This window comes from Aotus nancymaae, unplaced genomic scaffold (assembly GCF_030222135.1).
Source record: "Aotus nancymaae isolate 86718 unplaced genomic scaffold, 86718_ANA_hifiasm-v0.15.2.pri h1tg000040l, whole genome shotgun sequence".
NCBI lineage: Eukaryota > Metazoa > Chordata > Mammalia > Primates > Aotidae > Aotus > Aotus nancymaae.
Window position 1 is genome coordinate 87,590,366 of NW_026988454.1, and position 72,089 is coordinate 87,662,454.

The 72,089-nt window shown below is 36.9% G+C and overlaps 1 protein-coding gene and 1 long non-coding RNA gene across 2 annotated transcripts; one reads left to right on the forward strand and one right to left on the reverse strand.

Moving 5' to 3' along the window:
* The first annotated feature begins 2,717 nt into the window (after positions 1–2,717).
* Positions 2,718–16,835, forward strand: LOC105730533 (uncharacterized). Its single transcript, XR_001110500.3, has 4 exons — positions 2,718–2,810; positions 7,715–7,838; positions 11,227–11,340; positions 16,071–16,835. It is a non-coding gene; the product is annotated as an uncharacterized LOC105730533 (long non-coding RNA).
* Positions 5,529–40,082, reverse strand: IRAK1BP1 (interleukin 1 receptor associated kinase 1 binding protein 1). The gene is made up of 4 exons (XM_012471802.2): positions 39,746–40,082; positions 27,407–27,472; positions 15,348–15,478; positions 5,529–15,240 (listed from the first exon to the last, which is right to left on the reverse strand). The coding sequence occupies exons 1-4, from the start codon at positions 40,058–40,060 to the stop codon at positions 14,970–14,972; spliced, it is 783 nt and encodes a 260-aa protein (XP_012327225.1). The 5' UTR covers positions 40,061–40,082; the 3' UTR covers positions 5,529–14,969.
* Between the last annotated feature and the right edge of the window lie 32,007 nt (positions 40,083–72,089).

Sequence of the window (72,089 nt, forward strand, 5' to 3'; positions counted from 1 at the left end):
ATGATTTGATTTTTTTGAATTTATTGATACTTGCTTGCCAAGCATGTGGTTAATCTTGGAGTATGTTCCCTTTGCAGATGAGAAAAACTATATTCTGTGGTTGGTGACTGGAATATTCTCTAGTGCCTATTACTTCCAATTGTCAAGTATCTAATTTAAGTCTATAATTTCTTTGTTAGGTTTTTGCCTTGATCTGTTAAGTGCTGTCTGCAGGGTGTTGAAGTCCCTCACTATTATTGTGTGACTCTCTACGTCTTTTTGTAGGTCTAGAAGTATTTATTTTATGAATCTGGGTTCTCCAATGTTGGGTGCATACTTTAGGATAGCTGTCTTCTTGTTGAATTGATCCCCCTATCATTTTGTAATGCCCTTCTTTGTCTCTTTTTTACTGTTTTTGGTTTAAAGTCTGTTTTATCTGATACAACAGTCATGACCTCTGCTTTTTTTTGTTTTCTGTTTGAGTAATAAATCTTTCTCCAGCCCTTTACTTTGAGCCTATTAGTGTCATTACATATAAGAAGGGTCTCTTGAAGACAGCAGACAGATAGTTCTTGTTTTTTCCTTCAACTTTTCTTTGCCTTTTAAGTGGGGCATTTAGATCATTTGCATTTAGGGTTAAAATTGATCTGTGTATACTGGGTTAATACTGATATTTAAATTTTTTTTTTTTTTTGAGAGAGAAGGTCTTACTCTGTCCCTCAGGTTGGAGTGCAGTGGCATGATCATGGTTCGCTGCAGCCTGAAACTTCTAGGCTCCTGCGATCCTTCCACCTCAGCCTCCCAAGTGGCTAGGACCAGTGGCATGTCCACCATACCCAGCCAATTTTGTATTTTTTATAGAGATAGGGTTCCTCTGTTACCACAGTTGCCTCAGCTGGTAGCAAATACCTACACTCAAGTGAGATATGTGAGGTTTTGATCCTATCATGAAGTTGGTAGCTAGCTGCTTTGTAGTTTCTAGTGTGACCAATGTACTTAGGTGTGGTCTGTGGGTTATGTACTTAAGTGTCGTTTGTGGTAGCAGTTTTCATTCTTTCATTTCCATGTTTAGAACTCCTGTGAGGATCTCTTGTAAGGCTGACCCATTGATAACAAATTCCCCTAGCACCTGATTGTCTGGAAAATATTTTATTTCTCCTTCACTTGTGAAGCTTAGTTTGGCAGGATATGAAATACTTGGTTAGAATTTCTTTTCTTTAAGAATGCTGAAAATAGGCACCCAATATCTCCTGGTTTGTTAGCTTTCTGCTGAGAAGTCTACTGTTAACCTGATGGAATTCTCTTTGTATGTATCTGAACTTTTCTCTAGCTGCCTTTAAGTGTGTGTGTGTGTGTGTGTGTGTGTGTGTATTTTGACTTTGACAGTCCGGTGACTGACTATATGTCTTCTATATGTCTTGGTGATGTTCATTTTGTATAGTATCTCATAGGTTTTCTCTAAATTTCTTATATCTGGATGTCTACCTCTCTATCAAGATTAGAAAAATTTTCTTGAATTATTCCTTGAAATATGTTTCCACATTGTTTACATTGTCTCTTTCTCTCTCAGGAATCCCAACAGTTTGTAGGTTTGGTAGCTTTACCTTATTCTATACTTCTCAAAGACTTTGTTCATTGAAAAAAAAAAGCTTTTTCTTTACTTTTCTCTGACTAGTTTGAAGGAAGGACCTGTCTTCAAACTCTGAATTTTTTTATTCTGCTTGGTCTAGTCTATTGATAAAGCTTTCCATTGTATTTTGAAATTTCTTAAGTGAGTTTTTCAATTCCAGAAGCTCTGGTTGTCTTCTTTTTAAAATGTTTATTTCTTCCTTCATTTCCTGAATTGCTTTAGAAGATTCTTTGTGTTTATTTTCAGCCTTGTCTTGGATCTCATTGAGCTTCCTTTCAATTCCACGCTATGAATTCTTGCTCTGTTATTTCTGAGTTTCCATTTTATTAGGAACCATTGCTGGAGAGCTGATGTGATCCTTTGGTGGTATCACTACATTCAGATTTGTCATGGTGCCAGAATTCTTGCACTGGTTTCTTCTCATTTGAAGACACTGGAACTTCTAATTTTTGTTTTTTTAATTTTCATGTGGGTGGGGATTTTTTTTCTTTTTCTTTCTTTCTTCTTTTTTTCTTTTTTTTTGAGCTGGAGTCTCACTCTTTTGCCCAGGCTGGAGTGCAGATGCACATTCCTGGCTCACTGCAACCTCCGCCACCTGGGTTCAAGCAATTCTCCTGCCTCAGCCTCCCAAGCAACTGGGACTACAGGTGTGCACCTGGCTAATTACCACACCAGACTAAATTTTTCTTTTCTTTTCTTTTCTTTTTTTTATATTTTTGTATTATGTTCTGATGCCTGAAGATCTGCTTGGGCTTTTCTCTAACCACTGTGTTTCTTTTCTAGCTCTTTGTTCATCCAGATGTAGGTTTTTCTATACTAGCTGTCTTGGCAAACTACATTTTGTTCAACTCCAAACTTATTGATAGTAACAATAATGACTAACAAAACTAATTAAACACTAGGTGTTAGGCACTGTTCTGCATACTTTACATGGAGTAGCTCATTTAGTCTTCACAAATTTATGAGTCAGATACTAATAGTTCCCTGCAGCAGCGTCTCGGGTGCTAACGCCCTCTGCTGGACGGGCGCGGCGGCCCCAGTGCGGAGCGCGCACCCAGCGACCAGGACCGCGCAGAGCGCCCGGAAACTGAGACGGGGCAGATGTCGGGCGGGTGTGCGTGTCCCGGCCTGTCCCCGCCGGCGAGGAGCGCGATTCAAGCAACTGCGGTCCTTGCGGCTACGGCCTGCACTCCACCCCGAGGTGAGGAGCGGGAGCTCGGGTCACCCGCCGCCACCCCAGGAAAGGCTCCGCCCTCCGAGCCGAGAATGCTCCCTTCTCCCGGGGCTATTTACGACCTAGGTATTTTGTAGCTATCGCACCTCCTAGGTCTACATTGTATATTCGTCAAACAGTAACTGTCGATTCTACGGGAAATCAGTTTTTCAAATGTTATCAGTCTACTGCTTTCTATGAATAGTTTACTCTTGGGGGATTCTGTTCTGTCCCATGCTGATTCCTGAGCTAAATTCTGGGATTTGTATTTCCCTTGAATATTCCACAATACCCTGGACTGTGGTGGACACATAGTAGACTTTCTGATAATCCACTGCGTTTTTTATGCAGACAGAAACCAGTATCCTTTCTCTTTCCTCTTGTAACTAATAGGCCCCCCAGCCACCCGCTCCGCACCCCGTCCAGTGCCCGGGGGCAGGCATTCATTCCCTCATCGGCCTCTCAGGGACTTTGCACCGTCATCCTAACTAGCAACTAAGTCCAGTTTCTCTCCATTACTGTTTAGTAACCCTCCTCCCCTGTGAAACTCTGAAGAGTCATGGTTAGTATTACTCAGACAAATGTCAAGGCCTGCCTTTTAGACTCCTTGGGTCCATCTTTTGTGACCCACCTGAACTGTTTCATTGTTTCCCTTCCACTGTTTTCCTGTATTCTTGTGGGAAACAGAATACTGTGATTAAAAATGCCATTAAAAAATTAATGAAAAATATCAAACATAGAAATAACATTACTGATTCTGCTGAGTGAGCAACAAAAGAAATAACATCAAACATCTAGTCAGTATTCAAATTTCCAAAGGTCTCCTATAAATATTTGTTGATTTAGTGTGTTTGAATCAAGATTCAAATAAGCTGCATATATTGTAACTGGTTCCCATGTGTCTTAAAGTATTCCATAGGAACTGCATCTGGACTTCATTTCAGCCAACAATAAAAACAACAACACCACTTTCTATTGTTGCTGGAGCAAATTACGATTTTTTAAAGGCCCTTCTCCTAGTGAAATGTGGGGACCCAGCAGTGCTGTTCTGATTTAGAGTTGTGAAATTCTGCATTTGTCATGCCCTTAAATAGCCCAGATTTTCAGCTTGGAATCAGGAAGTGAAAAGAGCATACAAATAGATGCCTCTTTAATTATGCTTTCACTCAGAGGATGTTGAAGTACTTTATGAAAGTTGCTGAGAGAAGCTAGGTTAAAATCTTTACATTTCAGGGAAAGAGAAGGAGGTTGTGCTAAGCTTCAGGCCAATCTGTTCCAAATGCTCCTTGTTTTACCATGAGATTATGTCTGGATAAACCCAACGTAAATTGAAAACATTGCTAAGTCAGAAATGTGTTTTCAACTTAGGATACTTTCAACTTAAAATGGGCTTCTCTGGACATATTCGTGTCATAAGTGGAGGTGTATACTGAATGCGTATGCCTTTTGTACCACCATAAAGTTGAAACATCATAAATTGAACTATCCTAAGTCAGGGATCATCTGTATTTGCTTGCTTTGCCATCTTAAATCAGTAGTTTTCCTTCTCCTCAATATAAACTTTCCCCTTTTATCACTTCATATTTTCTCTGTGGTCCCAAGACTGGCCTTTCATACTATTAATCCTCACAGTTTTTGATCAACATTCTAATGCCAAAGGCTGACTGACAGATCATCAAGGATGCTGTAGAAGAGGTTTGGTTTTAGACAGAAGATGGATCCAGAGCTGATCCCATCTATCTCCTTCAGCTCTAGGAGGCACATAAATCAAGAAATAAACCTGCTGTTGGGAAAGTTGAAAGGCAGATGATGACTCACCAACTTCTACCAATTAGACTACTGTTGGTGAAGAGTCAGCTGAGAGTGGCTGAAAAAAAATATTGCACATTGATTTTCCATCCCATTATGTGTCTAGACCCAGAAATTATTCTGGCAGATGTGCACACGGTAGCAATATGTAGGCACCTATTGAACACTGACCAGTAAGTGCCATCTTGGCTTCATCTGGTGGCTTACACCTGTAATCCTAGCACTTTGAGGGGCCACAGCGAGAGGATCAGCTGAGGCCAGGAGTTTGAGACCAGCCAGGCCAACATAGTGAGACCTCATCGCTACTAAAAATAGGAAAATTAGCCAGGTGTGTTGGTGCACACCTGTAGTCTTAGCTACTCAGGAGACTGAGATAGGAAGATCACTTGAGTCAGGTGTTCAAGATTACAGTGAGCTATGATCGCATCACTGCATTCCAGCCTGGGCAACAGAGTGCGACCCTGCTCTAAAAAAATTAAAAGTAAAAGGCTGGCCATGGTGGCTCCTGCCTATAATCCCAGCACTTTAGGAGGCTGAGGTGGGCGAATCGTGAAGTCAGGAGTTCCAGACAAGCCTGGCCAATATGGTGAAACCCTGTCTCTACTAAAAACACAAAAATTAGCCAGGCATGGTGGCACATGCCTGTAGTCCCAGCTACTCAGGAGGCTGAGGCAGAAGAATCGCTTGAACCTGGGAGGGGGAGGTTGCAATGAGCCGAGATTGCGCCACTGCACTCCAGCCTGGGTGACAGAGCAAGACATCGTCTCAAAAAACAAAACAAAACAAAACAAAAGCAACAAGTGTTATCTCAGTTACTAACAAAGCAAAACATCCAATAAAATTAGGCTACCTCAATTTTTTGTTCCGCGTGTATATTCAACACACAAACCTCAGTAACAGCTTCTAAAGTTTTATTGTTTTAACACAGAAACTATGGATTAAATGGGTCTCTGGAATTTCACTTCCCCCTCAGGAAAGGATCTTCTATTCCTAGTGAAGAAAGCTTTCCTTGCAGTCGAAGCTTCCTCTTTATTTTCATTACAAATATCAAGTGAGCTTTTATCTGGACACACAAATGTAAGACACTTGTTACATAACTCCAAGTTTTGTGGAAAATATAGTGCTTGAATCAGGGGATATACATTTACATTATGCTGTTTATCATTTATTTTAATAAATAGTTGTAACTGGGAAGAAAGCTAATGATATGGTAATGTTTGTAATTGGTTTTCAATCCAATACCAAAAAATAAAAATTAGTGACAGACTTAAGCAGTAATTAGAAAAACACCTAGTGTTTTAAGTGTAAATATTTCTAAAATAATTTGCACAACAAAGTTAGTAAACTTGTTTTCATCTTTTTTCCTCATATACTGCTTAGAGATGCATCTTGGAAGACATTACTGTGGAGTTGTGTGCAAACAGTGTAGTGTCAGTTCGCAACTCTGTGTTCTCTTAGCAGCTGTATCAACATAGCGTTTCATGTTTCAGGGGTATGACGATTCTGCTCAGAGTCTTCAAAGAATAAAAAGGTTGCACTATACTGTAATTGTCTTACTTTATTTCTTTCATCCTTGAAAAACTACCTACCATTTTTCAGAGGAGATTTTTACCCATTATTTAAGATTGTATTTTGGGATTTCAGTGCAGAAAATAATGTGATTAATTAATATAGTGTTTTTGGGGGGCAAATAAAATGTATCAAATGACATGTACACATTTTAACATTTATCTTGAAAGGTGAAGTCCTGGAATAAAAATCCCCTAAAATAGTGGTATAATCATCTTTTTGTAAGTATCTGGAGGAAAAAAAAAACTAATCCAAGATCAGTGTGCATATTAATTTTGCAGTGGAAGTTAGTAATGGAATCATCCTACCTATCATTTTCTTGGAGTGGGGAGTAGAGGAATCTGAGTCAATAAATTGTAACACTTATCTACTGATTGAGATTATTAGTACAGTACTTAAAAAAATATTTTGGTGATTTGAATACTTACATATTATACTTAGCTTTAAGACAAACACAAACTCTTATTAAAATCTTTTTAAAAATTAGCTCTGAGCACTGATAGGCAAGTGGGGCCAAAAAATTTTGGAGAAAAATAAGGTCACTTAGTAACCTTAGGTGACAATGTGTAATTTCTGAAAATATATATACTTTTAAACTTTATCTCATGAAAAGCGAAGCAAAAAGATGAGGACAATGAAAAAGTGATCTCAGTCTGTTCTTTGTCCACTTTGTTTCACCTGCCATTTCCCAATAAATCTGCAAAATAAATTAGGTTACTCAGAAGAAAAAGAGTATTTAATCTCCTATATACTTGAGGATAATTTATTCCAGCATATATAAAATCTTGCTTCTAGCTAGACTTACTTCTAGATGACTTAACTAATTTCTCATGTATTTTATTAATTTCTATCATTTTAGTCAATTTTAAATTTCATCCCTTCTTCATAAGTGATGTTTCTTGCAAGTGTAGCATTACAACTATACTATATCCCATACTGCTGGTCATTTTAAAACATTATTTAGATTTTTACTTTTCTTTCTAGTCTTGACATTCACTTAGGTGTAGATGCACTGCATTTATCAGTGGGTGTACAAAAAGTATGGATAACATTTGTAGGCCTGGCACCGTGGCTCATGCCTGTAATCCCAGCACTTTGGGATGCCGAGGTGGGCGGATCACAAGGTCAGGAGATCACCTGGCTAACACAGTGAAACCCTGTCTCCACTAAAAATACAAAAAATTATCTGGGTGTGGTAGCATACACCTGTAGTCCCAACTACTTGAGAGGCTGAGGCAGAAGAATTGCTTGAACCTGGGAGGTGGAGGTTGCAGTGAGCTGAGATTGCACCACTGCACTCCAGCCTGGGTGAGAGTGAGACTCCATCTTAAAAATATATATATATATATATATATATATATATATTTCTAACAAGTAGCAGACTGAAAACTTAGCATTCAAAGTATTACCTCCATATACTCTGGAAGTAATATTACAGAATCAGGCCGCGCTATTTTTCAAGAAATTTATTATTTCCTCAACTGCATGTATCTGTTTCTTTCTGAATATTCTAGTTCACACATAGAGAAGCAGTAGTTGGATGGCTCTCTGGACATTGCTGATGTTTCAACTTTTCCTGTCATCAAGGCTGCTATGATGGATTGAGGGCTGAAATCTGCCCAAATCTCAGAGCTTCAGGTATTCTCCTAGTTATTTAGTTGTGTGGCTGTTGCAGTGTTATGTTTAGAGAGTTATTACTAAACAATATGAAGTATCATTAAATAATATTGGTCAATGAAGTGTCTAATCTTTTAGGAGAAAACATTTCTAAAGCACTGGATTTAATATTATGGAGAACAATTCTCTATTTCTACTTTTTAAAGTATTTAATAATTGAATATTTTAAAAATGAATGCAATGCTTCAGAGGAGTAATATTTTGGGATACTGTAAATTCTCAACATTTCTACAGAATGAAAGCAATATAGCCATTCTTCAAATATATGGTGACTTTTGTGGTTCGCAAGTAAATTTTCTTTAAAAGTTTTAGCTGCATATTCCCATTGATTTCTATGAGGACCACATGAATCTGTATCACTAAATCTTTATATTTTAAGAAATAGATACAGTGAAAATAAAGACGAAACCTATGCTTACTTTGCAGGTATTGAGCTAGTGAGATATTTCATATATTAAAAATAATTCTGTATTTTATTTGGTTGACATTAAACTTTGAATTAATTATTCATCACCGCCTATTCCCTATAAAATGTAATACCCTGAACTTTTCATGATTAATTTAGCACAAACTAAAAACAATTTCTTTTGATGCTATTTAGTTACTTGGTGGTGGGGGGAGTTGATTAATTTGAATTGTTATACTAATTCTTTTTAAATAAAATTATAATATATATAACTGATTCAATGGAAGAACAAAGCATAAGTGTTTTGTATGAGCTACACATTTATTGTTGCTATCAAGTACAAATATGATTTTCTAAAATATCCTTTGGAAGTAAAATTAATGCCTGTGGGAACAAATTCAATATAAGCATTTGCTTATTAAAAGTTATAAGTTAACTGAATTTATTAGATGTAATTTTATAGTGGTTGCTGTCAGAATTTCAAAAGCAACTTTCTCTGGACAGCAAGTTATGGCCTGCTGGTGAGGAATGTGTGGCTTAGTGGTAATTACCCTCAGTGGCAACAGGCAGTAAAGGGCAAAGATACACACTTACACCTGATCCAGTAAGTTTGAAATAAACATAGGTTCTGAAATAACTTTAGAGGCTTGCTTACACAACAGAATGTATGTTGTTGCATAGCCACAAACTCCTTTTTGAGAAAGCTAAGCTCTGGAGAAATAAAAGCATGCTATTAAACTACAAAATGTGCAGACACAGTTTGAATATATGTCCTGCATTTCCCATCCCTGCTTCCATGTGTACCAATGTTCAGGTACTTTGCTATAAACAGTATCTGTCTTATTGGAGAATAAAGCAGGAATCCTCACAGCCAGCTTTTTTCCTCCTTAGCTTTTTATTACTCAAACACTGGGAAAATAACTGTTTCAGGCATAGCCCTACTCTTGAGGAGTTTATAATCTTCTGAAGGGGCAGATAAAAAATAATTAGGGCATAATTAATGTGATCAGTGTAAAACTGATGTCTGTATGAAGCACTGAAACTATGTGTCTGTTTTTCACTCTTTGCCCAAAACTGTTCCTTGAAAAAAAGGAGCAGGAAAAGTGACAGAATCTTTATTTTTGAAAGACATTGAAAAAGCGTCTTATTCTGAAAAATGGACATATATTCCCACACATACTCTCACTGCCTGATCCCTACCCATCAGATGGTAAGCAACATGGCATTTGGGAGTTTTTTTTTTTTTTTTTTAAATTCAGGGATCAGTAACTTATTTAAGGATCATTTTAGATTAGAACTTTCACCTGCCACCTGGGCTTTTCATCTGTTACTGTATATAAATTATTTTTGGTTCTTATTTCACTAATATTGTCTTATTAACTATACTGAGCATATGAAATCCTAATACATCTCTTTTTTTTTTTTTTTGAGACAGTCTCGCACTGTCACCCAAGCTGGAGTGCAGTGGTACGATCACAGCTCATTGTAACCTCTGCCTCCTGGGTTCAAGTGATTCTCATGCCCCAGCCTTGTGAGTAGCTGGGATTACAGGCGTGCACCACCATGCCCAGCTTTTTTTTTTTTTTCGTATTTTTGGTAGAGATGGGGTTTTGCCATGTTGGCCAGGCTGGTTGGTTTCAAACTCTTGGCCTCAAGTGATCCTCCCGCCTCGGCCTCCCAAAGTGTTGGGATTATACATGTGAGCCACCATGCCTGGCCTCCTAATAAAGCTTAAACCCTATGCAGCAAATAATATAGTATGTTTTTTCTTAGTTTTTTTTTTTTCACTCTTATAATGAACCAACTTACATTCAGAGTCTAAAGCCAGCATTTGTTCATTTGATGTGGGATTTATGATAATTCACAGGTGATATGGCTATCTGGGAGAAATTGCTGGTTGGAATGTTGAGGAAGGGTTCCAGAAGTTGCTGAAACAGAAATATCCTCCTGATAAACAGGTTTATAAGAGTTTTATTCTTCTAGTAAAATAGTACAAGCAATCCTTCTTGAAATATTTCTATTAATATTACCCGTCTTGAACAGCAGTTTCTGATTTGAATTACCCATTGTGAACTACAGTCTTGTAAGATACCCAGACATTTTATGTATGTATGTATGTATGTATGTATGTATTTATGTATTTAGATAGAGTCTTGCTCTGTCATCCAGGCTGAAGTGCAGTGGCATGATCTTGGCTCACTGCAAGCTCCACCTCCCAGGTTCAAGTGTTTCTGCTGCCTGAGCCTCCAAGGTAGTGGAGATAACAGGTACACACCATCATGCCTGACTAATTTTTGTATTTTTAGTTGAGACTGAGTTTCACCGTGTTGGCCAGGCTGGTCTGGAACTCCTGACCTCAAGTGATCTGCCTACCTCGGCCTCCCACAGGGTTGGGATTACAGGCATGAGCCAACGTGCCTGGCCTACCTGGGCATTTTAAATAAATTTAGGCCATACTAGGTTATGAGTTGAAGCTATTTGGGGCTGGGTTCAGTGGCTCATGCCTGTAATCCAGCACTTTGGGAAGGTGAGGCAGGATTGCTTGAAGTCAGGAGTTTGAGACCAGCCTGGGGTACACAGCAAGAACTTCTCTCTAATAGAAAATTAGCTAGGTCTGGTGGCATGCACCTGACGTTTCAGCTGCTTAAAAGGCTGAGGTGAGAGGATTTCTTTAGCCCAGGAGTTTTGAGGCTGCAGTGAGCTGATTGAGCCACTGACTCCATCCTGGGTGACAGAGCAACATTGTCTCAAACAACAACAAACTCAGTGATTTGGTTGCTAATACCATATACGTAATAGTAAATGTCTAAATGTTAGCTTAATTAAACTAATTTATATAGGCCTTTTTTGTTGGAATAAAGCATTTGCTTCCATTTTATAATATGGATAATCACATATTAACTCCCACATTTGATCTCATAATTCATGCTTTTATTTTTGTAGGCTATAAGAACTCCTCACTATTAAATTCTTATCAACAAGTCTGGCAGAATTGGGATATCCTTAGCCCACGTTTCTGAGAAGGAATATTACAAAACAATAATTACAGGATATGAGGTATGGCATCCTGAGTTACAAATACTTTTCCAAGTCCTACTTGTTTACATTGAATTCAAATTGACTGTCAAATAAGAATACTGATAAAAGTAAATTGCTACTATAAAAATTAATTTTTAGTATGTAACTGAATGGAATCCTAAAATTCATTATGAATTATCAGTAATATATGAAATCTTATTTTAATAGCATTTCCTTTTAAAAAGGAGCTTACAATATAGTTGGTCTTTTTCAAATATCCTATTTAGAATTTTTTTTTTTTTTTGGTCTTTCAGAACATAGAAATTATAACTTCCTACTTTCCGGAAAGGTTTTTATGTTTTTTGTTTTTTTTTTGGGGGGTGGGGCGGGAATTTCAAAAGAAGGAAATTCTAACAGGATTAAGTTCAAGATAGGTTTATTCTAGCAGGCTTTGTGGCACAGGTCCCCTAAATAATTCATCTTAAGACTCCAGTGTATGCCATATATCAAGAAATTAAATTACCATCAACTGACAATTAAAATTGATACCCTTAAGTATACAGAATGCTACACATAAGTCTTTCCAATCTTTGAAGGATTTATTTTGTAATCTCTTCTATAAAAAAGTATAGGATTGCATATTTTACAGGATTTTTTTTTGTTTGAAAGCAATATCTTTAAAATTTCCTGGAAACTCTAAAAAGTGCTTGCTAACTTAAAAAAAAATTGTCTTTAGGTATTTCATGCTAAGTTGGAAGCCTTTTTTATCAAACATGATGAAACCAAATATAGCACGAACCCATAGCTTAAAAAACATTGCCCATGTGATTTTTTGTTGAGAATGAACAATTTTTTCTTGATGCACAGCCTCATTCTACTTTTCTGTACAACTGGATAGTAACTTTTTTGGGGGAAATAAAAATTCAACATGTTACATTGGTTTGTTGATAACTTTATTTTCAACATGACTATTTAAAAATTCTTCTTAATGGAGGATTTGGAAAAGCCAACTTTTAATTGAGTTGACAATAATCAAACAATGCAGTTGAGATCATGGTTCCCACTTCCAGAGTGATGGCTATGTGTTAGGCATTGTTCTCATGATCATGTATTTATCAACTTTAATCCTTATAATAACACTGCAAGGTAAGTACTATTAGTCTCTTTCATTTGTAAGGAAAAAGGAAGATTAAAGAGATTTAAGTACCTTGCCTTTTGTCCAGCTAGTAAATTTTCTCAGCAAATATTTGAGAGCATACTTGGTATTGGCCTTGACATTACCTCTGGGGCTGGGAACACAACTGTGAACAAGACAGACAAGATCCCCATTCTCAAGAAGCTTACATTCCAGTAGTAAAGTCAGGATTTTAATATAATGGGATTAGACTCGAACTCTTCTTAGCTGCTACTTTTCCCCCATAGCAACACTCCAATAAGATGAATGAAATTGTTTCAGGTCCACTTTAAAAAGTGGGTGAAGATGGACACTATATACTGGAATATATTGTAAGAAAGTAATGTTGGTATATAAACACCCAGGTTTATCAATGGAAAAACCCTATGACCTAGATGTATAGAGAATGGAAAGCCTATGCTGCATAACAGACATGGCTTATGATTGCCTGATAACATGCAATTCAATAGCAGTAAGACATACTTGCTGTTAACTTTCAAATGGCCTTAACGATCATTATCTCAGTGCATGCATGACCTTACTTTGTCCAGCAAGGTAGCCACAAGCCATTTGTAGCTTTCAAGTACTTGAAATATGGCTAGTGTGACTGAGAAACTACATTTTAAATTTCATTTAATTTTAATTAATTTAAAAAGTGATACCTGATCCAGTTACAAGATTTTTTAAGCATGCTAAAACAACTTGGGTATGTGAATCTCTTTTTTAACTGTACATTTTAGGATATTTAAATAGAGATCAAATATTTCTGATAAAAATTTAGCATCTAAATTGAGATGTGCTGTAATGTAAAAATATACACTGGCTTTTGAAGACAATATAAAACATAAATATCTCATTAATATTTTAAAAAATACTGATTACATGCTGAAATAATATTTTTGATATATTTGGTTAAATAAAATGTTATTAAAATTAGTTTCAACTGTTTCTTTTTTACAGTTTTATTTTTAAAAATATGTGTACAGAGCCAGGCACGGTGGCTCACGCCTGTAATCCCAGCACTTTGGGAGGCCAAGGTGGGTGGATCATGAGGTTAATAGTTTGAGACCAGCCTGGCCAACGTGGTGAAACCTCGTCTCTACTAAGAACACAAAAATTAGCCAGGCATGGTGGCATGTGCCTGTAATTCCAGCTACTTGGGAGGGTGAGGCAGAAGAATCGCTTGAACCTGGGAGGCGGAGGTTGCAATGAGCCAAGATCCTGCCACTGCACTCCAGCCTGGGCAACAGAGGAAAAAAAAAAATGTGTGTACTAGGAAATTTTAAATTACACATTTTGTTTGCTTTGTATTTGTATCACTCTAAGAAGCCCTGTTGGAGTGTGATCCAAATAATAAATCTTTTATTTTTGGCATCAAAACATTTTCGTATTACACTTCACTGCTCTTTCATAAAAAGCTATTAATTATCACCATTTCTATTCATGTTGTGAAGTTGTTAAGGTCAGGGTTGTTGGTCTGCATCTTACAAAAATGGTCTCCAGTCCAAGTAAAGAAACCGTTAGATGTGAGATAGCCCTCAAAAGACTTCACCCTCCTACACATAGTGCTGGGTGTGGCAAGCGTGCAAGACCTTGAGTGTTCCTTACTTGGGGCATTTCTCTGTATTGAGTTTGGAGTGAGCATCTGTAAGGGATGAGGCAAAGGGCAAGTTTAAATATTCATGATAAAAAGCAATGAACCCTCCAAGCTCAGTATTTTTTACCTACAACAAAAGCCCACTGTATATGTAGCTATATTGTATATGGCCACATCATGTTGCCCCCATATGGGACGTGAGACAAGGGGAAGCAATGAGAATGTGCTCATGCTCATGCTCCTTGTTGTGCCATGAGTAATAGTCCTTTGTTTCTGTCCCAGGAATCTCATGTCTTCTGTTAGCATCCATGAAAAAATAACAGGGTAACTACTTAGCTTCTAAATAAAGTAAAATCAATTATCAGACCTGACAGGATGCACTTAAAATTATATATTTATACTCATCTTTAGTTGTGGAAAATTAATAGGTTTGATGGAATGTAAGAATTCTTTTCCATACATAAAACTTTTATCTTACAATTTAAAAAATTTAACTAACTTATGGAAACCTAGTTTTGATATAAAATTTGGTTTTACATAAAAATGTGGCTGAGCAAATGTTAGCTTAAATATCTTTAAGAATTATGAAATTCAAGGGTCAATATTTGTCCTTATAATAAAAATATTACATATGCACTTGTGTGAACTGTCAGTATATAAGTATGTACATAATACATTTATTTCCCAAGAGTGTTTTTCAGAGTAGTCTTTTAAAAATAGAAAGTGAACATAAGAATTCTGTGGGACTATATTCAAAGACTTATAGATTTTGGAAAGAAATAGCTTATCTAATATACTATATATATATATATATATATATTCAGGACAAAAGCAAACATTATAAAAAGTATAAAAATAGGTAAAAAGATACAAGTACAATATAATTTGGTTGGAATTTCAAAGGTGCTTTTTTTTCTTCTCCTTCCCCTTTACCTCAAAAGTTAAAAATACTTTTGAAGCAGCATGTATTGTTGCACTTTTGATTTTTTGTTGTACAGTTAATGAACTTGAGAGTCTGGATGACTGGTGATCATCTATTTGGCCTTCCCATTCTTTTGTTTCTTCTTCTTTGATTAGTAAAGGTTTTCCTAAGGTTTGGCCAACAAGGTTACAGACTTCTTGAGCTTTGCGCCACGCATTCTCAACAGCAACAAGACAGGCTTGCCGTCTTAGGAATTAAATGGAGAGATTATTAATATGACACTCAATGAAATGTAGCACTGGATAGTTTTGTTTAAAGAATAACTTAGTCAAAGAGGATGTGCTTAAACTTACCGAAGATTCTCAACAGAACCTGGAGTATGATAGAACTGGGGTGGGCTGATGACAACAGAGCTATCTAGCTTTTCAACAAGAAAGTTACATATATTTTGCATTTTTCCAAATTCAGTAAATGTAATGCAGACCTGTAAATGAAATGACACGATATTATTTTCATGTCTGATGTATTGTTTCAAGATTTTCTCTAAATGTGAGTAAAAAAAGTAAAGCCAGGTTATGAGGTCATTTTATAGTATTTAACAGATTTTTAAAAGCCTATTTGATAATCATAACTAAATTATTTTGTTCTTTAAGATTTTTGCTTTTGAATTTTCAAACTTATCTAATATTGTCTTTAATTTTTAAAAATTTATTTTAAGCCAGAGATTTTTAAATGAAATTGGAGGAGTTTCACTTAAACCTTATTACTTGGCTAAATTTTAATTCTGATAACTTTTTCACGATTCCTTTGTCTAATCAATGCCCTTAGCTTCCTGATAAGTAGTATGTCATACTTCACTGCTATCATGAGAAATGTTTCTTCTTCCAATAGTTATGTTCAGATCTAATGTGGAAGCTAATACGTTGTTAGTTTTTTGCCTTGATCTGTTTAGTGCTGTCAGCAGGGTCTTCTGCCTTTAAATATGTGGAAGCAGTCCTTATATTCAGCAATAGTTTAAAACCGTAAACTCTTTGATAAAGAAAACTAAACCTTGTCTTTTTTTTTTTTTTTTTTAGGAGAAACAAGATCTTGCTTCCTTGCCTAGGCTGGAGTGCATTGGCACAATCATAGCTCACTGCAACCTCAAACTCCTGGGCTCAAGCGATCCTCCTACCTCAGCCTTCCAAAGTAGGTAGGATTACAGGAATGTACCACCATACCCAGCTAATTAAAACAATTTTTTTTTGTAGAGGTGGGAGGTTTCACAATGTCGCTGAAGATGGTCTCAAACTCCTGGCCTCAAGCAATTCTCCCACCTCGGCAGTTGTAGGGATGAGCAACCACACCCAGCATAAACCTTTTCTTCTAAAGAACCCTTACACAAGCTCAATATGTAAAACAAAAAGTACAAATATCAGACAATAAACTGGAGTAGCAAAGAGAGACATGAGATAACTTCACCTTCTGCAATGCAGACCATCTGTCTTTGATCATAATTTTTTTTTTTTGAGACAGAGTCTCTTTCTGTTTCCCTGGTTGGAGTGCAGTGGTGTGATCATAGGCTCACTGCAGCCTCAACCCCAGCTCAGATGATCCTCCTGCCTCAGCCCCCCAAGTAGCTGGGACTACAGGAACATGCCACCATGCCTAGTGAATTCTATTACTTTTGAAAAAGGTATAGAACTTTGTAAACACCGTAACAAAAATTTACCTGTTCTGACACCCCTAAAAATTCCCTCAAGTAACTCCTTTATCAGTTCCTTCCCCAATTCCCAAACCCTGGCAACTACTGATACATTCTCCACTGTTAAAGATTTGCCTTTTTCAGAATGTCATATAAATGGAAGCATATAGTATGTAGTCTTTGAGACCACTTCTTTCATTTAGCATAATGTATTTGCAATTCATCCACATTGTTGCATAATAGTTTTTGTTCCTTTTATGCTGAATAGTATTCGTTATATGATCTAATCACAGCTTTTTATTTTTTAAACCATTTAAGTTGCTTCCAGTTTGGGGCTATTATAAATAAAGATGCTGCTTTTTCAAACTAGTTCTAGATCCTTTGCATTTCCAAATGTATTTTGTGATCAGTTTGTCAATTTCTATTTTTTGAAAAGCTGGCTGAGATTTTGATTAGGATTATATAGATCAATTTAGGGAGACCTGATATCTGGAATATTGACTCTTCTAAACCATGAACAAGATTATATTTCTCCATATTTAGGTTCTCTTTAATTTCTCTCAGCAATGCTTTGCAGTGTTCAGCCTACAGGTCTTTCCACAGGTTTATAACAGATTTATCCCTATGTATTTTAATTTTTTTGATGCTTACTAGTTCTAATGGCTTTTTTGTAGATTCCATCAAATTTTCTACAAAAATGGTCATGTCGTCCATGCATTAAGACAGTTTCACTTCTTCCTTTCCAGCTGTCTTTTATTCTTTTTCTAGCTAGAATTTCAAGTACAATGGGGAAAGAGGACATGAATGACAACATCTTTGTCTTGTACCTGATCTTAGGCACAAAACATTCAGTGTTTCACCATTAAGTATGATATTAGCTGTAGGTTTTCATGGATTCCTCTTATCAGTTTGAGGAAAATTCCTATTTTTCTTATTTTACTGATAATTTTTACTAGGAATAAATAATGGATTTTGTTAAGTGCTTCTTCTGCATTTATTGAGATGATCATGTGATTTTTTTCAATCTATTAATATAGTGAATTAGATAGATCAATTTCTGAATGTCAACCAACCTGGGATATACCATGCTTGGTCATTATGTATTAATATTATTTATACATGTATGTAAAGGATACATGTATGTGTGCATATGTGTATGCACGTATGAGTATAAATCATTAAATCTGGTTGGCTAAAATTTAGTTTATAATTTTTACATGTTTATGATGGATATTGGTCTGTAATTTTCTTTGCTTGTAATTACATTTTTCTGGTTTTGTTATCTTCTGACCTCAAAGAATGAGGTTGGAAATATTTCTTCCTTTTCAGTTTTCCAGAAAAATTTGTATAGATTGGCATGATTTCTTCCTTACACACTTTCTAGTTTCCTTTTAAATTTCTTCTTTGATAAATGGGTTACTGAAAAGTATGTTTTTAAAATTCAGCATATTTGGGGGATTTTCCTGGGACCCTTCTGTTACTGGTTTTTAATTCCACCATGGTCAGAAAACTTTGTATGATACAAATGCTTTTAAATTTATCAAGACTTGTTTTATAACTCAGAATACAGTCTACCTTGGCAAATGTTCAATGTGCACTTGAAAGGAATGTGTAGGCTGCTGTTTCTGGAGTATTCTATAAATGTCAAGCAGGTCAAATTGGTTGATAGTGTTACTCAAATCTGTTATATTCTTAATAATTTTCTGTCTATAGTTTTATCAACTATTGAAAAGGGGAGGTATTGAAATCTTCCACAAAAACTGTAGACTTACTTATTTTTCCTTGTAGTTCTACCATTTTTGCCTTAAGTGTTTTGAAGCTTTATTATAAATATACATATTTAGTACTATATGTACTCTTCATTAATTTACTCTTTTATCATTACGAAATGACTGTCTTTGTCTACGATAGTCATTGCCCCGAAATCTACTTTGATTATTACAGCCACTTCAGCTTTCTTTTCATTTATGTTAGCATGGTATATCTTTCTCCATCCCATTACTTTTAACTGATTTAGGTCTTCATATTTAAAGTACACTTCTCTCAGGCAGCATGTAAATGGAGTTTGCTCTTTTAATACAATATAAAATTTCTGTATTTGAATGAAGGTATGTCGACCATTTACATTTAATGTGATTATTAATATGGTTAAATTTAAACCTGTGGTCTTGTTATTTCCCTTTTTCTCATTTTCTGTATTCTTCTGTATTCTTTTATTATATTATTTCATAGCTTTCATTGCCTTATTAGCTGTAACTCCACTATTTTAGTGTTTGATTTAGGATTTATAGAATACATGTTAAACTTACTACAATCTACCTTCAAGACATATCATCACATTTCACATACAACAATATAACATTGTACTTCTGTTCTTCCCTTCCTGACTTTTGTGCTATTGTTTTTATATATTTTAGTCTTATGTATGTTACAATCTCTGTAGTTCATCATTATCATTTCTTTAGTCAGTTATCTTTTTTTCTTTTCTTTTTCTTTTTTTTTCAGACAGAGTCTCACTCTGCTGCCTGGGGTGGAGTGCAGTTGTGCGATCTCGGCTCACTGCAACCTCTGCCTCCTGGGTTCAAGCGATTCTCCTGCCTCAGCCTCCTGAGTAGCTAGGACTACAGGCATGCGTCACAATGCCCGGCTAATTTTTGCATTTTCAGAAGAGATGGGGTTTTGCCATGTTGGCCAGGCTGGTCTCAAACTCCTGACCTTGGGTGATCCCCCTGCCTCGGCCTCCCAAAGTGCTGGGATTACAGAGGTGCGCCACCACACCCGGCCTAGATATTAAGAAAAATCTATGTAGTTACCATTTTCAGTACTCTTCATTCCTTTGTGTAAATTCCTATTTCTTTCTGATATCATTCTTTTCTGCTTAAACTATGTCATTTAAATTTCTCATAGTGCAGGTCTAAAGGTAATGAATTCTTTTAGCTTACTGGAAAGGTCTTTAATTGGTCTTTGTTTTTCAGCACTACTTTTGCTGGATATATTAATAGAAACTCTAGGTTGATAGATATATGTGTGTGTGTGTATACACATTTTTTTTCCTTTTAGTATTTTAAAGATGTGGCTCAACTGTCTCCTTGCTTGCATTGTTTTCAACAAGTAATTTGTTGTCTTACCTTTGTTCCTTTGTAGATAATATGTCTTTTTTCCCCTCCTGTGGCTGTTTTATGATTTATCACTGGTTTTGAGCAATATGATTATAATATGTATTGGTGTATTTTTAAAAAATTTATCGTGCTTAGGGTTAGTTGAACATTTTGACTCCATGAGTTTATAATTCTCAACAAGTTTGGAGATTTTGAGGTCATAATTTTTCCAAGTATTTTTCTTGTCTCCCACTCTCCTTTGCATTGGGACTTCAATTATATGTATAATAGGCTATTTGATGTTGTCCTATAGTTTATTAACTTATTTTTATGTCTTTCTTTTCTGTGCTTCATTATTGATAGTTTTTATTGCTGTATTTTCAGGTTCACTAAGCATGTCTTGTATAATGTCTTATTTGCTGTTAATTCTATTCATTTGATATATTTATTATCTCATACACTGTAGTTTTCATCTCTGGAAATTCAATTTGTTTTTTTATATCTTGCACATCCTTCCTTAACTTATGAGCATGTGAACCACAGTTAAAATAACTTTTAATGACCATGTCTTTTAATTCTAACATCTGTCACTTCTGAGTTGATTTGATTGATTTTTCTCCTTATTATCAGCCTTACTTCTCTGCAATTTCACAGACTAGAAACACAGATAAAACCTTAATTAAGATAAAATTTCATAGAAATAAATACAAAATCCCACAGTTCATACTGAAATAGCAATAACAAAGTATAAGATGGAAGAAATATAATTTAAAGATAGCACATAAGAAAGACACTTTTACTGGTTATAATTATTATGACTATAAGCTGAATTGAGAAAACAATGTGATGCAAATGCCAAAAAGTTAATTCAGTCTTATGTGTGTCATTAGAAATAAACACTCTAGAATAAGGGAGATAATCAACATTCTCTAGTTTGGATTGGCCACATAATAAGTAGAACAATGTAGCTGTAGATGGTTTAGAATGAAACTGGCTAACTAAGGAAAGAGTTTGTCATATAAGAAATCGCCAAAGAGAATTCTTACCCTGGAAAAGAAAAAAGTAGCATCAATATAAAAAATGAACTTCAAGTATATATTTTAAGGAAGAAGTATTTACTTTGTTTTGTTTCTTCTTAGAGAGGTACCCTAATAGATGGCTACTAGTGAGTCAATTTTGTCTTAATGTATTGATCAGATGTCTGAAAATGGAATGAATCTTATATATTCATGCCTATATATATATATATAAAATGTTTCATAATAAAAATAGTTAAAAAAGATTGGATGGAATAACATATGGAAAATGTTTAACACATAGCAGGCATGCAAGAAAAAGAATGGGGAAAGAGGAGGGAAAAAACTGTTTGAGTGGTTATACTACCACTTTTTCTATCTGATACACAGTACTGAATGCCTGTTATATCACAGGATTAAAAATTTCCTCTAGGCCGGGTGCGGTGGCTTACTCCTGTACTCCCAGCACTTTGGGAGGCTGAGGCAGGCAGATAGCTTGAGGTCAGGAGTTTGAGACCAGCCTGACCAACATGGTGAAACCCTGTCTCTACTAAAAATACAAAAATTAGCCAAGCATGGTGGGAGGCGCCTGTAATCCCAGCTGCTCGGGAGGCTGAGGCAGAACTGCTTGAACCCGGGAGGTGGAAGCAGCAGTGAGCCAAGATTGCGCCATTGCACTCCAGCCTGGGTGACAAGAGCACGATTTTGTCTAAAACAAAACAAAACAAAACAAAACAAAACAAAAACTTCCTCTAAACACTAAGGTTATAACATGAAAATAATTGAAGAAGTGGAAAGAGCACTGGTATGGGAATCACAAAGCCAAGATTTTAATCCAACCATCCTTACCACACACAGTCATTCACCTACTATTAAAGTCATTACTTAGAAACTTTCTTTTTTTTTAAATTAAATCAATAGTCAGTGTTTGTGATATTATGATTAGTTGTTTACAGCTGAATATAGTGTACTATGCTTGCATTTCTTTTCTTCTAGTGTTCATTGAATTCCTGGGAGTTAATAATCACTTCATTTTTGTTTGCTTTCTTAGTTGTACATGTCCTTCAAACCCTCTGATAAGAGTCATAAAAGTCAAATAAGTCGGGAAAATTAATTGGGTAATCTATGAGTTCCTTTATTATTTTTCTTGGAGATGTTTTACTGAGGCCCTTAGTCCTCCTGTCCCCTAAATCTGGGACACTCCTTTGCCATTACCTGGGAACTCCTGTTTTTCTCTTTCTTGGTTTACTTCCTCATGTACGTTAGGGAAATGTTTTCAGACCTTGTATGTAGGAGTGATGTTCCACATTTTTAACATCTTTAGGAGGGCATTAATCCATCAGATCCTGGCCAAATAAAGGACAGTGTAACAGTTCCAGCCAGCCCTGTCTGCTGTCCTTCTATTACCTTCTCCTTGATTGTTTTTTGGCTGGGTAAGAATTTCTATATTAGACATTGTTTTCTCTCAGAATTGGAAGATGTTGCTGTCTTGCCTTTCAGTTTCTGGCTTCCAGTGTTGACAATGAGAGGTCCATTTGCTGTTCAGATTTCTAACCCTTGGTCTGTGAACTATTTTTCTTTCTCTAGAACTTCTGGGGTCCTTTTATTCCTGGGGTTCTAACATTTCCAATAATATGCTTTGATGAGTTTTTGTTGTTGTCGTTCATTGTGTTGGGCACCCACTGGGTCCATTGACTATCAAAATTCAAATACCGCATTTTGGTATTTGGAGATTTTTTTTTTGATTCTTTTATTCTCTTTCATTTTCTCTGTGCTCTCTTTTTGGACTTTTTAAAAAAATTATACTTTAAGTTCAGGGAGACATGTGCAGAACATGCAGTTTTGTTACACAGGTATACACGTGCCATGGTGGTTTGCTGCACCCATCAACCCGTCATCTACATTAGGTATTTCTTCTAATGCTATCCCTCCCCAGCCCTTCAGCCCCCAGCAGGCCCTGGTGTGTGATGCTTCCTTCCTGTGTCATTGTTCAACTCCCACTTATGAGTAAAAACATGCAGTGTTTGGTTTTTTGTTCCTGTGTTAGTTTGCTGAGAATGATGGTTTCCAGCTTCACCCATGTGCCTGCAAAGGACGTGAACTCATCCTTTTTAATGACTGCTTAGTATTCCATGGTATATATGTGCCACATTTTCTTTATCCAGTCTATCATTGATGGGCATTTGGGTTGGTTCCAAGTCTTTGCTATTGTGAATAGTGCTGCAATAAACATATGTGTGCATGTGTCTTTATAACAGAATAATTTATGATCCTTTGGGTATATACCCAGTAATGGGATTGCTGGGTCAAATGGTATTTCTGGTTCTAGATCCTTGAGAAATGGCCACACTGTCTTCCACAATGGTTGAACTAATTTACACTCCCACCAACAATGAAAAATGTTCTTATTTCTATTTCTCCACTTCCTCTCCAACATCTGTTGCTTCCTGACTTTCTAATGGTCACCATTCTAATTGGAGTAAGATGGTAACTCACTGTGGTTTTGATTTGTATTTCTCTAATGACCAGTGATGATAAACTATTTTTCATATGTTTTTTTGGCCACATAAATGTCTTCTTTTGAGAAGTGTCTTGTTCATATCCTTTGCCCTCTTTTTGATGGGTTGTTTGATTTTTTCTTGTAAATTTTTTTAAGTTCCTTGTAGATTCTGGATATTAGCCCTTTGTCAGATGAATAGAATGCAAAAATTTTCTCCCATTCTATAGCAGCCTGTTCACTCCGATGATAGGTTTTTTTTTTTTTTTTTTTTTTGCTGTGCAGAAGCTCTTTAGTTTAATTAGATCCCATTTGTCAATTTTGGCTTTTGTTACAATTGCTTTGGTGTTTTAGTCATGAAGTCTTTGCCCATGCCTATGAGTGGCAATACCCCTGAGTGGTATTGCCTAGGTTTTCTTCCAGGGTTTTTATGGTTTTAGGTCTTATGTTCAAGTCTTTAATCTTTCTTTCTTTTTTTTTTTTTTCTTGACAGAGTCTCACTCTGTTGCCCAGGCTGGAGTGCAGTGGCATGATCTTGACTCATTGCAATGTCCACCTAATGGGCTCAAGCGATCCTTCCACCACAGGCTCCAGAGTAGCTGGGACTACAGGTGCTTGACATTACACCCACCTAATTTTTGTATTTTTTTTGTAGAGACAGTGTTTTGCCATGTTGCCCAGGCTGGTCTGGAACTCCTGGGCTCAAGCAGTCTGCCTACCTTGGCCTCTCAAAATGCTGAGATTACAAGCATGAGCCACTGTGCCTGGCCTCATCTAATCTTTTAAAAATTTTATTTAGGCCAGGCTGGGTGGCTCACGTCTGTAATCCCAGCACTTTTCGAGGTTGAGGCAGGCAGATCACTTGAGGTCAGGAGTTTGAGACCAGCCTGGCCAACATGGTGATACCCTGTCTCTACTATAAATACAAAAATTAGCCATGTGCCTGTAATCCCAGCTACTCTGGAGGTTGAGGCAGGAGAATCACTTGAACCTGGGAAGCGGAGGTTGCAGTGAGCTGAGATCATGCCACAGCACACCAGCCTGGGTGACAGAGTGAGACTCTGTCTCAAAAAAAAAAAAATTAGAGCCATATTGAGGTGTAATTTATATATACAAACTGCACATATTTAGAATATACAATTTGATGAGTTTGAACATATGCATACCTGTGATATCATCACTATAATCAAGACAATAAACCTATCTATCACCTCCAGAATTTTCCTGTGTCCTTTGCTTTGTGTATGTGTATGACATTAACACAACATGAGATCTACCCTCTTAACAAATTTTTAAGTGCATAACATCGTGTTAACTATAGGCATTATGCTGTATAGCCCATATCTAGAATTTATTCATCTGCATAACTGTAACTTTATACCCATTGAGTAAGAAATCCCATTTTCTCATCCTTCCATTCTTTGGTAACCAGCTTATATTTTTTGCTTCTATGATTTGATTATTTTAGACTCCTCATGTAAGTGGAATAATGCAGTATTTATCATTCTGTCACTGACATTTCTCTTAACATAATGTCTTCCAGGCATAGCAATGTTGCAAATGGTAGGATTTCCTTTCTTTTTTAAGGCTGAATATTTCACTGTATGTATACAACACATTTCTTTATCCATCTATCTGTCAGTGGACATTTGGGTTGCTTCTATAGCTTGGCTATTGTCAATAATGCTGTAATGGACATGCAAGTACAGGTATTTCTTCCAGATCCTAATGTCAGTTCTTTTGGATATACACCCAGAAGTGGGATTGCTGGATCATATGGTAGTTCTATTTTTAATTTTTTTGAGGAACCTGTATACTGTTTTCCATAATGGTTACACCATCATACATTCCTACGTGCAGTGCACAAGCATTCTAATTTTTCCACTTTCTCATCAACACTATTTTCTGCTTTTTTGATAATAGCCATTCTAACAGGTGTGAGGTTATAGCTCAATGTAGTTTTGATTTGTATTCCTCAGATAATTAGTGATGCTGAGCACTTTTTTATATACCTTTTGGCCATCTTCTTTTGATAAATGTCTATTCAAGTCCTTCATCCATTTAAAAAATTAGGTTATTTGCTTTTCTGTTATTGAGTTGTAGCAGTCTACCAACCATCTAATCCCATTCCATATATTTAACAGTACTTCAGAATACTGGTGTGTGTTATATGTTAGGCTTTAGTGTTTGCTAAATGCATAGCCATAAAGCCACACATTGTTACTAATGCTTAGGTTGGTACATTTTGTATCTTGTGATCCCAATACTCTGGTTTCCACTGACTGCTGGTGCTGACCTAAGGGCAATCATGTATTGGGTTGTGTGATATGATACGAATCGGGCTACCTGGAATCCCTATACAAATATAATTAGATTCTCTCCTAAGAAATCTAAATACAAAACATTAAAAAAGTAAGTAAAGCAGAACAAAGAGGAACAGAATTTAGCCATATTCTCATTTAGTCATGTTTTAAAACAAGCAGCTTTAATGCTCTCTTTCTGCATCTGGAAGGTCAGTCCCTAGAACTACTCAGTGGTTCAAACACATTCCAGTTTTCCATGAAGCCTGGCTGTGTAGTTGTGGAACTGTTTCCTTTTTCTCATTATTCCCTTGGTACCTTCACAATAAACCTCCTTAACTAAGGTAAGTTGCTCCTGTCTATATTCATTATAGTCTGAAGTGCTAACAGGTGATAATTACTAGAGGAGTGCTCTAACATACTACCGGCTTTTAACCTCTACAATTTGGATCATACAGCTCTTCATACTGTTTTGGTATTTTTCAGTTTCCACTACTACAAAATAATTTTTGCCAAATGGATCCCTCAGATCATAATGAGTAACTTAAAAATTCCTTGATGTAAAATTTTAAGTGGCGAAATCACAAAATGATTACAGGAATCATTGGGGCAACAAACAGAATATGGTGGAAGTTGCTTCTCAAGAGATAAGAATCCAGGGTTCTAATTTCTAATCTAATTCTTGTTATATGACCTTTGAGAAATCTGGACCTAAGTGATTTGAACCTAAGGTCACATCTTTAAAATCAGAAAAATAATGTATTATCCACCTGAAGATAGAAACAGGTGATGGAGATATTTTCTACTTCAAAAGACAAAGATTCTCTCATTTAATATACAAGATTCCAATATAACCCCACTCTTCTTTGTTTCCTGTTACAAGGAGATGCCTCAGAGTAGAAACATACTCCAAAATATTTGGAATCACAAACAGCAGTCCTGTAACCTAACCACCACTAGAACATATTCTGATTTCACAAAAGCCTAACCATAAGATCTTTAAATATAAGTAAAAAGTATAGGCAGTTGTAGGAACTAAATGTTGTCATTAATTAAGTGGACGGAAAATAGTTTTGTTCTTTTAAATTTGTGTAAAGGTTGAATGGTTTTCTTTTTTTTCTTTTGTGAAGGAGTCTTGCTCTGTTGCCCAGGCTAGAGTGCAGTGGCACGATCTCAGCTCACTGCAACCTCTGTCTCCTGGGTGCAAGTGATTCTCCTGCCTCAGCCTCCTGAGTAGATGGAACTACAAGTGTTTGCCACCATGCCGGGCTAATTTTTGCATTTTTAGTAGAGATGGGGTTTTACCGTGCTGGCCAGAATGGTCTTGATCTCTTGACCTCATGAGCCCCGCCCTGGCCTCCCAAAGTGCTGGGATTACAGGTGTGAGCCACTGCACCCAGCCTGGTTTTCATTTTTAAATAATACTTATCACAATACAGAAAAATTGCACTATAAAACAAAAGAATGTTGAAAAGCATTTCAAATTCTTTATGTTAGGACTTTATTGCTTTTTATGTAAAAAGCAATTTCTCTCCTGTATGGTTTCCAATGCATTAGGTGATACTATCATTAAAATTTTATTTAGTGGCAATTAACTGCTATTTTCCACTTGCTATTTTTATTTCATTTAAAACAACGTCTCTTAAATCTCATTAAATTTATTTAAAAGCTGAAACAGATATATAACACCAAAATGATTTTGAGAAAAATAACCTATCAATATAATGAGAAGCATTTTTCAATATTCATTTTAATTAAAAAAAAATGACAAACTGTCTCCAAAAAATCATGCTGCTTCCAATTATTTAAGTACATACCTCTGCTTCCATGTGATAAGCATTTTCCACTCTCCTAAAATCCTTTGTCACAGTTATATTTTCTGCCTGAAACAGAAAAAGTCCAAGAGTATGATTACTACCTACTTGACGCAATTACTCTAAAACATAAATTAGAAACCTAAACTAATTAAAATCAGAAAGATATAAAGTATGTAAAAGAACTTTGCCTGATGTTTTAGAACTTTCCTAAAAGTGTCATAAAATAAATTCAGATATCTGTAAATATTTGCTTAAAATTTCATAAATGTCACTCCTTTTATAATTTATATTTGCTTATAAAGAAAGTATGAACATATGGTGATATATACGAGCAATTGTTTGCACATAAGGTATACTTAATGTTGAGTGTCAAAGTTTTAAAAAATAATTTACAAATTATTTAATACAAAATTACCTAATACCTATCATGTGCAACTCTGGGCAAGTTACCCAATTTTTTGAGCTTTAGTTTCCACATTTATAAAATCAGATTAATACCACATACACCATATATAGCATCGTTTTGTGAATTTAATGAGAAGATGCGTATCAAGTACTTGGCATAGAGAAGGCACTCACCAAAAGTGGATGCTATACCACTATGATATAAATATTTCTTGAAACATATACCTGAGCCACTTTGGTTTTAGAAAAGTAGTATTAATACTTATTTATTCTCAGGGTAAATACAGGGCATGTAATTCTGACAAAAAAGTTAAATTTCTTATCTACTTTCCAAAAGGGTTTTTTAATTCAGTGAATAAAATCTTTAGCTACTCACATTCTTGGGGACAAGCAAAATATATTTTATGTAATTTTTTGTTCTTCCAAAATATATGCCAAATCAATATATGATGATGATTACGCCAAATAATTTAATTATGTTATTTGAAGGAGACATGGTTGAATCTAAATTTTAAGATATAAACTAATTACAAGCAGTTTATATTATCCAGAAAAATTTTAAAAAGTTTAACCTAAGTTAAAAGCTTTTGACTAAAGTTCCAAATATAGCTCTGATGTCTGTCAGTCCCATGAAAATATTAATGCAATTTTTTTTATGAAAGTAACACCTACTCATTGTGGAAAGTTTAGAATATAGCTAAGTGCAAAACAATACAGTAGTTCCCCCTTATCAACAGGGGATATGTTCCAAGATCTCCAGCAGATGCGTGAAACCACAGATAGTATCCAACCTTATATATATTATTTTTTCTGCTCTGATAACCAAGACAGTTACAAGTGACTAATGGGTAGGTGGCACATATAGCATGGATACACTGAACAAAGGTATGATTCACATCCCCAGGTGGGATGGAGCAGGACACTGAGAGATTTCATCATGCTACTCAGAATGGTGTGCAATTTTAAACATGGATTATTTCTGGAAATTTCCATTTAATATTTCGGACCAAGACTAACTGCAAGAATTAGGGGTGTGTACTATATAGATTGCTTATCATCACTTTTTCACTTGATTAACATGAAACTTTTTTTGTCATCTTTTATTACATATAAATGTATGTGATGAAATATCTCATTTTTTTCTCGCACTTCACTTGATAAACTTCTGATTGAAAAATTATTAAAGAAATAATTTTATGAAAGGTAGTTGGCAAGAAAAGTATCTTTTACTGCTATTTTTGTTTTTAATGAGTTTTTAAAATAAAAATAATACATGCTAATCAAAGAAAATCTAATACTAGAGAAAACAACCAAAAAGAAAGTAATAACATTCTCAAACCCCATTACTGTTAATGTTTTAGTAAACATTTTAATAAACTGTCAATGCATATAAACGTATCTAGATACTGACTTTTTCATAAATAAAATTATATTCTGCATTTTGTTCTTAACTGTTGATTGATTGATTGGTTGACAGGGTCTTGCTTTGCTGTCCAGGCTAGAAGGTAGTGTGGTACAAGCATGGCTCACTATAATCTTGAATTCCTGGGCTCAAGCAATCTTCCTGCCTCAGCCTCCTGAGTAGCTAGGAGGATAACAGGCACACACCACCATGCCCGGATTTTCTAAAAAGTTTTTTGTAGAATTAGGATCTTGCTGTGTTGCCCAGACTGGTCTCAAACTCCTGGCCTCAAGTGATCTTTCCACCTTGGCCTCTCAAAGTGCTGGGATTACAGGCATGAGCCACCATACTTGGCCTGAACTTTTTAAAATAAATTTGTAATTTAGGAATAATTTTAAATTTATAGAGAAGTTACCAAGATAGTACAGAGTTCCCATCTACCTCAGTTTCAGACTTCTCTGATGTCAATACTATAGTACATCTGTCTAAACTAAAAAGACAACATTAGTAGATTACCATTAACAAAAATCCAAACTTTGGATTTCACCAGTATTTTTTTGTATTAAATGTCTTTGTTTTTTTTTTTGGGACGGAGTTTCGCTCTTGTTACCCAGGATGGAGTGCAATGGTGCGATCTCGGCTCACCGCAACCTCCGCCTCCTGGGTTCAGGCAATTCTCCTGCCTCAGCCTCCTGAGTAGCTGGGATTACAGGCATGCGCCACCATGCCCAGCTAATTTTTTGTATTTTTAGTAGAGATGAGGTTTCACCATGTTGACCAGGATGGTCTCGATCTCTTGACCTCGTGATCCACCCGCCTCGGCCTCCCTAAGTGCTGGGATTACAGGCTTGAGCCACCACGCCCGGCCCTATTAAATGTCTTTTTACTACTCCAGGATCAAATCCATGATACTCTATTCCATTAATTCAAAAAGTCTTAGTCTCCTCTGGTCTCTTGACGGTTTCTCAGTCTTCCCTTGTTTTTCATGACCTTGAAAATTTTGGTCATGTATTTTGCAGAATGTCCCTCAATTTGACGTTGTTTGATGTTTTCTCATGATTACACTATGGTTATAAATTTTAGGAAAGAATATCATAGAGATGAAATGCCTTTTTTATCACAACACATCAGATGATACATGATATCCACATGACACTACTCAAGGTACTAACATTGGTCACTTGGGTAAGGTAGTGTATGCCAGGTTCCTCCACTGTAAAGTTACTATTTCCCCCTCTCTAACTCTATTAACTGGAAGCCTGTCACTAAGTGCAGCCCACACTCATTCAATAAATACTATTTTTTTTGTTGCTCAAATTGTTCTAGCTTTGGCCATTGGGACTTCTTTCAGGTTGGCTCCTATATCGGTTTGATGTACCCCTTTCCTTTACTTTTTGAGCACATTCTTACTTTCTGTTACAAGATGTTACAGGCTTATGTAGTTTCCCTGACCCATTCCTAGAATAATGAGACTGCTCACTGCTTTTGGTGTATCATTCCTTCTAGGCTCTCTCAGTGGACAGAGCTAGGTTTTACACACACACACTAACTCACATATAAAGTTTTCTGTATTTTTCTATTTGTATAATACACAAAGCTAAACATGAGTTCACACTGATGTTTCCAACTCTAATCCTGAATCGCAGAATTCATTCTAACCTTCCATTTTATCTGTAACTTTACTCTCTGATAGTGACAAAGCTGGCTCCCATCATCCAATGCCCACTTACTTATTTGTTCAATCCCAGAATATATGTAAAGCAGTTTCGGACTTATTTACCAACTAGAGCATAGAGTTTTTGTATCTTTATTCTTCATCCTTATAATTTCCAGTCAAAATACAATTTCCCAGTAATTTAGGACACTTCCCGCCCTATCACCTTAAGCACAGTTATGTCACTCATTTGTAAAAAGTGGGTTCATTTGTCAGAGAATAAATTTTATCCTGGGATTGATCCTGTGATAGGCTCTTTGATGCCTTTTTCCCCCAGTTTACATACATCAGGCTTCACTAATTGTGATTTACAGCTCTATGAGGTTTGACAAATACATAAAGTCATCTCTGTACCTTTCCAGTACCATAAAGAATAGTTCTTTCACCTCCCATCAGATACCTCCCTCGACACACAGGGATTACAATTCTGGATGAAATCTGAGTGAGGACACAGAACCAAACCATATCGACAGGGAAGCACAAATCATAATGGTAGCAATCTCAATAGCCAAAAAATTATATTCATAGGGATAAACTTAAAAAGAATAAACATGCAGATAATCATAAAACTTTAAAAAAAGTCTTTAAAAATCTTTTGGGAAAACATCCCATCTATTCAATATAAATTTTATTTATTTTAGATTCAGAAGGACATGTGCATGTTTGTTACATGGGTACACTACGTGATGCTGAGGTCTGGGGTACAACTGATCCTGTTGCCTAAGTAGGGAATATAGTACCTGCTTACTTTTTCTTTATTTCTTTCCTTTTTTTTTTTTTGAGACAAAGTTTTACTCTTGTTGGCTGGGCATGGTGGCTTATGCCTATAATCCCAGCACTTTGGGAGGCCATGGCAGGTGGATCACCTGAGGTTGGGAGTTCAAGACCAGCCTGACCAATATGGAGAAACCCCATCTCTACTAAAAATACGAAATTAACTGGACATGGTGGCACATGCCTGTAATCCCAGTTACTCAGGAGGCTGAGGCAGTAGAATTGCTTGAACCCAGGAGATGCAGTGAGCCGAGATCACACCATTGCACTCCAGCCTGGTTACTTTTTCAACCATTTCTGTGCTCCTTCCCTACTTTTGAAGTTCCCAGTGTTTATTGTTCTTTTCTTTGTGTCCATGTGTACCCAATGGTTACTTCTCACTTATAAGTGAGAACATGTGGTTTTCTTTTTCTGTATTCACATAAAATAATGGCTTCAAGGCTTATCCATATTGCTGCAAAGTACATGATTTTGTTCCTTTTTATGACTACATAGTATTCCATTGTGTATACGTATCAGATTCCATGTCTTTGTTATTGTGAACAGTGCTGCGATAAACATACAAGTGAGGGTGTCTTTTTGGTCAAACAATTTATTTTCCTTTGGGTATATGCCCAGCAAAGGGATCGCCAGGTTGAATGGTAATTTTATTTCTAGTTCTTTGAGAAATCTCCAAATAGCTTTCCACAGTGGCAGAACTAATTTACATTTCCACCAAGAGTGTATAAGCACTCCATTTTCTCTACAATCTTGTCAATATCTGTTATTTTTTGACTTTTTAGTAATAGTCATTTTTACTAGTATGAGATGGTATTTAACTATGGTTTTGATTTGCATCTCTCCAATTAGGAATGCATAGCACTTTTTCATATGTTTGTTAGCTGCTTCTATGGCTTCTCTTGAGAAGTGTCTACTCATTTCCTTTGCCCACTTTTTCACAAGATTATGTGTTTTCTTCTTGTTGATTTATTCCTTATAGATTCTGGACGTTAGACCTTTGTCAGATCCATAGTTTGCAAATATTTTTTCCCTGTCTATAGGCTTTCTGTTTACTCTGTTGATAGTTTCATTTGCTGTGCAGAAGCTCTTTAGTTTAATTAAGTCTCATCTGTCTGTTTTTTATTTTGTTGCATTTGCTTTTGGGGTCTTCATCATAAATTCTTTGCCTAGGTCAAAAAACTTTACAGAAAAACCAAAAAACTTTACAGAAAAACAAAGCATTTAAATAAACGGACTGGGACACAACATTGTAAAATCAGCTGTTATCCTGAAATTAATTTGTAAACTTAATGCACAATATAAACAGAAATCTTATTTGTTGTATAGAAATTTTCCATCCTCTGGAATTTCTGACTATAATTCCATGTAGTCACTTAACATGTCCCTCTGTTCCTTGCAGACAGGGATTTTTTTTCAGAAGAGTAATGAGGGGAGGACTTGCCCTACAAATGTTTTAAAAGATAATAATTTAAACAGTGTAGTACTAACACAGGACCATAACAAGGATCAAATGAACTAATTAATTCTGTAACTAATTCAAGAACATCTGAAGATTACAAATAGCAATAACCAGTAACATTTCAAAGCAGTAGGTACAACAAGGAATACAAAATTCTCATGTCATATATTCTTCTCCTACTCCCTCTGAGAAGTAACTATGTGATTTAGGGTAAGCCCTAATAGGTCTAAACCATTAGGATGATCACATCTAGTTTGCTACAGGATTAGGTTCAAAGATGGACAGAAATCCGAATCTAAGCTAATTAGTCTGGCATTTCTCTGGCCACAAAAGTTAAGTTTAGGTTTTCCATTTACAGTGAACTGTAGGATTAAAAAAAAAAAATGTGGTTTCAGAAAACAGACTATTGTTTTTAAGCTACAGTATAAAATGTAAGGCTTTGGAATGTTGTAGCCATTTTAGTATCATGCAGGAAGATGAGGGTAAAACCAAGAGAACCACATCAAAATATGTAGAGCCTTGACGATGAAAACCCGTATTACAACTTGACTTTTCAATTATGTAAAGCAAGGTTCTTGCACATGTAGTAAGGGAAAGACAAATTTCAGTAAATGGTGTCAATACAGCTACTTACCTATTTAAGAGAAAACAAAACTCTTATCCTTATACCAAAGTAAATTCCAAGCACAACACATGTATCTAATGCACTACAAAGGTTCCTCAAGAGTCCAGGAAATATTAGTTAATAGTTCTATTGGGCAAGGTATGATAGCTCATGCCTGGCATTACAGTGCTTCAGGAGGTCAAGGTGGGAGGACTGCTTGAGGCCAGGAGTTTGAGACCAGCCTGGACAACATAGTAAGACCCTATCTCTACAAAAAAGTAAAAAAATTAGCTGGGCATGGAGGTGCATGCCTGTAGTCCTAGCTATTTGGGAGGCTGAGGTGGGAGGATAGCTTGAGCCCAGGAGTTTTAGGCTGCAGTGAACTATGATAGTATCACCCTACTCCATCCTGGGCAATAGAGTGAGACCTTATGTCTTAAAAAAAAAAAAAAGTTATAAAGCTTTGTGCTTGAGAAGAACCCAATACACCCAATAAACATAACATGCAAAGGTAGAAAAAAGTTAATGAATTTAGCTAAACAAAACTTTAAGATTTTGAATGTTTAAGATTTTATATGTTCAATACTATAAGTTAGACAGCAAATAAAAAACTGAGAAAATTTTTTGCAATATATGACATGTTATTTACAATCTTTTTTTTTTTTTTGAAATAGAGTCTCACTCTGTTGCCAAGGCTGGAGTGCAGTGGTGTGATCTCAGCTCACTGCAACCTCTGCCTCCTGGGCTCAAGCGATTCTTCCTGTCTCAGCCTCCTGAATAGCTGAAATGCTGGCGCCCACCACCCCACCTGGCTAATTTTTGTATTTTTAGTAGAAATAGGGATTCACCATGTTTGCCAGGCTGGCCTCAAATTCCTGACCTCGAGTGATCCACCTGCCTCAGCCTCGCAAAGTGCTGGGATTACAGGCACGAGCCACTGAGCCTGGCCAGGTTATTTGTAATCTTAATCTTTAAGGTTCTTATAAATTTAATAAGGTAAAGACAATAGAAAAATGGGCAAAATATTTTGAACTAGAAGTTTATATTCAAAAAAAGTTCAAATGATGAAGAAAAAAGAAATGACAGTATCATTTTTTGAACTAAGTTGGCAAAATTACAGAATAATGCCTACTGTGCCAAATGAAGATGTAAACATCTGTTTTTAGAGTATAATTTTTCATAAGCTTTCAAATATACATAATCCAGGAATTAATGTTCAAAGAACATTACCAGTTGAGGATTCCTAATCCGAAAATCCAAAATCTCCAAAATCTGAAAGTTTTTGAGTGCCAACATGACACTCAAGGAAAACTGGAACATTTTGAATTCTGGATTTCCAGATTACAAATACTCCACTGGCATATATAAAATGTAAATATTCCAAAATCCACAACTTCTGAAATCGAAAACATTTCTGGTAAAGCATTTTGGATAAGGGCTACTCAACCTGTAATTAAGGACATGTATAAATATGTAGCTTATAAGGACATTCATGTTGTGACCATTTTTAATAATGAAAAACTGTAGTCAATGCCTATGTTCAGTTTGTTGCCCTACTTCTTCTTCTTCTTCTTTTTTTTTTTGAGACGGAGTTTCACTCTTGTTACCCAGGCTGGAGTGCAATGGCGCGATCTCGGCTCACCACAACCTCCGCCTCCTGGGTTCAGGCAATTCTCCTGCCTCAGCCTCCTGAGTAGCTGGGATTACAGGCACGCGCCACCATGCCCAGCTAATTTTTTGTATTTTTAGTAGAGACGGGGTTTCACCATGTTGACCAGGATGGTCTCGATCTCTTGACCTCGTGATCCACCCGCCTCAGCCTCCCAAAGTGCTGGGATTACAGGCGTGAGCCACCGCGCCCGGCCTGTTGCCCTACTTCTTATCTTAACTTAGGTGCCCCTAGAAACAGATCCTAAGACAAAGATTTGCACACAGTTAATTTTGATGATTCCAAAAAACACCATTAACAGAGTGGTATGCAAGACAGAAAAGAAAGACACTGAAAGATGTGTTGTCAAGCAAATTACTGCTGTTGTCAACTCAAATTTAATCCTGCAGAGAAACTCTAGAAACCAGGGTGGAACACATACCTCAGAATTATACCCCAAGAAGTGAAGATGCTGGGTTATCTGTCCATTCATTCCCTCAGTCATTCTAGTTCCACATTAGCCTTCAGATGAAGGCTGCTGGGGCTGGGGGAGAGGACTTTAATTCCCTGGCATTACACTCTGGCCCCATTTGCAGACAGAGTGGATTCTTGTAGCCAGGGAAAGCTTTCACTTTCAGGCAAAGAATTTACAAATGTTGGCAGATCGAAACTGGGCCTGCATGCATACAAATGTGAAGTGCCAAAGGATGTAAGTAGTGGTATCAATAGCATCAGCTACATCTTCCCTACCTAAAACCTCCATTATCCACTGTCAAGAGAATACAGAAGCAACATCCTGTAGTGGTTAAGAGCATGACCCTAAGGTTAAAATTTTGCCACTTCCTAGTGTGACCGTGGGCAAGCAACCTGCCAATAATCACTCTGCTCCTGGGAGTTCTCATCTATAAACAGCCCTATCCTCACATCCCAATTACCTCCTAAAAGCCTCACCTACTAATACCATCATACTTGGGATTAGGTTTTAACATACAAGTTTTGTGGGGACACAAACATGTAGTCCATTGTAAGAACTGTATGTCTTGATATTTCATGATATAAGGTAAGTTCTCTTCTGCTGCTCCTGTGGACAGTACCTCCTGCTGGTGGTGTCATGGTGGCTGAGGTGGTCTTTTGTGAAGCAAAAACGAGAAAAGGGTCTCTCTTTTAGCTACACTCTTGTTAGAGGAATCTTACATTAGTGTTGCTCATACTATAACGTGTTAAAGGAGTTAAACAGTCCCTTCAGCATGTACTCATAGTCCTCTTTTGCACTAGAACTTAGATATGCGTCCTGAGTGATGGAAACACTTTTGTGAAGGGAGGACCAGACATTGTGAGGTCATTTTATGCCTAGAGTAGGAGAGAGAAGCAAATAAAGGGGAAGCAGAGCTATCAGGGTAATTCTTGCTAGCATTCACTATATACTGAATCTAGTAGCTCCTTGATCTTGGATACCCAGCTTCCAGGACTGTAAGACATAAATTTCTGTTGTTTATTAGCTACCCAAGTCTATGATTTTTCATTATAGCAGACCAAACAAACTTAAGACAATATTAAGTGCTGTTTGAAAATGAACAATGGGCTGGGCGTAGTGGCTCACGTGTGTACAGAATCCCAGCAGTTTGGGAAGCCGAGGTGGGTGGATCACTTGAGGTCAGAGGTTTGAGACGAGCCTGGCCAACATGGTGAAATCCTGTCTCTACCAAAAATACAAAAGTTAGCTGGGCATGGTGGCAGGTGCCTGTAATCCCAGCTACTGGGAGGCTGAGGCAGGAGAATTGCTTGAACCCTGGAGGCGGAGGTTGCAGTGAGCCTAGACCGTGCCATTACACTCCAGCCTGAGTGACAAAAGTGAAACTCCTTCTCAAAAAAAAAAAAAGAAAAAAGAAAAAAAAGAAATGAAATGCTTAATGTTTGTTTGTTGAATGAGTAAATACTGCTTAGAACTTTAAAACACTTTTCAGTGAAAACTACACTAGAAGTAACGATTATACCTTCAGACAAGTTAATAAATCTATGATCTATAACATAGCTGAATAATTTGTTCACCTAGTGTTTCATTTTTTTTTCTATTATTCATTCAGAAGGCATTTTCTGAGTATATGTTATGTGATGTATTTAAAACATAACTCATGAATGCAAAAAAAGAACAAATGGTCTTGGCTCTGGAAAAGTTTAGAAATATGGAGAAGAGACAAGCAAATTAAGAATAATGACAAGTTTTTATTACAAGTATAGGGAGTGAAGTGTTGTTTGGGAGGGATTAGTGTTATATTAGGAAAGGAATGCCAAGAAGGTGAATTTGGGCTAATTCTGTTTTTTGAGACAGGGTCTTACTTCCATAGCTCAGGCTTGGGCTAATGTTTAAAGAAAAATACAATAGAGGTGAGGGAGATGATAGGAAATGAGGATAGAGAGTGAGGCTCCATCTTTTAAGCAAAGGAGTCTCGATTATGAGGAGCCCTTTAAGCAGGGAGGTGATGTTTATAAACCTTACAACTCAGGATTCCAAAGTTTAAAATGAATAAGGACTTCGTGAAGACCCATAATTCATCCTAAAAATATAAGTGATATTTTGTATTATCTACTGAGCAAATTATCTACATGACTGCTTTTATCCATTAGCAGAGATAATCGGGAGGTTACTATCCTTCCTATGTCTTGCCTTAACATTGAATCTTAATGTAATTACTGTAAGTGGGACTTAGTAATTTATTTACTTGTTTGAGACAGTCTCTCTCTCTGTCGCCCAAGCTGGAGTGCAGTGGCACCATCCTGGCTCACTGCAACCTTCGCCTCCTGGGTTCAAGAGATTCTCCTGCCTCAGTCACCCTAGTAGCTGGGATTACAGGAGTGTGCCACCATGCCCAGCTAATTTTTGTATTTTTAGTAGAGATGGGGTTTCGCCATGTTGGCCAGGCTGGTTTTGAACTCCTGGCCTCAAGTGATCCACCTGCCTTGGCCTCCCAAAGTGTTGGCATTACAGGTGTTGAGTCACAGTGCCCAGCCTGCGTTGTTTTATATATCAGAGCCTTGTAAGCTCAATTTTTATTTTATGTAAATAACTTAAAAACTTGCTATATTATTCAAACAGGACGACAGCACTAGTAGCAGTTTTTCAGAACTATTTTTCTACATATCAAACCCATTTTACTCATAATTATTTGAATTTTTCTAAATTGGTAAAATCATTTGAAAAAATCTTGTCTAAATGACTTTGTAATAACTCATATGTTTGTATTATAAATGGAATGCAACTACTTTTCTTGTTAAAAATAAGGACTTGCTTTTTTGGGGTATGACATTTCTTGCAATAAACTGAAAGAAACAATGTCTGCACTTTTACCAACTCAGTGTTATTTAGGATAAATCACAACTCTGACCTTTGGGGTCCTACTCTGTAAAATGAGAAAACTGAACTAGTTGACCTCTATGATTTCTAATTTTTTTTTTTCATTCTAATTATCTGGAGCCTGGCAGAAGTGGAAGCAACTTACATTCTGGTTTCAGGAATACATGAGTTCAAATATTGCTCTAACCAAAGTTCAGAGCATTGTTTAACCTCTTTAAATTTGGAAAATGGGGATATTAAAACATGACTAAAAGTGCTATTGTGTGGATTAAATGATGGCTTTATTTTTTCCTTCTTTCCTTAGAAGTGGGGTTAAGGTAAGATTTGTTTAGTGATTTGACTCATGGACATCTCTAGTCAGTAAGGAGAAATATTTCATATATGTGGCATCTACAATACTGGCTTGATTTTTTTTTAAAGTTAAATCTAAAAAGGCCAGAGAAATTTTGGGGAAATCATTATAAAATGAAAATGGATGCAACTTCTTTCCCACTCCCCAACGTTACTGTTTGCGGAACATACTCAAGAACCATTCCATGCAAAGTTTTACAGGACTGGAAGGAAGCAGGCCATGCTCTTCACTTGCCAATTCCATGGTGCAGAATAAAAACAAAACAAAATATTTAGTGTCCAGCACTCCACTTGGGCAAGTATTTACAACTAACATTTCAAGTTTTAACATTTAATAACTTCAAATTTAAAAACAAAATCACTGAAGCAAATATCGCCAGATAAAAACCTACCCAATTTGCATTCTTTTAATTTCCCTGCGGCCAATAATTACCTTCATCTAGGAGAAGAATGGGTCAAATATTCACTCTGCCAGGTCCTGCCGTCCCGGAATACCTTTGCTACAAAGGCATCCTAAACGCTCCAGACCCTCCACATCTCCCTTCCCGCTTGAGGGGCCCCTCGGGCCCGGCCATCTGCCAAGCCTTTTGTGTGGTCCGGCTCGTATTTCCTCCCCCGCGGAAATCTCACCTGCACGCCCTGCTGCTGGAGGCTCTGCGTGATGTAATCTAGACGGCGACAAACGCTCTTTTTGGCCTCGGCCGCCACCTCCTTGGTGCTGCTCACTCGCACCGCCACCTGCGCCCGATCGGGGCCCGCAGACACTTCTGCAGTGCCGCTTACGTGCACCTCGCGGGTCGCAGTTTGGGCTTGTGTTGAGGAGATGGGGTAGTGGAGGCCCGGTTGCGTCACTCCGCCTGAGATCAGATTGTTCTCCCGGCTTCGATCAGCCCAGGGAACCAGTTCCACGAACAGCCGGGTCGGAGGGGTCTTTTGCAGAGACATAGCGATGGCAGCTGGGTTTCCATAGTAACTACCGGCAGACGGCGGCCGAAGGGGCCAATGCGCGCCAGGGCTTGCCTGTGCGCGACGCAAAGGATGCTGGGACGGGTGTGGAGGCTGCGGAGTTTCTGGCGGGCTCTAGCTACGCCTTGTTGATCTTGCCGCATCTTTTTCTCTAGGTGTAGGCAGAGTGAGTAGTTACAGTTTTCAACATGTTTACCTTACGGCCTTCAAAAAATCTTAGCAGGCTTTCCCTGGCCTTATCAGTTAGCTCTGCCCTTTCTCGCAACTTCTGGACGTCCTATCCGCGCCTCTGCACCTCAGAGGAAGTTCGAGAGCAGTAGTGAGGTCGAGTGAGCTTTTAGATTTCTCTGTCCCGGGTCTGTGATTACCCCACCCTTGTGTTTTCTGACTGACTTCACCGTCCCCGCTTGGGGTACAGCCTTTTTAAGCTTCCTCCGCTACGTTTTTGTGGTTCGTGAGAGGTTTCTGTTGAGGTGAACTTTTTGCCCTGTGCTGTTGGACAGTTTATGATTCTTCGTATCTCAGTTTCATCTTCCCTAAAACAATGTTGATAATATTTTTCACATTTGCTATGTGCTTATTCGGTGCCCACTGTCTGTAGAGTGCATTGCATATGGAACGCAAGAGTGAAAATAATGAGTGTTTGTAATAATAGCTGTGGCTTTGGCATTGTTTTCATGTCTCCCCATTTTTTTTTTTCTAAAAACCCTGGAATGATTCCGGCTTTGAACTCGGACAGGAGAGATTTAGGTGGTATCAAAGCACGTCCAACATGGATATTGCTCGGCCTGTACAACTGGGAGCTTCTCTGTGCCCCTTTCTTGAGAGAACCTTAGAACACAATCCTCAACTTCCTATCTTCTGAATACTCTCCTAGCACTAAGCAATGATCTTTGTAAAAATAGCCCCACTGACTTATACACCTTTACTATCTGAATTTTATCAAGCGAATCGAGGGGGAAAAAAGAATTTTGAATAACTAGTTTTAGAAGGACAAGAACTGTTCTTTTAAAAGGAACCCGAAAAAGCTGCTTGTAGTTTCTTCACCATTGTTTTTTCTGTTCTTTTTTTGTTTGTTTGTTTGTTTGTTTTGAGACGGAGTTTCACTCTTGTCACCCAGGCTGGAGTGCAATGGCGCAATCTCGGCTCACTGCAACCTCCGCCTCCTGGGTTCAGGCAATTCTCCTGCCTCAGCCTCCTGAGTAGCTGGGATTACAGGCACGCGCCACCATTCCCAGGTAATTTTTTGTGTTAGTAGAGACGGGGTTTCACCATGTTGACCGGGATGGTCTCGATCTCTTGACCTCGTGATCCACCCGCCGCGGCCTCCCAAAGTGCTAGGATTACAGGCTTGAGCCACCGCGCCCGGCCTTTCTGTTCTTTTTGATTAGTGTAATTCAACTAAATCAGATGGTACCCCTTCCTTTAATTAGGCTCATCACTGGATTAACATAATTTTGTGTATATTCATTTTGTTTATTGTTAGCTGAAAATAATTTTAATTTAAAAACTAATGTTAAGAAATTTCCCTCATAGTCTTTTATGATTTAAGACACCCAAAATAATGTTTCTTAAACTTGGTGGAAAATTATCTTTCCTTTACGATAAATGTGGAAGAATATAGCCTCCAAAATAAATTATTGAATGAATGAATGTCAAAGTGTATTTAGTATACGATAACAGATTTCATATCAGTGGAAAAGTGATTAAATGGTACAGAGATAATGGTAAGCTATATTTAAAAAATTTATATCTTACATCATACATTGAAAATAATTCAAATGAGACCAAAAAGAATAACTGGACGAACATATATGTAAATATAAATATTCTGGCTGATAGGAAGGCTGGACTTAATCATAATTTCAAATGCAGCAACCATAAAGGAAATGTTTGAAAAACTGGACTATATTTAAAAAATATCAGATATTCAAAGCAAAATGAAACCAAACAAAGGTGTGGGGGCATTATAAATTGCTAAAAACATTTGTTAATGTTTACTGTGTATAAAGGGCTAAGAGTCTTAATGCTTAGAGAGCTGTTAACTAGAAGAAATAAACATCTCAAAAGAAAAATAAATAATGAACACTGAGGCAAACCATATTAGATTGCCATTGCTGCCATAACAAAGGTCTTTAAGCATCAAAAACTTTGAAACTTAAATAGCACAAATGTATTTTCTCACGGTTCTGGGGGCTAGAAATCCAACATTAAGGTGTCAGCAGGTTTGGTTTTCCCCAAGGCCTTTCTTGTTTGCTTGCTGACAGCTACTTTCTTGCCATGTCCTCACATAGTCTTGCCTCTGTGCACACCACCGATGTCTCTTCCTAAAGCCTCACCTTTATGACTACCATTTAACCTTAATTACCTCCTTGAAAGCCCTATTCCAAATACAGTCACATTTGAGTTAGCACTCTAACATACGAATTTTGGGAGACACAATAAAGTCCACAATACAGACCAAGAAAACAAATACTAACACTCTATAAGATGAAAAAAATTAGTTTATCTTCACCAGTAGTTTAAGAAATGCAAATTTAACTACAGTGTAATATGTTTTTGAATTATCATTTTGCCAAGTAATAAAGTATGTGAGAATAGAGAAGGAATAGATAATACTGTATTTTGAAAGAAGAATGAATTAATTCTTTGTGACAGAATTATATATTAATAGTATGTGAAAGAGAAGGATAAGTCTAAACTGACTTAGGAGGTTTTCAGCTGGAATGATTGGGAGAATGAATGAAGAGGATATTGTATCCTAGCTATTTGTTGAGCTCATAGTAACTCAGGTCTCCCTCAGAGTCAAGACTGAGCCCCTAGCAACTATTTTGAATAAGGTGACTCTACCAAGTTGATTGTACCAAGAATAGGTACCTAATTCCAGTTGAACCAGTTGGAAGTTTTGACATGAGAATCTATAATTACACCAAATTAAAAAAATTAGTCTCTCAGGTGACAGAGCTGTGACATATACTCATATGTATATTTATATAAAACCCTGGGAGATATAGATTGGCCATTTTTCGACTAGAGGAATAGAAATAGTGTACAGGGGGTGGTGAGAAAGAGAGAGAGAAGGGAGAGACAATGATACTTTCCCAGAGAATCAAAGATGAGATAGAGAAATAGTCCAGATGCAATTTCAGTCTCTTCTTTAAGAATTTTTCCATAGGCCTGGTTTCATTCCTGCCTTGGAGTTCTATAAAATATTCCTGTATCCTTATCACAAAAATTCCCCCCCTGCCTTTTTCTTTTGCATAAGTGGCTTGACTAAGTTTTATGTTATGTTAAAACTAAGACTGATAAAAATAAATGAGAAGGAGAATTTAAAGCTGACTTTTATACCTTTCAGCCGTAAGGAATTTATAGAACTTGATACAAAGTGGATCTCTAGGTGTACTGCTCAAAGCTTCACTTTTTGGGGAAATTTTTCTTCTCTGGTGTTATTCAGTGACTTTATGAGTGATGTTGTTACACAGCTGCTTCTTATTTTTGACTGGTACCTGCATACCAAGCCAGTTTATCCATAATCTTGCCATAAAAGCTCAGGATTTTTCCTCCTCCTTCAGCTGACCAGAGAGTAATTCCTACGTAACCATTGGAGTGAAGTGAGAGAGATGTTTTGGGGCAACCTTGGTGAATGGCATGCGTGCCTGAGCTGCCTGTTCATGTAGGCTTATACCCTCTGGTGCTTGGTATTTCAGATGTACCATTATCATCTTTTTATCGATTTATGCTGGGCGGTCTGACTTCAAGTTGTAGTCTCTGACAGTACCTAGCTTATGATGGACAATTCCAGACATCTCAAAATTAAAATCCCAAGTGTCATGGAGAATAGAATCATATATTCTAAATGCTAAGGGGAAAAAAACTAACCTAGAAGTGCATATTAAGGTCCTTGTCTTGTTCAAAAAGATGTCAGAGGCACTAAAATCACTTTAGACTTTGTTAACACTTTATAATTAAATACCTATGGAAAATATATTGGTAAATGAACAAACCAAAGGAAACAGAAAAAATCTTGAAGGGATAAGGTGAAGATTAAGATAGTACGATGTTGTAGAACCAAAGTAAAATTGTCAAAAAGAGGTAATCTATAATATCACGATACAGGTCAAAAACTTGAGGATGAAGACATGCCTATTAATGTAGGACTTATTAGATTTTTAGTGACCTTTCAAAGAAATGTTTTACTGTTAACTAGATGACAAAGGGTTAAGGAAGAGTGATTTCAAAAAGAAGAAAGATAAATATTTGTTAATATTGTCTATCGTGAGTTTTTTTTTTAAGTAATTGGATTCAGACTTTCCAGAAATGAAGTGAGATATTATCCTATTTTATTTCACAAATACCCCAGACACTGGATATAGCTTTCCTTCTAGCCTTTTATTTTATTTCCAGGTTTGTTTCTTGCTTTCTTAATAGGTTGCCGATGTTTATCTTCTGGTACCTTAAATGATACAGGTGGAAGAGGATGTTGTGTGGACCATGGGGATATTTTGCCACTTAGCTTTATTTACTTGTCTCCCATACCTGCCTTACACAGGGTTCTAGTCTCATGATTACATCTTCACCTTGAAAGTTACAACTTAGTTCCCAAAAGGTGCGCTCAAGTATATCTCTGCTCTCTCTAAACTTGAATCAGTCAATTCACTGTATCATTTGGTTGTTAGACTGGGCTACCCTATATTTGGCTGTTAGATTTAATACCACCTGATTCTGTGTACATGCTTGATTGACCTCTTGGATACCTCAATTTCTCAGAAAAGTTTTGGTTTAAATGTGTTTTCACTTTGCTTGTTTTCGCCTTAGCTCATTTCACATCACTGTTTTTCTTTTGTATTATCTGGCTTATTATTCTTGGTTTTCACCTTTTGAGATGCATAATGTAACTACATAGTATTTTAATTGCTTATGCGAAGCACTGAATGCTTCATTTAATTAGGGAAGAAGTAATATTTTATAAATGAAGCTCCTATAGTAATAGTAACAATTATTAGTTATAATTATGTCTTAACTAATTTATACTGTATCCAAGAGAGTAAGAACTGTTTGACAGTTCCTTTTCAGATTTAAGCTGTGAAATTCCCACTTTGGTAAAGACTGCTTCTTGTTGATGTTAACTCTCTTTGAAAGCAGTAGATTTTAGGTAGCTTTGCCCACAGTTATTTTATCCTTCAAAAAGTATTTAATTCCAAATTTTAATAGTATCAAAGCTAACATGGTATTGCAGATACATAAATTATTTGGGGAGAAAATCTTAATTTTTTGAAATTTTATGTAGAATAAATAGTCAAGTTTATACTATAACATCCTGGCAAAATTGTAACAAATAAGAGAAGACTACTTACATAAATCATTTCTCTATTCGTGAATACCGTATTAGATGTTTTTAAAGAGATACAACTGTACTTCTCTAAGCATACAGAGGGAAATGAAATCTTTGTTAGATGGTCAGTCATCAAAGATCTAACAGGACACAGAAATATAGATGATAAATAAATTAGCAAAATTATCAAAGAAAAAAGATGATCTACAAAAAATTGACAAAGGGAAGATCTTACAGAAAAGAAAACATTGAATTTAGAAACTAGAAGAAACATAGTCTCATTTTACAGATGAACACAGTAGAACCCAGAATTTTTTTTTTATTTTCTAAATTTTATTGTTATGATACTTTAAGTTCTGGGGTACATGTGCAGAATGTGCAGGTTTGTTACATTAGGTATACACGTGCCATGGTGGTTTGCTGTATCCATCACCTCATCATCTACATTAGGTATTTCTCCAAATGCTATCCCTCCCCTAACCCCTGACCCCTGCTATCCCCCCTGTAGCCCTCCACCCCTCAACTGGCCCTAGTGTGTGATGTTCCTCTTGCTGTGTCCATGTGTTCTCATTGTTCAGCACCCACTTATGAGTGAGAACATGTGGTGTTTGGTTTTCTGTTCTTGTTTCAGTTTGCTGAGAATGATGGTTTCCAACTTCATCCATTTCCCTGCAGAGGACATGAACTCATCCTTTTTTATGACTGCATAGTATTCCATGGTATATATGTGCCACATTTTCTTTATCCAGTCTATCTTTGATGGACATTTGAGTTGGTTCCAAGTCTTTCCTATTGTGAATAGTGATGCAATAAACATATGTGTGCATGTGTCTTTATAATAGAATGATTTATAATCCTTTGGGTATATACCCAGTAATGGGATTGCTGGGTCAAATGGGATTTCTATTTCTAGGTCCTTGAGGAATGGCCACACTGTCTTCCACAATGGTTGAACTAATTTACACTCCCACCAACACTGTAAAAGTGTTCCTATTTCTTCACATTCTCTCCAGCATCTGTTGTCTCCAGATTTTTTTAATGATCGCCATTCTAACTGGCATGAGATGGTATTTCAGTGTGGTTTTGATTTGCATTTCTCTAATAACCAGTGATGATGAGTATTTTTCGTATGTTTGTTGGCTGCATAAATGTCTTCTTTTAAGGAGTGTCTGTTCATGTTCTTTGCCCACTTTATGATGGGGTTGTTTTTTTCTTGTAAATCTGTTAGTTTTTATAGATTCTGGATATTAGCCCTTTGTCAGACAGGTAGATTGTAAAAATTTTTTTCATTCTGTTGATTACCAGTTCACTCTAATGATTGTTTCTTTTGCTGTGCAGAAGCTCTTAAGTTTAATTAGATCCCATTTGTCAGTTTTGGCTTTTGTTGCCATTGTTTTTGCTGTTTTAGTCATGAAGTCCTTGCCGATGCCTATGTCCTGAATGGTATTGCCTAGGTTTTCTTCTAGGGTTTTTATGGTGTTAGGTCTTATGTTTAAATCTTTAATCCATCTGGAGTTAATTTTTGTATAAGTTGTAAGGAAGGGAACCGATTCAGCTTTCTGCATATGGCTAGCCAGTTTTCCCAACATTGTTTATTAAATAGGGAATCTTTTCCCCATTGCTTGTTTTTGTCAGGCTTGTCAAAGATCAGATAGTTGTAGATGTGTGGCATTACTTCTGAGGCCTCTGTTCTGTTCCATTGATCTATATCTCTGTTTTGGTACCAGTACCATGCTGTTTTGATTACTGTAGCCTTGTAGTATAGTTTGAAGTCAGGTAGCATGATGTCTCCAGCTTTGTGTTTTTTTTTTTTTTTTTGGCTTAGGATTGCCTTGGCTAGTGTGTGGGCTTCTTTTTGGTTCCATATGAAATTTAAGGTGTGTTTTCCAATTCTGTGAAGAAAGTCAATGGTAGCTTAATGGGGAGAGCATTGAATCTATAAAATACTTTGGGCAGTGTGGCCATTTTCATGATATTAATTTTTCCTAACCATGAGCTTGGAATGTTTTTCCATCTGTTTATATGCTCTCTTATTTCCTTGAGCAGTGGTTTGTAGTTCTCTTTGAAGAGGTCCTTTACATCCCTTGGTAGTTGTATTCCTAGGTATTTTATTCTTAGTAGTAATTGTGAATGGGAGTTCACTCATGATTTGGCTCTCTGTTTATCTATTATTGGTGTATAGGAATGCTTGTGATTTTTCCACATTGATTTTGTATCCTGAGACTTTGCTGAAGTTGCTTATCAGCTTAAGGAGATTTTGGGGTGAGACCATGGGGTTTTCTAAATATACAATCACGTCATTTGCAAATAGAGACAATTTGACTTCCTCTTTTCCTAATTGAATACCCTTTATTTCTTTTTCTTGCCTCATTGCCCTGGCCAGAACTTCCAGTACTATGTTTATAAGGAGTTGTTAGAGAGGTCATCCTTGTCTTATGCCAGTTTTCAAAGGGAATACTTCCAATTTTTGCCCATTCAGTATGATATTGGCTATGGGTTTGTCATAAATAGCTTTTATTATTTTGATATGTTCCATCAATACCTAGTTTATTGAGAGTTTTTAGCATAAAGGGCTGTTGAATTTTGTTGAAGGCCTTCTCTGCATCTATTGAGATAATCATGTGTTTTTTGTCTTTGGTTCTGTTTATGTGATGGATTGCACTTACAGATTTGCATATATTGAAACAGCCTTGCATCCCAGGGATGAAGCTGACTTGATCATGATGGATAAGCTTTTTGATGTGTTGTTGCTTTTGGTTTGCCAGTATTTTATTAAGGATTTTTACATGAATGTTCATCATGGATTTGGCCTGAAATTTTCTTTTTTAATTGTGTCTCTGCCAGGTTTTGGTATTGGGATTATGTTGGTCTCATAAAAAGTGTTAGGGAGGATTTCCTCTTTTTGCATTGTTTGGAATAGTTTCAGAAGGAATGGTATCACTCCTCTTTTTACCTCTGGTAGAATTCAGCTGCAAACCTGTTTGGTTCTGGACTTTTTTTTGGTTGGTAGGCTATTAATTGCTGCCTCACTTTCAGACCTTGTTATTGATCTATTCAGGGATTCAACTTCTTCCTGGTTTAGTCTTGGGAGGGTTTAAGTGTCCAGGAATTTATCCATTTCTTCTAGATTTTCTGGTTTATTTGCATAGAGGTATTTATAGTATTCTCTGATGGTAGTTTGTATTTCTGTGAAATTGGTGGTGATATCCCCTTATCATTTTTTATTGCATGTATTTGATTCTTCTCTCTTTTCTTCTTTATTAGTCTGTCTAGCAGTCTATTTTCTTGATCTTTTCAAAAAGACAGCTCCTGGATTTATTGATTTTTTGAAGGGTGTTTTGTGTCCCCATCTCCTTCACTTCTGCTCTGATCTTAGTTATTTCTTGTCTTCTGCTAACTTTCGAATTTGTTTGATCTTGCTCTTCTAGTTATTTTAATCATGATGTTAAGGTGTTGATTTTAGATCTTTTCTCATTTCTTTTTTGGGCATTTGTTGCTATAAATTTCCTTCTATACACTGCATTAAATGTGTCCCAGAGATTCTGGTACATTGTGTCTTTGTTCTCATTGGTTCAAAGAACATCTTTATTTCTGCCTTCATTTCATTATTTATCCAGTAGTCATTCAGGAGCATGTTGTTCACTTTCCATGTAGTTTTGCAGTTTTGAGTGAGTTTCTTAGTCCTGAGTTCTAATTTGATTACACTGTGGTCTGAGAGACTATTTGTTAGGATTTCCATTCTTTTCCATTTGCTGAGAAGTGTTTTACTTCCAGTTATGTGCTCAGTTTTAGAATAAGTGCGATATGGTGCTGAGAAGAACGTATATTCTGTGGATTTTGGGTGGAGAGTTCTATAGATGTATATTAGGTATGCTTGGTTCAGATATGAGTTCAAATCCTGTCTCATTGATCTGTCTAATAAGTGACAGTGGGGTGTTAATGTCTCCTACTATTATTGTGTGGGAATCTAAGTCTCTTAGTAGGTCATTAAGAGCTTGCTGTATGTATCTGGGTGCTCCTGTATTGGGTGCATATATATTTAGGATATAGCTCTTCTTGTTATATTGATCCCTTTCCCATTATGTAATACCCTTCTTTGTCTCTTTTGATCTTTGTTGGTTTAAATTGTGTTTTATCAGAGACTAGGATTGCAACCCTGCTTTTTTTTTTTTGCTCTCCATATGCTTGGTAAATCTTCCTCCATCCCTTTATTTTGAGTCTATGTGTGTCTTTGCACGTGAGATGGGTCTCCTGAATACAGCACACCAATGGGTCTTGACTCTTTATCCAATATGCCAGTCTGTGTTTTTAAATTGGGGCATTTAGCCTATTTTCATTTAAGGTTAATATTGTTATGTGTGAATTTGATCCTGCCATTTTGATGCTACTTGGTTGTTTTGCCCATTAGTTGATGCAGTTTCTTCATAGCGTCAATGGTCTCTACAATTTGGTATGTTTTTGCAGTGGTTGGTACTGGTTGTTCCTTTCCATGTTTAGTGCTTCCTTCAGGAGCTCTTGGGAGGCAGGCATGATGGCGACAAAATCTCTCAGCATTTGCTTGTCTATACGGAATTTTATTTCTCTTTAGCTTATGATATTTAGTTTGGCTGGATGTGAAATTCTGGGTTGAAAGTTCTTTTCTTTAAGAATGTTGAATATTGGCCCCTACTCTCTTCAGGCTTGTAGGGTTTCTTCTGAGAGATCTGCTGTGAGTCTGATGGGCTTCCCTTTGTGGGTAACCTTACCTTTCTCTCTGGCTACCCTTAGCATTTTTTCCTTCATTTCAACCCTGGTTAATCTGATGATTATGTGTCTTGGGGTTGCTCTTCTCAAGGAGTATCTTTGTGGTGTTTTTTGTATTTCTTGAATTTGAATGTTGGTCTGCCTTGCTAGGTTGGGGAAGTTCTCCTGAATAATATCCTAAAGATTGTTTTCCAACTTGGTTTCATTCTCTCCATCACTTTCAGGTACACCAATCAAACATAGATTTTGTCTTTTTACATAATCCCATATTTCTTGGAGGCTTTGTTCATTTCTTTTCACTCTTTTTTCTCTAATTTTGCCTTCTTGTTTTATTTCATTGAGTTGATCTTCAATCTCTGTTATCCTTTCTTCCGCTTGATCAATTTGGCTGTTGAAACTTGTGTTTGCTTCACGAAGATCTGATGCTGTTTTTCAGCTCCATCAGGTTGTTTATGTTCTTCTCTATGCTGATTATTCTAGTTTGCATTTCATCTAACCTTTTTTCAAGGTTCTTAGATTCCTTGCATTGGGTTAGAACATGCTCTTTTAGCTCAAAGAAGTTTGTTATTACCCACCTTCTGAAGTCTCCTTCTGTCAGTTTGTCAAACTCATTCTTTGTTCGGTTTTGTTTCCTTGCTGGTGAGGAGTTGTGATACCTTGGAGGAGAAGAGGTGTTTGGTTTTTGATGGACTGCTGCCTTTTTTCAGACATGTCCTGCCCAGCGAGGAGGGAATCTAGTGATACAGTCTGCCTGCAGAGGCCTTGCTGAGCTCTGTAGGCAGTCGCCCAGTCGCTTTGTAAACTTACCTGGGGACTTCGTTTACCCAGGTGAAGTTAAAGCTGCCTACCTAAGCTTCAGCAATGGTGGACACCCCTCCCCCCACTGAGCTCGAATGTCCCAGGTCAAGCTCATACTGCTGTGCTGGCTGTGGGAATTTCAAGCCAGTGGATCTTAGCTTACTGGTCTTCGTGGGGGTGGGACCTGCCGAGCCAGATCACTTGGCTCCCTGTCTTCAGCCCCCTTTTTCAGGGGAATGAGCGGTTCTATCATGCTGGCATTTCAGGTGCTACTGGGCTATGAAAAAAAAACTGCCATGGCTAGCTTGGCGTCTTCACAAATGGCCACCCAGTTTTATGCTGGAAGCCTAGAGCGCTAGTGTTGTAGGCACTGGAGGGAATCTCCTGGTCTGCAGGTTGTGAATACTGTGGGAAAAGCACAGTATCTGAGCCAGAGTGCCAGAGAGCCGGGAAAACTCCCTAATGGCTTCTGTTGGCTAGGAGAGGGAGTTCCATGGCCTCTTGTGCTTCCCAGGTGAGGCATCGCCCCACCCTGCTTCAGCTCACCTTCCTTGTACTGCACTTGCTCTCTAACCAGTTCCAGTGAGATGAACCAGGTACCTCAGTTGGAAATGTGGAGATTACCCACCTGCTGCATGGCTCTCGCTGGGAGCTACATGCCAGAGCTGTTGCTGTTCGATCATCTTGCTGGCAATCCCCCCAGAAATATTTTTAAGTCGTGTATCCCAGGTTACCAACAGAGGCAGTCTAATACGAATTCCACTCTGTCCTGCTGCTCCCAGTGATCAGTGATTATTTGCACTATATATAGGGCCTAATGCTCCTGGCAAAACTCTCTCAAAACAAAACAAAACAAAATCTAATTTCACCTCTAGTCTCCCTTGATTCTTATAACACTGCCCTTTTTATTCTACTTCCTTCTCTCTGATCACGTCTGTCCTGTATGTTTCACTGGCTTCTCAGCTTGCTTCTTCTCCCTCTAATTTTTTCTTTTTTTTTTGAGATGGAGTCTCACTGCATTTCCCAGGCTCGAGTGCAATGGCACGATCTTGCCTCACTTCAACCTCTGCGTCCTGGGTTCAAGCTATTCTCTTGCCTCAGCCTCCTTAGTAGCTGGGATTACAGGCACCCACCATCATGACTGGCTAATTTTTGTATTGTTAGTGGAGACATGGTTTCACTATATAGGCCAGGCTGTCTTCAAACTCCTGACCTCGTAATCCATCTGCCTTGTCATCCCAAAGTGCTGGGATTGCAGGTGTGAACCACTGTGCCCGGCCTCTCCCTCTAAATGTATAACTACTTTCATGGATTCAGTTTCACCTCTACTGGCTCAGTTTTCTTATTTGTAAAATGAGAGAATTTGAGTTTCTTCTTTTTAATTCTAAAAGCAGAATAAAGGTTAACACCAAATGATGAATGTTATAAAAGTCTTTTTTTAAAAACCAGTTGTCTGACTAGACACCTTACCAAAGAAGTTATACATATGGCAAGTAAGCATATAAAAAGATAGTCAATATCCTATGTCATTAGAGAATTGTAAATTAAAATAACAATGAGATAACACTACACACCTTTTAAAATGACCAAAATCCAAAACACTGACAATGCAAAATAGTACATCCACTTTGGAAGACAGTTTGACAGTGTCTTCGAAAACTAAACTTATTCTTACCATAAGATCTAGCCGTTATACTCTTGTGGTACAGTACGCAAGCTGTGGACTGGGTGTGGTGGCTCAACCCTGTAATTCCAGCAGTTTGGGAGGCTGAGGCAGGTGAATCACCTTAGGTCAGAAGTTTGAGACCAACTTGGCCAACATGGCGAAACCCTGTCTCTACTAAAAATACAAAAATTATCCAGGTGTGGTGGCAGGCGCCTGTAATCCCAGCTACTCAGGAGGCTGAGTCAGAAGAATCGCTTGAACCCAAGTGACACAGGTTTCAGTAAGCCGAGATTGCACCACTGCACCCAGCCTAGGTGATAGAATGAAAAAGAAATACACAACTATGGACTTCAGGTGATAATGATATAATAATGTAGGTTCATTGGTTGTAACAGATGTACCCTTGTGGTGCAGCATACTGATAGTAGGGGAGGTTTTATCTGTGGGGGTAGGAAAGGCAGGTATGGAAACTCTCTGTACTTTGTGCTGAGTTTTGCTGTGAACCTAAAATTGCTCTAAAAAGTAAAGTTTATTAAAAAATGTTTTTAAAGCCAGCATCATGTTTTTAAAAAACAAACACATTTAGAATAAAATTGCCTGCATTTTCAAGATATGGGAGCTGTGTAATTCATCTCTTGTGAGGCCCGGTTGCTTTATTTTTTAAATTAAGTATGTGTGTGTGTATATATATGTGTGTGTGTGTGTGTGTGTGTATGTGATATATATATATATATATTTATATATATATAAGGCCCAAAATATTATGAACTAGTGATACTAGAGTTCCACTTAGGGAACTGGGCACTGTCTTCATTTAGAAAAAATGCCTTGTTAAGCTTTTCTGTGTGTGGAAGGTGAGGCCTTGAGGATGAGATCTAGAAAGGGACTGCAGTACAAAGAGAGAACTAAACAGTTATATACAAAGTAATGAATAGAGATGTGGGAGGAGAGATGTCAGAAAGACAAGGGAATGGAGTTAGTGAAAAGGCCATGCAAGATAGATAGGAGGGTGAATCCTGTGGAGAAGGAGACAAATACCTTGATAGCATGGTGACTAAGAACTTTAAAGACTGTAGAGGTCTAATTTACAATGTTTAGTTGTTGGCATTTTGGCAGCGTAACAACATGACTGTATTGCGTTGTCTGTGGTTTGGGAGAAATCAAGGAAAGAAGCTCTGCCTGTAACAAAGATAAGGAACATCTGCAAAGGGCAAAACATGTGGGAACAAGAGTTCAGCAAAAGTGGAAGACACAGTCGATTATGTGAAAGCCAGTCCATAGTATTAAGAGAGATGGAATTTCCCAGAAGAACCTGTCTCAGAGCATGAGATTCTGGTTGACAGATCAGATAACTGGATTGACAGAATGGTTGTGCAGATATTTAAAGGTGTGCAGCACAGTGCTTGACACGTGGTAGTAAAAACTTACGAATGCACTCAACTTCAATGGTCTTGTATAGTCTGGCATCATCACTCTTGAAGCTGAGACAACCTTAGCTTTAAGCATTATTTCTTAGCAAGTTAGTACAGAAGTTTTGATGGAACAAAACTTGTCCATGATTTCTAACAAAGCATGGAGGAAAACTGCTTATCTGAAAATGCCATTCTCCCAGTTAAGAGACAGTACCTGTTAGACAAAAAGGTTTAACTGAAGTTGTGTGCCCATGAGGATGAAGTTATGACACATCATCTTTTGTTTCCCAGACTTTTATGCTTCTCATACAAAGCATAAATTATACTTCTCATACATCGCTAGAGAGTATAATATACTGTGAAAACTGTAGAAGATTGTCCCAAGGAGGCTTACATGACATAAATAACATTCAGAGAATAATAGAACTGAGAAAGAAACTATATTCTCTCAGAAACATGTTCATAAAATTCAGTACATTCAAGAATACTGATTAATAAGACCTAGAGGTGGATGAAGTGCTCCTTAGATGCAATGAATATAAAAATAGAAAAAAACATAGCAAATGCTAGTAGTATCTTTGGATCTGCCCCTTTCATAACCATAATCATTATTCTGTCATAGTCATAGTTTTCCTGTCTCTTTGCTTCCAGACTTTCCTTCCTGAACCAATTGTCTAATTCAGTGGCCACTAAAATAAATTTGATCATTGGTATCATCAACTTAGAGTCTAAAGTGGTCTTTCATATCAAATTTAAATTTTAAATCTGTGAACTTCAGGGTTTCCTATGAGTGGTGTCAGCACTTTTTACCTAACTAATCTTTTGATGTGCCTTGATTTCCATCTCATTTATAGCCAGATTAGTTTAATTATTTTTATATATAGCTAAGAATTTTATCTACACTTCACAGCCAGCTCACTAGTCATCTGTCCAGAAGAAAATGTTCCAATTTGCTGTTAGTCATTCCATGTTAGTCCTTCCCCCTGTTGCAATTAATTTTTGTTCATTCAGAAATATCAGGGATTAAATGATTCTGGATTTTTGGGCAATGTGGCTGATTTGATGTAAGCATCTACATAAATTATCAATGTTAAATGAATTTTTTGAGATGGAGTCTCACACTGTGGCCCAGGCTGTAGTACAGTGGCGCCATTTTGGCTCACTGCAATCTCTGCCTCCTGGGTTCAAGCAATTCTCCTGCTTCAGCTTCCCGAGTAGCTGGGACTATAGGTGTGTGCCACCACACCCAGCTAATTTTTTTTGTTTTTTTAGTAGAGGGTTTCACCATGTTGGCCAGGATGGTCTTGATCTCCTAACTTCGTCATCTGCCCGCCTTGGCCTCCCAAAGTGCTGGGATTACAGGCGTGAGCCACTGTGCCCAGCTGAATTATTTTATAATAGAATTTTTAATGATAATGTTAAACAAAACATAATAAAATCTCTCTTTGATAATTCAAAAGAAACTTTAGAATCTTATAGTGGCTTAGGCTCACAAATACAAGCAATAATTCTTATTCAATAGTATTGCAAAATAAACTGGATTGTTAAGATGTTCTAGGTATTTTAGCTTCTGGATAAATTTATTTTAGCTTTCAAAATGCAAATATTTTGGGGGAGCAACACACACTAATCCTGCTACACTATAATTACTTACTAAATATCCTGGGAACTTATGTATGTGACTACTCAGCATTTTGGCAATGAATAACCCACCCTGTTTGTTCTGTGTTTTTTGTTTGCTTGTTGAAGGTTGATCTCAAATCTCATAGCTATATTATTTAACGATGAGAAGGGAAATTTTGGTTGTCTAAACTGATTTTCCCAACATTGCTCTTTAATAATGGTGGGAGAGGACAGACAATTCAATTCCTATCATCTCTTGCTCATTTGCCTAATCCTTCTTCTGAGGTAAGTGTTAATACTGAGTTAGTGACAATTTTTGTGAATTCTGCAATGTTGCCTGGAAAAAGTCTGGACTTTGGTATCCTACAGAACTGTGAATGCCGTTTTCTAGGTCTGTGACACTGGAATATTTAAGTGTTTCTGAGAGCCAGTTTTTCATCTATGAAATAGAGATAAAATTTACCAGATGCAGAGACTTTAATGCTCATCAATATCCATGTGCTCTCCTTTTATTCCTGGGCACAGTTAAACTATATTTTTCAGCCTCCCTCATAGGTTGGTGTCTTCACTGCTGACTTCTGGCAATGGAATGTGAGTGGAAATAAAGTGCACCACTTCCTGACTTAGCCCATGAAAATCTTCCATGTGCTCTCTTTTTTAGCTGGCTGACTGGAGAGGACTCCAGACACCTATGAGGATGAATAATTATAAGGCGGAAGAGGCCTGGATGAAAGTGTGCTGCCAGTCTCTTCTCACCCCCATCAGTTGCAAACAAGAATTAGTATTTATTTTGTTAAGCCACTGAAACTTGGGAGGTGTTTGTTTCAGCAGTTAGCCAGCCCTGATTAATACATTTCATCAGATTAATGTGAAGAGTACATGAGGAATCTTTGTAAAGTGCCTGATATAAATTAGGTGTTTGGTAAATGATACTTATCATCACCATCATTCTTTACACATATAAACAGGTAAGCATTCAGCCATTGCAGGTGCTAAGGATTACCCAAATGACCATATTTCACAGGAGCTGAACTGGCAGAACTGACCTTTTGCTGCCACTATTATAATTAGACCCATTGTTACAATTTCCCCTAATTTTTAGTTGTCTAGATGGATAATTCATTTAGTGACAGATTTTGAGGTTACATGTTTCATTCCTTTATTGGCTTGTTAATTTTATCCATTATAATCATAACATATGATACCTCTAACTTAATTTATATGTCTTACACCTGTAATTGTGTACTATTTAGGAGCAAGGAGAGAGAGAGACGAGATCAGTGATGTTCAACAGAAATCTAATGCAAACCACTTACTTGATTTAAAATTTTCTAGTAGTCACATTAGAAAAGGTAAAAAAAAAAAAAAAAAACAGATAAAATGAATATAAATAGTATATTATTTAACCAAATGTTTCTAAAATATCATTTCAACATATAATAAATGTTATTTGTATTCTCTTTTTGGTGCTGATTCTGAAATCAGTATGTATTTTAAACTGACAGCACATCTCAATTGGACTAGCGTAATTTCAAGTGCTCAATAGTAACATTTGTATAGTGGCTACCATATTGGACAGTTCAGGAATAGATAACCTATTACTACATCTGAAAGAAACAAGAAGCATCAAAGTCACGTGCCACTGATACTGGGTTAGCCACGTTTTCCTTGTATATGAAGAATAGCTTATTTTTATTGTTCTGGGAAAATAGACATGAGGGGCAAACATCCATATCACCAGAATGCTCATCCAGGAGATGAGTATTTTACATATGAGATGTTATTTAGTGGCAGACGCAGGTCCTGAACCTTCATTGTAGCTCCAGCTTCTGTGGTACTTTGCATATAGAAGTCTCTTTCTGAGAGTTATCGGTGGAGGTGATCAATGTTCACGTAATTATGTGCTCAATATTCATATATTTATAATAAAAATAAGTATATCTCTTACAAGAAACCTAACATTCAGAGCTCATATCCTAAGGGAAGCTACGAACCTGAAATACAATAGCCCTAAAATTTAAAAGCAATAAAAAGTTCTATTTTTTCTAAGGAATAACTGTTGGTTATTACTGTTGGTCTCCATTTTTTTTTTTCAGTATACTTTAAGTTATGGGATACATGTGCAGAACGTGCAGGTTTGTTACATAGGTATACGTGTGCTATGGTGGTTTGCTGCACCCATCAACTCGTTATCTACATTAGGTATTTCTCCTATTGCTATCCCTAATATCCCCTAGTCCCCTACCTCCTGAGAGGACCTGGTGTGTGATGTTCCTCTCCCTGTGTTCTCATTGTTCAACTCCCACTTATGAATGAGAACATGTGGTGTTTCGTTTTCTGTTCTTGTGTTAGTTTGCTGAGAATGATGGTTTCCAACTTCATCCATGTCCTTGCAAGGGACATGAACTCATCCTTTTTTATGGCTGCTTAGTATTCCATGGCATATAAGTGCCACATTTTCTTTATCAAGTCTATCATTGATGGGCATTTGGGTTGGTTCCAAGTCTGCTATTGTGAATAGTGCTGCGATAAACATATGTGTGCCCGTGTCTTTATAGTAGAATGATTTATAATCCTTTGGGTATATATACCCAGTAATGGGATTGCTGGGTCAAATGGGATTGCTGGTTCAAATGGTATTTCTGGTTCTAGATCTTTGAGGAATGGCTACACTGTCTTCCACAATGGTTGAACTAATTTATACTCCCACCACAGTGAAAAGCATTCCTATGTATCCACCTCCTCTCCAGCCTCTGTTGTTTCCTGACTTTTTAATGATTGCCATTCTAATTGGCATGAGATGATATCTCATTGTGGTTTTAATATGCATTTCTCTAAGGACCAGTGATGATGAGGTTTCTTTTTATGTGTTTATTGGCTGCATAAATATCTTCTTTTGAGAAGTGTCTGTTCTTACCCTTCGTTCACTTTTTGTTGGGGTTGTTTGCTTTCTTTTTAAGTCCTTTGTAGATTCTGGATATTAGCCCTTTGTCAGATAGATAGATTGCAAAAATTTTTGCCCATTCTGTAGGTTGCCTGTTCACTCTGATGATAGTTTTCTTTGTTATTCAGAAGCTATTTAGTTTAATTAGATCCCATTTGTCAATTTTGGCTTTTGTTGCCATTGTTTTTGGTGTTTTAGTCATGAAGTCCTTGCCTATGCCCATGTCCTGAGTGGCATTGCCTAGGTTTTCTTCTAGGGTTTCTATGGTTTTAGGTCTTAAGTTTAAGTGTTTAATCCATCTGGAGTTAATTTTTGTATAAGGTGTAAAGAAGGGGTCCAGTTTCTGTTTTCTGCATATGGCTAGCCAGTTTTCCTAACACGATTTATTAAACAGGGAATCATTTCCCTATTGCTTGCTTTTTTCAGGTTTGTCAAAGATCAGATGGTTGTAGATGTGTAGTATTATTTCTGAGGCCTATGTTCTTTTCTGTTAGTCTATGTATCTGTTTTGGTACCAGTACCATGCTGTTTTGATTACTGTAGCCATGTAGTTTGAAGTCTGGTAGTGTGATGCCTCCAGCTTTGTTCTTTTTGCCTAGGATTGTCTTGGCTTTGTGGGCTCCTTTTTGGTTCCATATGAAATTCAAGGTGGGTTTTTCCAATTCTGTGAAGAAAGTCAATGGTAGCTTGATGGGGAGAGCATTGAATCTATAAATTACTTTGGGCAGTATGGTAATTTTCACAATATTGATTCTTCCTATCTATGAGCATGGAATGTTTTTCTGTCTGTGTCCTCTCTTATTTCCTTCAACAGTGATTTGTAGTTCTTGAAGAGGTCCTTTACATCCCTTGTTAGTTGTATTTCTAGGTATTTTATTATATTTGTAGCAATTGTGAATGGGAGTTCACTTCTGATTTGGCTCTCTGTTAATGGTGTATAGGAATGCCTGTGGTGTTTGCACATTGATTTTGTATCCTGAGACTTTGCTGAAGTTGCTAATCAGCTTAAGGAAATTTTGGGCTGAGATAATGGGGTTTTCTAAACGTAAAATCATGTTATCTGCAAGCAGAGACAATTTGACTTTCTCTTACTATTTGAATACCCTTTATTTCTTTCTCTTGCCTGATTGCCCTGGCCAGAATTTTAAAGGAAATTTATTTTTTTAAAAATAAAATATAGACTTTAGAAATCTGTGTATTGAAATGTGCATCTATCCTCATTTCAGTTATAGTACAGAAACTAGTCATTTTTTAGTATACGAAAGGTAAAACAGAGTTTAGTTCAAAGCCATTGGATTTACCATTGTAAACAATGTTTGAATACAGTAGTATGGTTACTTTAAAGATGACAGGCAGTCACTTCTGGGAGGGAAATAATATGTTTCAAGTTTGAAAGAGAATGAATTATTCAAGATGTCATATCATGAGAAGAAAATAGTGTATTTGATATTGAAAGCACTAAAGAGAATTTAACACATTGTGCTAGAGAAATAAGATATACATCTAATGCTTAGGAAAGATAGGATTTTAGGACCACTTCCTTACACCATATCCAAAAAATCAACTGAAGATTGATTAAAGACTTAAATGTAAAACCCCAAATTATAAAACTCTAGAATATAACCTAGGCAATAGCATTCTAGACATAGGAATGGGCAAAGATTTCATGACAAAGATACCAAAATTGCAGCAAAAGCAAAAATTGACAAGTGGGATCCAATTAAACTTAAGAGCATCTGCACAGCAAAAGAAACTATCAGTAGATTAAACATACAACCTACAGAATGGGAGAAAATATTCGCCAATTACACATCTAATAAAAGTCTAATATCCAGCATCTGTAAGGAACTTAAACCAATTTACAAGAGAAAAGCAATCTCATTAAAAAGTGGGCAAAGGACATGAACAGACACTTTTCAAAAGAAGACATACATGTGGCCAACAGGCATATGAAAAAAAGCTCAAGATGATTAGAGAAATGCAAATCAAAACAACAATGAGACACTTATCTCACACTAGTCAGAATGGCTATTAATAAAAAGTCAACAAACAACAGATGCTGGAGAGATTGTGAAGAAAAGGGAACACTTATTCACTGTTGACAAGAGCATAAATTATTTCAAACATTGTGGAAAGCAGTATGGTGATTCCTCAAAGAGCTAAAAGCAGAACTACTATTTGACCCACTAATCCCATTACTGGGTGTATACCCAGAGCAATATAAATGATTCTATTATAAAGAAACATGCATACAAATGTTCATTGCATCAGTATTCAAAATAACAAAGACATCAAATCACCCTAAATGCCCGTCAATGACAGATTGGATAAAGAAAATGTGGTACATACACATGATGGAATACTGTGCAGCCATAAAAATGGACAAGATCATATATTTTGTGGCAACATGGATGGACCTGGAGGCTACTGTCCTTAGCAAACTAGCACAGGAACACAAAACCAGATACCTCACATTCTCACTTATAAGTGGGTGCTACATGATGAGAACTCATGAACACAAAGAAGGGAGCATCAGGCATGGGGGTCTACTTGAGGGTGGAGGGTGAGAGAAGGGAGAGGATCAGAAAAGATAACTAATGGGCACTAGGCTTAATACCTGGATGATGAAGTAATCTCTACAACAAACCCCCATGACATGAGTTTACCTATGTAACAAACCTTCACATGTACCCTGAAACCTAAAACAAAAGCTTTTTTAAAAAAGGCTTTATAAAAATCATAAATAAATAAAACAGGGACTGTATTAAATGGAAAAATTAAAATAGTAAAATAAATTACTGTGTTTTCTTTCATCATAGAAAGAACATTGGATATATTAGGCAAACTGGGGGTATTTTGGGGGGAGATTGCATATACATATCAGAGAATATAATGGAAATTACTAAAGCTATATATACAAAGATTGTTAAATGATCATTAGATGATAATGGAAAGGAATATGTTGTGTTTAGTATAACTGCATATTAAGTTTTCAGATAGGTTGCTTCCTTTTACTGGGTTCATCTGTCTTAAATTCTATATGAAGAGGGCCAAGTTACATAGAATCATTATAAAAAAATTCATCTTCTCCCTAATTATTGAAAAACTGAATGGTTAACATTCTTACTATTATTGTACAGGTAGTCCCTTTTCTCCATATCCTTGCAACAATTGTGAGGTTTTTATTTGCATTTCTCTAGTGATGTTTAGCGTATCTTATCTACATGTTGGCTATTTGTACATCTTCTTTGGAAAAATGTCTGTTCAGGCCCCTTGCCCATTTTTTAATTGGGTTGTTTTCTTGTTATTGAATTCACCTCTTACATATTTTATAATAATCATGCTATTGAATATAAGTTTCTTATATGTTTTGACTATTAATGTCTTAGCAGATACAGTTTGCAAATATTTTCTCCCAATCAGTTAAGTTGCCTTTTAATTTTATTGTTTCCTTTGCTTTGAAAAACTTTTCAGTTTAATGTAGTCCCACTTGTTTATTTTTGCTTTTGTTGCCTAAAAACTTGTTTTTTTTTTTGTTAAGTAAACTTAGGCCTTAAATGCTTATACACTGTTGGGACTGTAAATTAACTACTTGATGGATAACACAGCTTGCCTTTTAGGCAGATTCACAATACTGTTTAAAAATATTTAACCACTACAATAAGGTTTGACATAAATTGTTTGAACCAATGAAAATTTCAGTTAGTTCATACATTCCTTAATATTTTACTTTATTGGCTTTACCTTATGAAGAATTATGATACTTGGAAAATTTTAAAAATGTGGTTTCTCAGAAAGACAGTTTTTTTTTTTTAAAGTACTTTTATTTTTTATTGTATTTTATTTTTATTGTACTTTAGGTTCTGGGGTACATGTGCAGATCATGTAGGATTCTTGCATAGGTATGTACATGGCAATGTGGTTTGTTTACTGCCTCCATCCCCCTGTCACCTCTATCTGGTGTTTCTCCCCATGTTATCACTCCCCAACCTCCCCACCCCCCACTGTCCCTTCCCTAACCCCACAACAGACCACAGTGTGTAATGCTCCCCCTGTGTCCATGTGTTCTCATTGTTCAACACCAGCCTATGAGTTAGAACATGTGGTGTTTGATTTTCTGTTCTTGAGTCAAGTTGCTGAGAATGACGGTTTCCAGATTCATCCATGACCCTAGAAAGGACACGAACTCATTGTTTTTCATGGCTGCATAGTATTCCATGGTGTATATGTGCCACATTTTCCTTGTCCAGTCCATTATCGATGGGCATTTAGGTTGGTTCCAAGTCTTTGCTATTGTAAACAGCGCCACACTGAACATACATGTGCATGTGTCTTTATAATAGAATGATTTATACTCCTTTGGATATATACCCAGTAATGGAATTGCTGGGTCAAATGGAATTTCTATTTGTATATCCTTGAGGAAGCACCACACTGTCTTCCACAATGGTTGAACTAATTTACACTCCCACCAACAGTGTAAAAGTGTTCCTATTTCTCCACATCCTCTCCAACATCTGTTGTCTCCAGATTTTTTAATGATCGCCATTCTGACTGGTGTGAGATGGTAACTCAATGTGGTTTTGATTTTCATTTCTCTAATGACCAGTGATGATGAGCATTTTTTCATATGTTTGTTGGCTTCATATATGTCTTCTTTTGAAAAGTTTCTGTTCATAGCCTTTCCCCACTTTTGAATGGGTTCGTTTGCTTTTTTTCCCTGTAAATCTGTTTTAGTTTTTTGTAGATTCTAGATATTAGCCCTTTGTCAGATGGGTAGATTGCAAAAAATTTTTTCCATTCTGTTGGTTGCCAGTTCACTCTAATGATTGTTTCTTTTGCTGTACAGAAACTCTGGAGTTTAATTAGATCCCATTTGTTTATTTTGGCTTTTGTTGCCAATCCTTTTAATGTTTTAGTCATGGAGTCCTTGCCCATGCTTATGTCCTGAATGGTTTTGCCTAGGTTTTCTTCTAGGATTTTTATGGTGTTAGGTCTTATGTTTAAGTCTTTAATCCATCTGGAGTTAATTTTAATGTAAGTTGTCAGGAAGGGGTCCAGTTTCTGTTTTATGCACATGGCTAGCCAATTTTCCAACCAACATTTATTAAACGGGGAATCCTTTCCCCATTGCTTGTTTTTGTCAGGTTTGTCAATGATCAGATGGTTGTAGATGCGTGATATTGCCTCTGAGGCCTCTGTTCTGTTCTATTGGTCTGTATCTCTGTTTTGGTACCAGTACCATGTTGTTTTGATTACTGTAGCCTTGTAGTATAGTTTGAAGTCAGGTAGCATGATGCCTCCAGCTTTGTTCTTTTTGCTTAGGATTGTCTTGGCTGTTCAGGCTCGCTTTTGGTTTTATATGAAGTTTAAGGTGATTTTTACTACAAACAACTCTATGCACGTAAACCAGTAAACCTGGAAGAAATGGATAAATTCCTGGACACTTGTACCCTCCCAAGCCTAAACCAGGAAGAATTTGAAACCCTGAATAGACCAATAACAAGGGCTGAAGTTGAGGCAGCAATTAATAGCCTACCAACCAAAAAAAGCCCAGGTCCAGATGGGTTCACAGCTGACTTCTACCAGATGTACAAAAAGGAGCTGGTACCACTCCTTCTGAAACAATTTCAAACAACACAGAAAGAGGGAATGCTTCCCAAATCATTTTATGAATCCAATATCTTCCTGATACCGAAACCTGGCAGAGACACAACTGATAAAGACAATCTCAGGCCAATATCCATGATGAACATTGATGCAAATATCTTCAATAAAATAGTGGCAAACGGAATGCAACAGCACATCAAAAAGCTTACCCATCTCGATCAAGTAGGCCTCATCCCAGGGACGCAAGGCTGGTTCAACATATGCAAGTCTATAGATGTAATCCACCACATAAACAGAACCAAAGACAAAAACCACATGATTATCTCAATAGATGCAGAGAAGGCCTTCGACAAAATTCAACAGCCCTTTATACTAAAATTCTCAATAAGCTAGGTATTGATGGAACATATCTCAAAATAATAAAAGCTGTTTACAACAAACCCACAGCCAATATCATACTGAATGGGCAAAAACTGGAAGCATTCCCTTTGAAATCTGGCACTAGACAAGGATGCCCTCTCTCACCACTCCTATTCAATATAGTACTGGAAGTTCTAGCCAGAGCAATCAGGCAAGAAAAAGAAATAAAAGGCATTCAGTTAGGAAAGGAAGATGTCAAATTGTCTCTCTTTGCAGATGACATGATTGTATATTTATAAGTCTCCATCGTCTCAGCCCAAAATCTACTTTTATTTTATTTTTGAGATGGAGTCTTGCTCTCTTGCCCAGGCTGGAGTGCAGTAGTGCCATCTCAGCTCACCGCAGCCTCTGCCTTCTGGGTTCAAGTGATTCTCTGCCTCAGCCTCCAGAGTAGCATGGTGGCGCGTGCCTGTAATCCTAGCTATTCAGGAGGCTGAGGCAGAAGAATTGCTTGAACCACGGAGTCGGAGGTCGCAGTGAGCTGTGATCACACCACTGTACTCTAGCCTGTCGACGGAGCAAGACTTTGTCTAAAAAGAAAAAATATTGATTCACTTTTGCAATTCTTCAGATACTACTTGATATGACACCTCCCCTGGGCTTGCTGTGCGTCTCTTGTAAGATAGAGCTATATTAACTTCTTGACTTAAAGGGCAACAGACTATATAAAGTCTCTTTAAAGACACAGTAGGGAGAGTAATGAAAACTTTTTGATTTAGATTTCTAGAGAGGAGTGAGAAGACATAGCAATGGAACTGTTCTTAGCTTTGCCACAACGCTTCAAAATTTAATTTTAGATTTAGTGCATTTATTCATAGACCATGAAACATATAATCATGCCTTTTACTACTAATTGCAGATACTTAAAATTATATATTTTTGACCTACTGTATTATGGTCAATTTGAAAAAGAATGGTTTCATTATATATTGTTGTCTGTAGACTCCTTATACTATTCTAGGATCATATGACACATTATCATTACTAAATATTTATAGCACTGATTATTGATGCTCCCTATGGTATTTAAAACTAATTTAATTATAATATTCCCATAAATTCATATTTTAATGAAGCAGAAGAAATTGATTACATTTAAATGTGCAAGCTTATGCTACTAGAAACAATTATTTTCTAAATTCCTTAAATTATTAAAAAAATAATGATGGCTCTCTTAAGGAGCCATTTGTGCACTGAGTATAGAAAGGTGTATATACTATATTAAAATTTAAGGCAGTTGGGCACAGTGGCTAATGCCTGTAATCCCAGCACTTTGGGAAGCAGAGGTGGTTGAATCACGAGGTCAGGAGTTTGAGACCAGCCTGGCCAATATGGTGAAACCCCATCTCTACTAAAAATACAAAAATTAGCTGGGTATGGTGGCATGTGCCTGTATTCCCAGCTGCTTGGGGACTGACGCAGGAGAATAGCTTGAACCCGGGAGTCGGAGGTTGCAGTGAGCTGAGATCATGGCACTGCACTCCAGCCTGTGCAACAAAGTAAGACTCTGTCTCAAAAAAAAAAAAATGAAAAAATTTATAGCTTCCTTATCCCCAAAACACTTCTGTATTGACTGGTTCACATATAAAAAATGATTCCTTTTCCTGCTGACCAGAAAGTCATTCAGATTGTCTAATGACTTAAGAGACCTTAAACAAACATTCTTAAGCAGTAGTTCCCAACATAGTTTGTTACTTTGTTAGTTATGTTCTTTAAATGTCATGGTTCTTCACATGATTGTAGATGTGTATTAAAGAACTTGCTTCCCCGGGGTCTTTGTGCCAGGTTGTATTATTTTCCCCAGTTATTCACTGAGTTTCCCATAGGAGGATTGTACTTCCCAGCCCCAGGGTTGACCATGTGCTTTTCTTTGATTAATGTGAACATCAGTGACTTATATGTTGTCTAACCATAAACTTTACTTGCCATCAGTCATTTCACCATTGCTCTTTTCCCTGTGGCAAAAGAATGGTGTGTCATAGAGATTGTTCTTCTAGCCTGGATCATGGAATGAAGAAAACATGTGGGACAGAGTCACAGCCCACCATAAACCTTCTTTCTTGTAAATAACAGGATTTTGGAGTTGATTTTTACCACAGCAGAAATTTGCAAAAGCTAACTTCTCAGACTATAATTACATCTCTTGTTGAAAGAAAAAAAGGAAACTTAGGTGGTCATCTAACTCACTTCTGTTCTACCAACATACACTTCAGCCTGCAATTACTGGATCCAGTCCACTCAAATTTTTTGCTCTTGAGGATTTGAACTGAGAGGCATAGAATGTTGTGTTCAGTTATGGTGAACTTGAACTGAAAGGTTTTGTAGAGCAAGGGTTACAGTTGGGTCTACGAGCTGAAGTCATGAGTAAGCAGAAGGTATAAGTGAGCAGAGGAAGTAGGTATGCACATCATACTAACAGTCATCGTTTTTTGAGAAGTTACTTTAGGCCAAACATTTCTCCAAGCACACCCCATGTATAATCTCCCTTAATCTTCATATCCATTCTGTGGACAGGGCCAAATTGAGACTTACAGCTGCAATAAGCACTGAAAAGATTATGGTGTTTTGTTGCCACTCCAGCAATGTAAGTACAAACCCAAGACAATTTCATATAGTACCCATTATATTGCAAAATTACCACTTTAATGACCATATTGATGCTTTTTCATATCATTTTTTTTCAAAATACTTTATTGTTTCAACTTGATGCCCCTGCTCTACTGGTGCATGGAGCACATTCTTGTTCTGTCTGTTGGGTAATATATGACTGCTTATGAGGTAAGTACTGATTATGAGTCCACTTTACAAATAAATAAATGGAATCTTCAAGAGGTTGCATAGCTTGTCTATGGTCATATATGTAGTAAGGGCTGGAACTGAAATTCAAACCTGGATTTATTGTCATAGATATAAAAGTCAGTGCACTTAGCTACAGTGGAAAAAAGATACAAGTCTTAGGAAGCCCCTGAGAGACAGCAAGAATTACCTCTGCTCCTGATTTTCCAGTTTCTGTCTCTTATGTGGTTTGGCTATGGTTAATATACTGCTCTTGTATGTACACTGGAGGTAGGAGAGAAGAGAGAAGACAAAATGCCCTTATCTATCTGCCTTTAGGGTTACTCTTTGTTAGACGTATCCTAAAACAATACTGCTTGTTTCTTAATATTTTAGTAGAAACCCGTTTAGGGTTTGTCCAAACCCTCTTTATTGTTACACCACAGACATAAGTTCAGGTAGCTAGGCTTAGGTGGATTGAATGACAGCTATGCAGACTGTGCAAATATTTGGCAACTAATACTATATTACCTAGTCAAGCTTATTGTGCCTGGCTGCCTCTTCTTTCCCTTGAAATAAGAAGTACCTGTCTTTTCTAATTTTTCAGTCCCTCAAACAAAATTTCTGTCTGGTGTAGTGACTCAGTTTCCCAGATATTTGCACATTTCTGGCCCATGTGGTAGTCTTAAGAGTACTTATTTTTTAATTAGACTGCTGTCAACATCATTTGCTAGCCAGAGGACCTTGAGTAAATTACTCTTCTATGGAACTACCACATTGGGTTATGGGGAAGCTTGGATGACGCTTTCTGGCATAGGGTGAGCATGGGCTGAACATGGGCTGCTTTGTTATTTATTATCTACATGTAGTGCTTTATATGTCTACAAACTGATAATCTCTTGAAATAACTGAGGTCCACAATTTCGAACCCAATAGTTTAGAAAGCCCAGAGAATCAGTTTTTCTAAATGGATTAAGCTTTTAAGGAAATTTTGATTTATCCCTTAAAAGGGAGTTGGAATATTGTTAAGGATCTTCTAAGTCAAGTCTCCCTTGAAGGCCCCTTTGTTACCGCTTACCATGGTGGTGGCATGGTGGAAAGGAGCATGAAGTCCTTACTCTGATTGCAGCTGTGTTCATTCTGATTAGGAATTTCCCATAGGAAATAAAATTCAGGGCTTTCCCTTGTCCGGTTGTATCTTGAGGCTATACAACTTGAAGTTTTGCCAAATACCTTCCCTTCACCCATCATTGGGTTTTGGTAATTGGTAGTAGAGAAAGGAACTTCCCCTGTAATCACATGGCAGGAACCAAGAATTCTAGGTTATTTATCATCTGCAGGTGCAGCCCCTCAGGTGTTAGACAGCTCCAGTGAGGGGTGTTTAAAGCAGGCAGCGATATTGACTAGAGTTTAGACAAGTGATTCTCAAACTTTTGTGTGCATCGGAATCAACTGGAGGGTTTTTAAATGTATAGATTGCTCGGATCTCTGACCCTTGAGTTTCTGATCAATCAGGTCTGGGTGAGGCCTGAAATTTTGCATTTCCAGCAAGTTCCCAGGATATAATGTTGCTGATCCAGACACCTAGAAATATTTCTCTATTTTGCTCAAGGTATAATATTTGTATTGTGTCCTCTCTTCATAGGATTTTACCATTCAAAAATCTTTTTAAAAACCAATATCATATCAGATATGGATATAGTTGACTGACAGACATGGTTACATAAAATCTATTGATGGGGACTTGCTTTATTGAATTTTCTATCAAATCAAATTAGATAACAATGGCACTTATTTGTATGCTCAGTGCTTTACATTTATTTATAAACATTAAATGGAAGTATATTTGGGTGACGTACAAAGATAGGTAAAATTAGATTTAACAATATGAAACATATTTTCAAGAAGTATAATTCATATTTACTCTTGGGGAACATATTTTTATAGAAATAAAAGTAAATTGTGTCCTAATCTGAGAGGCCTGAAATAACATTGCTGAAATTTATATACTTTGTTGAATACGAATGAGACTTTTAAACATATTTACTCCCAAGAGGTCTAGGTTCAAGATGTATATAAGTTGATATTGATAATTAACATGTATTAATTTTTTATCATGTGCCAGGCATTGTGCCAGATGCCTTCCAAATATTAGCTCTTTTAATTCTCATACAACCATATGAGATAAGCACAGTATTCGCATCTTCATTTTAAAGATGAGAAACCTGAGGCTTAGGCATGTTAAGTGACATGCCATATTCATATGTTGGTAGGATTTGAGTGAGATTCTCACTCAAATTTAAGCTTTTAATTAGTATCCTATACAGATTTTAGTGTAGGACGAATTTGGTAAGTCAGAGATATGAGCCCTCCGTGTTGTTACCTTTTTTTTTTTTTTTTTTTTTTTTTTTTTTTGAGACGGAGTTTCGCTCTTGATACCCAGGCTGGAGTGCAATGGCGCGATCTCGGCTCACCGCAACCTCCGCCTCCTGGGTTCAGGCAATTCTCCTGCCTCAGCCTCCTGAGTAGCTGGGATTACAGGCACGCGCCACCGTGCCCAGCTAATTTTTTGTATTAGTAGAGACGGGGTTTCACCATGTTGACCAGGATGGTCTCGATCTCTTGACCTTGTGATCCACCCGCCTCGGCCTCCCAAAGTGCTGGGATTACAGGCTTGAGCCACCGCGCCCGGCCTTGTTACCTTTTAACAGTCTTTCTTCCTTCAGAGAACTCTCTTACCCTTCAAGTATACAGCTTCTTCCTGATTTCTAGCCATCCTTCTTTATCAAGAAATTTCATGCTTTATTTGCATAATAATCTTTTCATCTCATTTCAATTAAAGACTGTTTTCCTGTTGAAGAAGTTTTAGGCAATATCAAGTAGGATTTTTTTTGAACAAAGAAAAATTCTTGTCTCTGAAATCATACTATTTCTGAGGTTAAGTTTAAAAACTGACCTGCTTGTGTCATTTTAGGATTCTTTCGATCTTAGAAGAGAGAGAACAATGGAATTCTTGAACTTTTCCCATTCTTTTTTCTGGCTCTGCTCTTGATGAGCTCTATGAACTTGACCAAATCAGCTACTCAATTTAAATCTCTTTTCTCATCTACCTTTTGTTCTATGCATGTTTAACTTTCGTATTTTGACATCTCTGTGTCATGATCTTCTCTTTGAGCACAATATTTAAAAATCACAGAGGCCAATGCTTCCAGTCATTGTACTTATTTTAAAAGGCAAAGAAACTATTGAAAACTAGAGTTGCATTTCATGCATTTTATGCATGCGTCTAATGTACATTAGAGGCTAACTTATGTTTATTTCTTGTTTCATGAAGGTATATTTTGTAAGAACTATTCTGTTCTGGTTTTTACTTTTTATTCTTACTAAGTGTCTGTGAGCATTACTCTTGAAATGGTTGATCTGACCCAAGTTGACAAGTGCTTATTTTTCTTCCTGAAGCAAAAGCCTATTAACACCTCAAAAGGTTTCAAACCATAAGATTACCATTTCTCCAAATATTCTCTCCAATTCAAATTGACAGAGTTCCCACTCCATCAAACACTTGGTAAAAGAGCATGTTTATCTGTATCTTAAGAGTATAACACAGAAGGTATAAAGTGTTATATAAAAATTTTATTCCCAGAGTATTGAAAGATAAAAAAAGCAGGGAAAATTATATGTTCTTTCAGCAATCAATTTATTCATGAATTTGACATTTATTGAGGGCCCACTATGTGTGAGACACTGATGCTACTAGACTCAGACCATCTTTAATAACATTTAATGTGTAATATTTTTACCTTGGCTTTCTTTGTAGCTATACAGACATTACCATTGGTATAAAAATAAAATATTCACTAAAATAGTTTGATAGATTGTTCCACAGCCAGTTCTATATTTCTGTGTGTACAAAATCAGGAAGAACCTCTTATTTCCCCTAGAGCAGATCTTGGGGATATTGCATGCCAGTCCACATTTATTGAGCACTTGTAGGTGCTACATCAAGTGTTGAATGGATACTATCTTGTTTAATCCTTTCCAGAGTCCTCAGACATAACGATTATTATCATACTTCTGTAGTTGTGAAAATAGGCATGGAGAGCGAACTCACTTGTGCAAAATCACACAGCATCAGTCAAGATTCAGATTGTTTTCTGTTGACTCTGAAGTTCATGTGATTAACTGCTACACTCTGAAAGATGGTCCTGTACTTTTGACTTAGTAGTCTTTGAGGCTTAAGTACTTCTGGATTTTGCAGCAGCTTTGGACATAGAAGCATGTAATAATGATAAAGGTATCAATTGTAATAATTGTAATGGTTAATATAAATGATAGTAATTATAACAGTATAATTGGATAATATAGTAATATTAATATTTTTTATAATGTGAGCTATATACTGATAATATTACCTTCAATAACCCTTACAATATACTAGACAATGTTCTGTCCATTGAACATGCATTCACTCATATGGCTTAAAAGCAAAATGTAAGAAAAGCGAGATGGAGGGATCTTGAGAGGCATACTGAGAAGTTGGAAGGCATGTCTTTTACCTATTAAAGAAAGCATTGATGATGTCAAGCATCCAGACTTCTAAATTTTGGGGAAAAGATAAAATTTTTAATTTTTATTTTCATATTTAATTTCTTTAGGTTTAGCTTTGGTATCAACCAAATGCCACC

Excerpts from the sequence above, each read along its gene's own strand:
- IRAK1BP1 (XM_012471802.2), bottom strand. The coding sequence starts at position 40,060 with ATGTCTCTGCAAAAGACCCCTCCGACCCGGCTGTTCGTGGAACTGGTT. Across the intron at positions 27,473-39,745 it reads TCCAGCAGCAGGGCGTGCAG|GCAGAAAATATAACTGTGAC; the intron begins GTGAGATTTCCG and ends TTTCTGTTTCAG. Across the intron at positions 15,241-15,347 it reads GGTTCTGTTGAGAATCTTCG|ACGGCAAGCCTGTCTTGTTG; the intron begins GTAAGTTTAAGC and ends TTAATTCCTAAG.